The sequence below is a fragment of the Urtica dioica genome, chromosome 1 (genome assembly GCF_054948205.1).
Source record: "Urtica dioica subsp. dioica isolate 48M chromosome 1, U.dioica_male_clone48M_v1_H2, whole genome shotgun sequence".
NCBI lineage: Eukaryota > Viridiplantae > Streptophyta > Magnoliopsida > Rosales > Urticaceae > Urtica > Urtica dioica.
Genome location: NC_142756.1, coordinates 58,295,135 through 58,367,223, shown reverse-complemented (window position 1 = coordinate 58,367,223; position 72,089 = coordinate 58,295,135). Strand labels below are relative to the sequence as shown.

Below are 72,089 nucleotides of genomic sequence, written 5' to 3'. Positions count from 1 at the left end.
AATTCTTAGTACAACAACAATGGAAATTTCGGTCAAAATCCTCAGAGGTTCTCCACTCAGACCACGAACTTCAACAACATGACTCAAATCAGAAGTCGCGGTCGAGGAGGATTCAGAAGTCAAGCTGGAAAGCAACAATGCCAACTCTGTGGCAAGCTGGGACACATAGTGACTCAATGTTACTATAGGTTCGATCACAGCTTCTCAAGTCCTCAACAACTCCAAAATCAGCCAAACCGAGTCCAAGGCAACCTAGCAACAATGACTGCACCAACTGGACTTGAAGGAGACTCTCAAAGTGATGAACATATGTTTGCTATGATGGCCTCACATGACTCAGAGTGGACTAATGGCAACACTGGATCAGAGTGGTATCCAGACTCAGGAGCCACAAACCATCTGACAGCTGATACAGCCCACTTCACCAACAAAACATAATTTTTTGGTCAAGACCAAGTGCATATGGGAGATGGTAAGGGCCTATGCATATCTCATATTGGTAATTCATGTTTTAACTCACCTTTTGATGCATCTAAGACTTTAGTTCTAAACAAACTCCTGCACGTACCAAAAATTACCAAAAATTTGATGTCAGTGTCTCAATTTGCACAAGATAATAGAGTCTTCTTTGAGCTTCACCCATCTTTTTGTGTTGTCAAGGATCTCAGGTCCAAGGCTACACTAATGAAGGGGATTGTTAAAGCTGGACTCTATGTGTTTGACTCAGCCCAAATGCCATTACCAACGTCAGCCAGTGAACCACAAACAGCCACTCCTAATGCGCCTCACCTACCAAATGTGTCATGTTTTCTTTCATCTACTAGTTGTAATCAGGAGTCTAGTGCAAAGAACTATCAACTATCGCACAATAGGTTAGGACATCCTTCTGAGATTGTTGTAAAGAAAGTGCTCAAGTCCTGTAACCTTGACAATATTAATAAAGACTCTCAGTTTGTGTGCTCATCTTGCTGTCTTGGTACACTACATAAGTCACCTTTTCCAGTGTCAAACACAAAGCACACAGCTCCTCTAGAGATGGTATACTTGGATATAAGGGGTCCTGCACCTATGTTATCTAGTAGTGGCTATAAATATTACATTCACTTCATTGATAGCTACTCTAGGTATACCTGGATCTATATGCTGAAAAATAAATCGGAAGCCTTAGAAGCCTTTACTCTATTCAAGTCCCAGGCTGAACTTCAATTAAGTTTCAAGGTGAAGACTATACAAACTGATTGGGGTGGGGAGTATAGAGCCTACACACAATACCTAAACAAACATGGCATTCATCACCAGCTGTCTTGTCCTCACATCCATGAACAAAATGGCAGGTCTGAAAGGAAACATAGACATATAGTGGACTGTGGTCTAACTCTCTTAGCCAATGCCTCAATGCCTCTGAAGTTCTGGGATGAAGCTTTTAGAACAGCAGTTTATCTCATCAATAGGCTTCCCACTGTAGTGCTCAATTTTCAAACACCTCTCCTTACCTTATACAACAAGAAACCTGACTATACCACACTCAAAACCTTTGGTTGCTTGTGTTTTCCCTACCTCCGACCTTACAACAAGCATAAGTTTGATTTTAGGTCCAGTCCATGCACTTTCTTGGGATATAGTCTAAAACACAAAGGATTTAAGTGTCTTAATGACAAAGGGAGACTGTTCATAGCACGTGATGTGGTGTTCAATGAGCTAGAATTTCCGTTTTCCAAGATTATTCAACCACTCACTAAAACACCACCGGTTATTCCATCTACTCCCTTACTTGTTTTACCACAATTTCTAGAGCCATCAAAGTCATTACAGTCAAGGACACCTATTCCTTCATCTGCAAGTCAATCATCCTCTCCACCTGTCATGTTCCCAGGTCCTGATAATGTCCAACCTGTCCCTAGTCTTGATGCAACACATGGTGTGGTTAGAACTAATGATTCCATTGTGCATAGTCTCTTGCCTCCTTCTATTGCACAGGACCAGGATTTGGCAGCCTCAACCAGGGATTTGAACACTCATGCTATGACCACGCGATCAAAAAATGGAATTTACAAACCTCGTGTGTTTTTGGCTTCAGTTGAGCCAAATACTGTTGCAGAAGCGATCTCAGATAGCACTTGGTACTCTGCTATGCAGACTGAGTTCACTGCTCTATTGAAAAACGAAACTTGGAGTCTTGTCAAGCTTTCGGAAGGTCGCAAGGCAATAGGGTGCAAGAGGGTGTTTAAGGTCAAACAAAACTCTGATGGCACTCTCAACAAGAACAAGGCACGCTTAGTGGCCAAGGGTTTCTCCCAGGTTGCAGGGTTTGACTTTACTGAAACTTTTAGTCCAGTGGCTAAGCACACAACAATCAGGATTGTCCTCACAATTGCACTAAGCAAGAGCTGGCAGGTGAGACAACTTGATATCAACAATGCGTTCCTTAATGGGGATCTTAAAGAAGAGGTGTACATGCCTCAACCTGAGGGCTTCAAAGACTTAAGTGACTCATCTCTAGTGTTTCGTTTACACAAGTCTCTTTATGGCCTTAAACAGGCTCCAAGAGCTTGGTATGACAAACTAAGAACAGCTCTAGTTGAGTTTGGTTTTCAGTCCACAAAATGTGATCACTCTCTCTTCACACGCTTCAAAGCAGGGTCAATCATCTATGTCCTAGTTTATGTAGATGACATCCTTGTTACTGGGAGTCATTCTCATGAGGTTCACAGTCTCTTCACCAAGCTGAATGCCAAATTCTCTCTCAAGGACATGGGCGAGGTTGACTATTTTCTTGGTATTCAGGTCAAGAAAACAGTCTCTGGGTTCCATCTTTCTCAAACAAAGTATGTCCAAGATCTCCTTTGCAAGACCAAAATGCAATATGCTCGAGCCACGTCTGCTCCACTGTCGTCTGGAGTGACTCTTGCCACGTTTGGGAGTGATCCGGTGGCTGATCCGACTCTATATAGGAGCGTTGTTGGTGCTCTTCAATACACAACTATCACAAGACCTGAGCTTGCCTACTCGGTCAATCGCGTGTCTCAGTTCATGCAGAATCCTCTTGAGGCTCATTGGAAAACTGTTAAACGGATCCTGCGTTACTTGGTTGGCACGGCAGACTACGGTCTTCACATGAAGTCGTGTCCTGAGTCTGATCTCCGGCTTGTTGGCTATAGTGATGCAGATTGGGGAGGTGATGGTGATGATAGACGATCTACTACAGGCTATTGTCTTTTTCTTGGACCAAATTTGATTTCGTGACAGTCAAAGAAACAGCACACTGTGTCTCATTCCTCTACTGAGTCTGAATACCGGAGTCTAGCTGCTTTGACTTCTGAGATTTTGTGGGTCAAATCTTTACTCAGCGAGCTACATCTGCCTCAACCTGAGGTTCCTAAGGTCTGGTGTGACAATGTCAGCACAATTCACATGTCATCCAATCCTGTGCTGCACGCCAGGACCAAGCGCATTGAGCTTGATCTCTATTTTCTGAGGGAGAAAGTTGTTAACAAGGAGATTGAGGTTAATCATGTGCCTTCAGCTGAGCAACTGGCTGATGTCTTCACGAAGGCTACGTCAAGTCCACACTTTGGCAAAATGAGATCACGGCTGACGGTGGATTCTTTTCAAGTCCAAAATATTAGTGCCTAGTATTATGAACTTGAGGGAGGGTATTAGACTAGTTATTACTCAGCTACTCTGTATTTCTGTTAGCGTTAGTTTACTTACCGTCCTACGCACGTTATAATTGCTTGTACTATAAGTAGCTACATTTCAGTTAATGAGAAGTAGTCTGATCATTTCATCCAAACACTATTTCAAATCTGAACCTTTCTCTCCCCCTAGAAATCTTTCAGTCCTCTCCGGAAAGCGCCGCGATCTCAACCGTCGCACCTCTTCCTTCAATGCATTTCCCGAAATACTACGGCGGAACCGCCATGATCAGGCGTGATCGAAACTCGGCCAAGAGAGCAAGGTAGGCTATCTTTGATGGAGCTTCAGTGACTCTCATCGACTTCGCTACACAGATGAAAACGTAGCCAGAGACGATCGAATAAGATGTGACTCGTAGTTGAGCAGGCCCGGAGTTCTTCAGCTTCTCGATCTTTTCTCGGCTCAACTCGAACGTGGGTCGGACAGAGCTAGGGTTGACGAGAAACTCCCAAGTCTTCAGGCTTCTATTCTCCATCTTGCTGTCCTCCTTCATCCATGCATTTGCATATATCGATTCCAGCCCTGCTGGGTCTGCGATCGATGTCCGGTCGTAGAACGACCGATCGTTCTGAGATTCCAAGAGCGACGATGATCGGGAGATTTTGGCCCACGATTTCATGAAGGATGTCGAGGCTTTCCCGTCCATGACCGCGTAGTGATACGCGATCCCGATGCAGAATCCGGATCCGGGGAAGAGAGTGACTTGGATCACGACCACTTCGGCTCATTCCCGGGACGAGGCTAGCTTCGGGGTTATAGGATGAATTTCCACAACGGGGAGGGTGAATTTATCACCGGAGAGAGATTTGAACAATCCTGGCATGTCGGACTCTGCCACAGTGAATGAGACTCTGTCGCCGTCGAAGTATTCGATGACAGGTTTCGTACAATTTTATGGCCAAACTAGGTGTCTGGCGAGAGGAAGGTAGTAAGAGAGAGAGAGAGAGAGAGAGAGAGAGAGAGAGAGAGAGAGAGAGAGAGTTCTTAAGCTTCGGAATCACGGAGTCGTACAATGATTCTCTCTCGGATGATTCATATAAGAAGAGACGCGTAACCGGTGGAAACCTCAGCCACAAAATGTCGAAGAAAATCAGCGGGAGAAACTCCGGCGAAGCGGATTCAGATTTGGTTCGAGTCCGCGGCGGTGAAACCCGGCAGACCTCGACGACTTTCACCGAGTGAAGTTGAGAATCCATTTGGAGAGAAATAATTGTTTGTTTCTTAATGAATCATATCTACGACCGAAGCTCCTTAAATATAACCCGCACCAAAAAGTTGACACGAACTAAACTATCCCAAGAGTCATGAGGTCATAGCTCGTCCTTATTTGCCCACCCATGGAAAAGAAACTGTTACTATTAATCAAAGCAAACCGAACAATTTAAAATATATTTAGAAACGCCAATGATTGAGCAATAATAAACATCTTTGAATGTACCCTTGATTGTGAAAGAATGAGTGGTACGTAACACACAACACATATATTTCTTTTTCATAAATATAATAAAATTAACACATATTTCTTTTTTTGAACGCAGCATTATATAAGAATATAGGATATTAACATGAATATTACCAATACCAACATTTTATCAAAACGCCATGAATCATTTTGACATATCTATAACTTACTAAATGATTTGTGAAAATGCTATAATATTTTTAATGAAATCGGTGAAGAAATTATAAAATTTGTCACCAATCAAGCATGAGATTAGAAAATTTCATGATCGTTCCAATTTTGTGACTGATTTGTCACGAAATTTGAGATATTTGTGACAAATCAGTCACGAAAATTCTAAATTTGTGATAAACCGATTACCAAATTCTAGAATTTTATGACTAATTGATCACCCAGTATGTCACAATGGTACATCGATTGTTTTCTTGATTATTTTCATCCATGTTTTAATATTGTTAAATTACACGGACTAAATCACTTGAAACGTTGGTATTACAATCTAGCCAACGTTTTATTTAAATTTCAATGTAGCCACAAATGATAATGTGGCTTTATTAGTCATTTAGCAAATTACTACATTAACTTATTAAAATCGACTAAAGATAAACATGTAGCCAACGTTTTTATCGTAGCCAAATAATGCAGCTTTAATATACGTGATATCAAGTTGTGATAAATATTCAACTTTCTTTTTTTTGTAGTCCAATTAATTGCGATATCAAGTTTTTTTTTGGTTAATTTCACTTCATTTCCGTTTATTCTACACGCGATATCAGACATTAGAAGAAAAACTCTCGGTAACCAAGAAAAAAGAGAAAGTGGGGTAGTTATTTTTTCGCGGTTACTTAATATATTTTTTTATTAATTTAAATAATGAATTGCCTTTTAAATTTTTGTTTTGATCACATCCAAATAATGCATCTTTAATATACGTTAACTTGATCCTCGTTATTCCATAATATATATATATATATATATATATATCTATATATATATATATATATATATATATTGTAGACCAATTAGTTGCGATATCAAGTTTTCTTTAAATAATTTCAGTTAATTTTCGTTTATTTTACACGCGATACGTTTTTGCTGACTGAAACGGTTACTAGTCATTGGTTTCTATGGTTTATATTACATAAAGATATTTCTAATATTTTCTAACCGTTTATTTCTGTAAATGATTAGATTACAAAATTTTCAAATGTTAACTACAATCTTAAAATCATGTTTGAAGTTGGCTATGTTGCTAAAATACCCTTCTATTAATATTTGGTAACTTGTTTGTTGTCAATTGAACATGTGATTTGCTGCCATTGTTTACTCAACCGAGTCAGACTTGTCTGGAAAAATGGGGTTATATGTGATTGATATTTACTACGACAACATTTCCTTCTTTACTATCGTTTATTGTACCTTACAGTTGTTCTCGCAGCTAGATATTTTAATATTTTGTTGACGTGTATGCTGACTAGGATAATTTGTTTGTGCTCAACTGTTATTCATGCCCAGCCTTACACAAATACTTTGCAATGTTATGTTTTACATTGTGAACTGAATCTTCTTCTCCATTCTATTATTCACACAATAGAATGGTATCAGAGCACAAGACTTCGTTGTCCTTGGAATTATCATCTTCTTCTCAGAATAACAACACCTAACAGTAGTGTTTTAACCGGTTAGCCCTGCTACTTCTTCTCAGATTGAGAACCCTTTTCCTTTCACCACAGAAAACCCAAACAATCCCAACCTCCTTTACAATGGCGATCACCCAGGACCGCTTCTTGTACAACACGTATAGCCGAGCTATGATGATGGCTTTCAACTCCAAGAACAGATTGGGTCTCGTGAATGGGGAGTTCTATTAGAGTTACGACGTCGTTTTATATAGGATTTCTTTATTCTTTATTTGTTATGTACATGACATGTGTCATTCATAGATTGGTTGGGCTTGTTAGAGTTTGTTATACTATATGTAACCGGACTCTGTAATTCTTTTTGCGGTACTGAGAAATACACTTGCTTGCTCATACTGAGCAGCTAGTTCTTTTCCCAAACACTCATCGTAGATCACCCTTATTATGGTATCAGAGCTCATTCCGCCATTGTCACTAACTGCCATAGCTATCGCCGATGAAGCTTCTCCTCCGTTGTGCTCGAATCCAACACTTCGCTGCTTTTCATCTTGAGACACCAACGCGAAAACTTTGTTAATGGTTGGAATTGGATCCATAAGAAGTACTTGACTCCTCATTCTCCAAAAGACTCATTCAATCCCATCAAGAAGCTCATCACGTATTCGTTCTGGAAAAACTCATTCAGTTTCTTCACTCCTCCACACTTGCACATTCCACAAGTACAATTCGGGCGAAAATTGTTCAATTCCTCCCAAATCGAATCAAGCGCGTAAAATACATTCCTACTGTCTTCTGATCTTGAGATAGGTTTGCAAGTTCGCATTTCAACTGGAAGATCCTCGGTCCATTGGACTGTTGGAATCTCTCATTCAAATCATTCCAAATCTCCGCAGCAGATTCTCCGAACAAGATACTCGATGAAATCTCTTTTGAAACAGAGTTCAACAGCCAGGAAATGACTATGTGATTGTTTCTCCTCCACGAATTCAACAATTGAGGATCAGATCCATCCGGTTTACCAATAGAACCATCAACAAATCCAATTTTGTTCTTCACAGATAACGCAATCAACATAGATCTATTCCACGAGGCGTAATTATCTCCGTTCAATAGCTGAGACACGAGTATTGTACCTGGATTATCTGAGTGATGGAGATAATATGCACTGAGTGGATCTGTTGGAATCGATCTAGGGTTTAAGAAAAAGTTTAACGCTTCGTTAAGCGGCGGAATTTTAAAAATTTTCTTTTTAAGTAAAACTAGTTTTTACTAACCTAGACAAGAGCATGTACATGTAAATAAAAACTAATATGAGCTATTAAAGTTACTAACCTTTCTTGAAGCTTGAACCTTGTAGAAGCTTTTGGAAAGTTGCAACGCTCGTCTCCCCTCGCAGCACGTCTCTCTTTCTTTCCTCGGCACCTCGAGCAACCACGAAAGTTTCTATCACTAAATCACTCGAAAAGAAGGAATCAGTGAGTGGGCACTTTTAAACACTACGACTTAAGAACGAGTCTCGAAGTCGCAGAGCTAAACGCTAGGTCGAGTGAGGACCTAGGTGCCAAGACAAGAAAAATCGAAAATATAAACTAGAGAGAGAGAGAGGAAGGGGCAGCCAAGTCTAGAGAGAGAAGCTCTCAATCTCTAAAACTTTGCATGAATGAAAAGTGTGGAATGAGGCTCCTATTTATAGGAGAGGTCTCACCTTCAATAAGGTAGTTTCCTCTTCTATAGAATATCACATATTCATGAGCCAATTTCCCTTTTCCTTCAAAGAGGTGCACGTCCAAGACAAAACAAGTAAGTCCTTGGATTTGTTTCCTCTTTTGTTTGCTTCTCTCTTGACCACATTTGGGCGCCCACCATGTTTCCTCTTAGGGGAAATTTGTTTCCTCTTTTTCTTTTGGCAAGTATCTTGATACATTTATGCACAAAATATTCTCTCTTCCTATGGGTATTATGGGCGCCTATCACCTTCTAGAAGGGGCTTCTAGAAGCTTTTCCATTTTGTTCATGACAACATGAAAAAGGCCCATTAAGAATTTTCAATAAAATTCTTATGAAATGAAATTAATCCACAAGGCCCAATTAATCATATTATGGCCGAGTGACATTAAGTCATCAAATGAACTTGTCAAAAAATTTATTGACATTCATTTCATCCTTTGTCTCAAAAGACAAAAATACCCTTTTGACTATTTTCGTTCTTGTTTTGACTTAGCTTCCAGTTTAACTATTCCTATCGATGTGATTCGTGACAGTGACCTCATGGACCCAAATGAACAAAGCTTTAGCTAAACACTTGGACTCAAAAGTTCACAAACCTTTTCCAAGTTTAGCTTAATGCCAGCTGACTCCACTAAAGAGCTGACACTGAAAATCTCTCGGTTCAAATGAATTTGTTTTCTACTCAAGAATTCGACCTAATTATAATGAGCGGATCCACTGAATATTATCTATGCTACCCTTCATGAATGTCATCAGCTAGTCGGGATTTACTAAATTACCATTTTACCCTTCTAGCTGTTATTTCCTCAACTCCTTTGTCGCTTGTGAATAAGTTAGAAACAATGTATTGACGAGGAGCTAACAAGTCACATTGTTTCATCCAAAAGAGTCAGGACTCAATTTGGACACTGGCCAGTTCATTTATTCACACTCCAAGGAACAAAGCATGAGGTGACATACATTGCATTTCAGCAATCTTGTACATGAATTCCATATCTATGAGAACTTCACAAAGTTACTCATGACATACTCACAACTTAGTATTTCACCAATAGGCCCTGTTCGGAATGACATAGTGAGTCCGAACTCTGACTTTCTCAAATGAGAATACTAAGGTGTGAAATGGCATGTCTCATTTCAGGATTAAGGTAAGCATGATGCAATTCATACATAGTGACTTCGAGACATAAGAGGTTAAATGGTTTGTTCTTATATTGTCTCTAGAAGTGCACTGGTCAATTCAGTACCTTCGGAAGATACCTAGAAGAACTATAGAGTCCCCAACTCTCAATGCCTCATAACCAGACATCATAGATTCTTCTAACAATCATACTGAGGTCAATAGTCCTTTGACCCTAAGATTGCGAATATATCGTTTTAAGCAAACTACGAAGAGTTTGTTCATGCAAATCTACATTTGTCTCTTCGTAAGTTGTTTAGTTTGTTTATGGACTAAAAGACTATGGTTTTATCATAAAGCTTCAGACAAGGAAGATTGAATGAACGTTTCAACTTTTTATTAATGAATAAGCAATTACAAGCAAGAGTCTTCGTAAGACTATATGACATCAAATGTACATAAATAGACACTACTACTCTTCTTGTGGGCACCATTGACAACAAACTCCCACTTGACTCAAAGAAGATGTGAGTAGTCCTACATGCCTAATCCCTCTCGAAGTTGGTCGAAGACCATGTTCGCTAGGGCCTTGGTGAATGGATCTTCCAGAGATCTACTTCACCTCCACGTCTCCGCGTTGCGCGATCTCTCGAATCAAATGGTATTTCCTCTCAATATACTTAGAGCGCTTATGGCTTCTAGGTTCCTTTGAGTTAGCGACAGCCCCACTATTATCACAATAAAGGGTCATGGGCTCGTCGACGTTTGGAACAACTTCCAAATACTTAAGGAATTTTCTAAGCCATACAGCCTCTTTGGATGCTTCACAAGCAGCCACATATTCTGCTTCCATTGTGGAGTCAGCAATGCAAGATTGCTTAATACTTCTCCACACAACAGCTCCACCATTAAGGATGAACACAGATCCCGAAGTGGATGTCCTGGAATCCTTATCCGCTTGAAAATCGGAGTCGGTATATCCCGTCATAGTCAGGTCAGTACCTGAGTATGTAAGCATCAAGTTCCTAGTTCTTCGAAGACACTTAAGAACATGCTTAACAGCAATCCAGTGCTCGGGTCCAGGGTTGGATTGGAAACGGCTAACTACGCCAACGGCGAAACATATATCAGGTCTAGTGCAAAGCATAGCATACATGAGGCTTCCTACGGCAGAGGCGTAAGGAATCTTCCTCATGTCTTCAATCTCTTATGCAGTCTTGGGAGACTGGTCCTTAGAGAGTGAAACTCCATGCCTAAAGGGTGTTTGACCCCTCTTGCAGTCTTGCATCGAGAAGCGATCCATCACCTTATCAATATAAGATGCTTGAGAGAGCGACAGGGTCCGGTTTTTCCTATCTCGAAAGATTTGGATCCCCAGAATGTACGCGCCTTCTCCTAGATCCTTCATATCGAATTGCTTTGCTAGCCAGACCTTAACCTCAGATAACTTACCCACGTCATTACCAATGAGTAGTATATCATCGACATATAGTACCAGAAACACAACTTTACCTTCGTGTATTAACTTGTAAACACAAGGCTCATCTATTGATTGTTCAAAGCCAAAGCTCTTTACAGTTTCATCGAATCTAATATTCCATGACCTAGATGCTTGCTTTAGTCCATAAATGGATTTAAGCAACTCACAAACCTTGGTCTCTTGACCTTTATCCACGAAACCGTCTGGTTGAGCCATGTAAATGCGCTCGTCAAGATTGCCATTCAGAAAGGCTGTCTTGACATCCATTTGCCAGATCTCATAGTCGAGAGCTGCAGCTATGGATAGGAGTATGCGGATGGATTTAAGCATCGCGACTGGCGAGAAGGTTTCTTCATAGTCAATCCCTTCTTGTTGGGTATAACCCTTTGCCACAAGTCGTGCTTTGAACGTCTCGACGTTCCCATCAGGACCCATTTTCTTCTTGTATATCCACTTACACCCTACAGGTTTAATCCCTTCAGGAAGGTCTACAAGTTTCCGGACTTTGTTGACATACATCGAGTGCATTTCAACTTTCATGGCGTCAAGCCAAAGGTTTGATTCAGAACAACCCATTGCTTGGCTATAGGAAACAGGATCATCCATGTCGGAGACGGCTACAAGAGAGTCTCCATAAGACATGTACCTGTCAGGCTTTTGAGTAGCCCTCCCACTACGTCTAAGTACTACTTGACGAGATTCTGATGAGTTAGGTTGTGTTTCAGTTGGGGTAAGAACAGTTCTTACAGATGAGGTAGAAGCTTCCTCACCCAACTTTTCTTCAAGCACAATTTTGCTTCTAGGTTTCGCATCCTTCATAAAGTCCTCCTCAAGGAAACGAGCATTCGTGCTAACGAAAGTCTTATCGTCCTCGGGACTATAGAAAGTAAAACCTTTGGTTTCCTTCAGATATCCTACAAACAGGCACAATTCTGACCTACTAGCCAACTTGCTAGTCTTTTGCCTCAGCACGTGTGCAGGGCAACCCCAAATTCGGATGCGGCCAAGATTCACTTTACGGCCAGTCCATCGTTCATAAGGAGTACCAGGAACCGTCTTGGACAGAACTTGGTTCAGAATGTAGGCGGCTGTTTCGAGGGCATATCCCCAAAAGGAAAGCGGGAGTGATGAGTAACTCATCATTGATCTAACCATCTCCATAAGAGTTCGGTTTCTTCTCTCTGACACTCCGTTTTGTTGAGGTGTGCCAGGTGCGGTAAGCTGAGAAGCGATACCTTCTTCTTTAAGAAAGTCATCGAACTCTCCAGACATATACTCACCACCTCGATCAGATCGAAGGGTTTTGATCACTTTGCCAGTTTGCTTTTCCACTAAAGCCCTAAAGACCTTAAATACGTTAAAGGTCTCGGATTTGTGTTTAAGAAAATAGACAAACCCATATCTTGAGTAATCATCAGTGAAGGTAACGAAGTATTCGTATCCTCCACGTGCCTGTTGGTTGAGCGGACCACATACATCATAATGTATTAGTTCCAGCAACTCAGTGGCTCTTCGACCCTTATCGGAGAAAGGTCACTTAGTCATTTTTCCTTCTATACAGGATTCACAAGTAGGCAGTGAGCCTATTGCAGAGGCTTGGAGTGGACCATCCCTCACAAGTCTCTTAATCCTATCTAGACTGATATGACCAAGTCTTAAGTGCCAGAGGTATGTTGATTTTGTTAGATCGGAGGATTCAGAAAGTTTGATCCTCTTTGGCTCCCTAATTAGATCGTTATCTATTTCGGTGTCTAAAAGAGAAGGTTGAGTGGGATAGATGTAAAAAAGACCATTCTTCATACATGCATCAGTGACGAAAGAATTAGAAAAAGAAATACGAATTCCATTCTTTATAAACTTTAAATAATAATCTTGCTCGAAAAGTTGAGCAACAGATACTAGGTTTTTCCCAAAGGAAGGAACATAATAAACATTATTCAAATTTAAAGTTCGATCTTCAAAAGATAGCGTCACGGATCCCACAGCCTTCGCAGACACCACGCTCCCATCACCCCATTTGAAACAGAACTCGCCTTCCTCTAAGCTTTTGGTTTTCTTGAAACCATTCAAGGAACAACAAATATGGTTAGTAGCAGCGGAGTCAAGAATCCACGTTGATACATTATCAGCTACTAAGCATGCTTCGGTAACTAGTACAATACTATGTTCTTTTGCTTTGAGATAGGCGGGACAGTTCTTTTTATCGGCCTTGTAAGGTCTCTTCACAGTTCCAGAGGCGGAGGCTTTTTGCTCAGTAGCATGTGCCTCTCCTTGATTCCTCTTTCTCTTAGTGAGACCTACAGCAGTGTGAAGTTCCTCCATAAGCTTGGTAACAGTGTACTCTAGCTTGTTAATGGAGTAGTTCATCTTGGAGGTATCAAGAGATGCGGGGAGAGTTTCTAAGATCATATCTATGATATTCTTCCCATCAATCTCAGATCCTAGGATTTCCATCTTATTTAGAAAACTAATGATCAGTATCATAAAGTCTCTAACAGGAGTCCTAGCCTTCATATGACAGTTCATAAATTGTCGGACTGCTTGTTGCCTTGCTTGACGCCTTTGCCCTCCAAACATCTCAAGGAGATTGTAGAGCATGTCAGCGGCAGTCTCGATGTCACGATGTTGCTCTTTCAGCATATTGTTCATAGATGCCAAGATATAGCACCTCACAATCTCATCGGATCGAAGCCAGGCCGCTAAGGCGTCATTGTCCTCTTGAGTTGAATCATCATTCGTCAGAGGAGGACACGGGGTGGTGAGTACCCATTTGTGCTTGTTAACGGTAGGTATTATGTCGAGGTTACGTTTCGAATCTACGTAGTTTTCGTTTTCGAGTTTATTCGAGGAAAGAATTGTAGAGAGAGGGTTGAGAGACATATTGCCTATAACAGTTGAAACAAGTTTATGATTAGTCTTTGGTTTAGGATTTAAGTTTTATTAAGACTTTTATAAAACCAAAGGTGTTATAAACCAAACGATAATTTACTCCCTCAAGAGAAGGCCGCAAAAAATCTCCTTTTATAAGTAAATGACACATCATTAATGCTAAGCCAGGATGTCAATACATCTATTTTGACTAGCCACCTTGTAAATTGGTTTGATCACTCACATCCTTTCGCAGAGCCTCAAGGGAGGATACTAGGGATTGAGCCTAAGCGTGTAACCAACCACTTAGTCCAAAAGATCAGCTTTGAAAAACAATCCCCCAAGGGGAGGCCTTACCATCATTGCATCACTCTCGGACGTAGCTCATTGAGCAATGATCGAAGCAATAACGCCTTGGAGTACTCACATTTAAGTGAGGGTCGCAAGAGCGGCTCTTAGTCCCACGTTATTGCACTTTCACTAGTGTTGGGGATCGCGGGTTACAAACAACGAATATAACCCTCCCACTTAGTTTTTGGAGTTGGTTCATCGACTCTAATAAGTTCGGAAACAAATTTCCTAGTTAGAGAGCGACAGAGCGGACAACTAGAAGAGAATCCTAGATCGACATGTTCAGAGCAGTATTAGTGCATAAAGGCACAAGGGACATACTCGATCTTTTCCTATTTTCTATTTCGGGAAAGTGCGTGAGGGAAGTGTGAACTTCAACTCACTCGAACACTTGAAAGTTTGAGATTACACATCTTTTTATTTTTCGGCTTTGTCTACAAAGAGACCTCCCACTCAAATTTTTCAAGAGCATATAGATTTTGAACATATGTCATATAGATATAGTTTTGAAAACATTTTGAAAACTTATTTGATTTGGATGACAAAATATTTTTCAAGTTTGAAAGTGAAAACAATTTTTCAAAATTCAAACTAGTTTTGTAAAAATTCAATTTCAATTAAACTTTCAAAAATCAAAACATTTTTATCTTACACATCATGTTTATAATCTTATAAAAAACAATTTTGCTCAAGAAAATTTCCTCATTAGAGTTCTATAACTCATGGTAGTGGGGTTGAAAATCCGGAATTCTAAAAAACTGGAGTTTCAGCACAGCCGCGCACCTCGGAGTAAAATCGCCATAACTGGCGGCTCCGATGTCCTTTTGAGCCGAAACCGGTGGCATTGGACAGAGGACAGACAGAGCTTTAATTTAATTCAAGAATCATTAAATTTCGATTTCTGAGCAGAGAGTTATGCCGCTTTTAATGCGGGTTTACATTCCAGCTCGAAGAAAAAGAAATAAATTAAAGCTTCGTCCTTTTAGGTGCGAAAAAGAATCGAGTGTAACGGAACGTTTTATGGAGGTTATTAAAGCTTTTATTTGTGTTTTATTAGCAAGGTAATAACATAGAATAAAAGAAATAATCAACAAGCATAAAACGATTCAAGTAAAAATAAGAAACTAGCAAGATAACAAAACTAGTCACAAAATTTTACTCGAAAATTCTCAAACCTTTAAAACACGTTTTTCAATATAAAAAATTAAAAACTTATAGAACTGATTCTAATGTGTTTTAACATCATCCCAAACTCATAGAAAATCAACATGGTTTTTAATTTAGAGACAAGAGCAATAAATTAAAAAAAAAAAATCTAAGATTACAATTCTAACTTGTCACAAAATTAGCAAACTTTCGAAAACGATTTTCAAGCTCATAATTTTAAAACATGCACATGCATTCCTTTGACCATAGCTCTGATACCATTTGTTGGAATCGATCTAGGGTTTAAGAAAAAGTTTAACGCTTCGTTAAGCGGCGGAATTTTAAAAATTTTCTTTTTAAGTAAAACTAGTTTTTACTAACCTAGACAAGAGCATGTACATGTAAATAAAAACTAATATGAGCTATTGAAGTTACTAACCTTTCTTGAAGCTTGAACCTTGTAGAAGCTTTTGGAAAGTTGCAACGCTCGTCTCCCCTCGCAGCACGTCTCTCTTTCTTTCCTCAGCACCTCGAGCAACCACGAAAGTTTCTATCACTAAATCACTCGAAAAGAAGGAATCAGTGAGTGGGCACTTTTAAACACTACGACTTAAGAACGAGTCTCGAAGTCGCAGAGCTAAACGCTAGGTCGAGTGAGGACCTAGGTGCCAAGACAAGAAAAATCGAAAATATAAACTAGAGAGAGAGAGAGGAAGGGGCGGCCAAGTCTAGAGAGAGAAGCTCTCAATCTCTAAAACTTTGCATGAATGAAAAGTGTGGAATGAGGCTCCTATTTATAGGAGAGGTCTCACCTTCAATAAGGTAGTTTCCTCTTCTATAGAATATCACATATTCATGAGCCAATTTCCCTTTTCCTTCAAAGAGGTGCACGTCCAAGACAAAACAAGTAAGTCCTTGGATTTGTTTCCTCTTTTGTTTGCTTCTCTCTTGACCACATTTGGGCGCCCACCATGTTTCCTCTTAGGGGAAATTTGTTTCCTCTTTTTCTTTTGGCAAGTATCTTGATACATTTATGCACAAAATATTCTCTCTTCCTATGGGTATTATGGGCGCCTATCACCTTCTAGAAGGGGCTTCTAGAAGCTTTTCCATTTTGTTCATGACAACATGAAAAAGGCCCATTAAGAATTTTCAATAAAATTCTTATGAAATGAAATTAATCCACAAGGCCCAATTAATCATATTATGGCCGAGTGACATTAAGTCATCAAATGAACTTGTCAAAAAATTTATTGACATTCATTTCATCCTTTGTCTCAAAAGACAAAAATACCCTTTTGACTATTTTCGTTCTTGTTTTGACTTAGCTTCCAGTTTAACTATTCCTATCGATGTGATTCGTGACAGTGACCTCATGGACCCAAATGAACAAAGCTTTAGCTAAACACTTGGACTCAAAAGTTCACAAACCTTTTCCAAGTTTAGCTTAATGCCAGCTGACTCCACTAAAGAGCTGACACTGAAAATCTCTCGGTTCAAATGAATTTGTTTTCTACTCAAGAATTCGACCTAATTATAATGAGCGGATCCACTGAATATTATCTATGCTACCCTTCATGAATGTCATCAGCTAGTCGGGATTTACTAAATTACCATTTTACCCTTCTAGCTGTTATTTCCTCAACTCCTTTGTCGCTTGTGAATAAGTTAGAAACAATGTATTGACGAGGAGCTAACAAGTCACATTGTTTCATCCAAAAGAGTCAGGACTCAATTTGGACACTGGCCAGTTCATTTATTCACACTCCAAGGAACAAAGCATGAGGTGACATACATTGCATTTCAGCAATCTTGTACATGAATTCCATATCTATGAGAACTTCACAAAGTTACTCATGACATACTCACAACTTAGTATTTCACCAATAGGCCCTGTTCGGAATGACATAGTGAGTCCGAACTCTGACTTTCTCAAATGAGAATACTAAGGTGTGAAATGGCATGTCTCATTTCAGGATTAAGGTAAGCATGATGCAATTCATACATAGTGACTTCGAGACATAAGAGGTTAAATGGTTTGTTCTTATATTGTCTCTAGAAGTGCACTGGTCAATTCAGTACCTTCGGAAGATACCTAGAAGAACTATAGAGTCCCCAACTCTCAATGCCTCATAACCAGACATCATAGATTCTTCTAACAATCATACTGAGGTCAATAGTCCTTTGACCCTAAGATTGCGAATATATCGTTTTAAGCAAACTACGAAGAGTTTGTTCATGCAAATCTACATTTGTCTCTTCGTAAGTTGTTTAGTTTGTTTATGGACTAAAAGACTATGGTTTTATCATAAAGCTTCAGACAAGGAAGATTGAATGAACGTTTCAACTTTTTATTAATGAATAAGCAATTACAAGCAAGAGTCTTCGTAAGACTATATGACATCAAATGTACATAAATAGACACTACTACTCTTCTTGTGGGCACCATTGACAACAGGATCATCAATGACTGACCTCTTGCAAGCTTCAGATCCTGGAATCTCCACCGATGCGAAGCTCCGTTCTTCCATAATCGCCGGACGAGAAACAGAGTGCTAGCAGGTGTGTTGCTCCAGAAGTTACGAAGCTCAATTCAACTCAACAATGGCGGAACATCACAACTCTGGCATGATCGTCTAGGTCACCTGTCCTACAAGAGATTGGAACCATTGAAGTCTGTTTTACGTTACACTACAAGCAATAAGTCATGCCCATGTACTGTTTGTCCTTTGACCAAACGAAAAAGACTTCCTTTTGTATCCAGTAATAGACTATCTCCAAACACTTTCGATCTCATTCACTGTGATGTCTGGGGTCTGTTTCACATTCAATCACATTCAGGGCATCGTTACTTTCTCACATTGGTTGATGATTGCTCTCGTTTTGTGTGGATTTTCCTTATGCGTCTAAAGTTTGATGTGCTTACTCTTATTCCAAAATTCTGTGCAATGGTTCAAACTCAGTTTGGGAAAGTTATTAAGCTTTTTCGCTCGGATAATGCTCGAGAATTGATTTTTGCAGACTTCTTCGCTTCAAAGGGAATATTGCATCAATTCTCTTGTGTAGAATCTCCCCAGCAAAACTCAGTCGTGGAACGCAAGCATCAACATTTGTTGAATGTGGCACGTGCCTTGTATTTTCAGTCTCGAATTCCACTACGTTTTTTTGTCAGAATTTATACTTACGGCTGCGTTTCTGATCAATAGAGTCCCATCTCCGGTTCTCAATGGTCAGTCTCCATATGAAATCATGTTTGGACAACCAGTGGATTACAGTGGCTTGAGAGTTTTTGGATGCCAATGTTTCGCTTCGACTTTAAAGTCACACAGAAAGAAGTTTGATCCGCGAGCTCGTCGATGTGTTTTTATTGGCTATCTGCAAGGGGTTAAAGGCTATCGGCTGCTTGACATTGATAAACGGGAAATTTTCATCTCACGAGACGTTGTGTTTCATGAACATCTTTTCCCATTTCTCACTGCTCGAGACATAGATGATATCAGTGATCCTTTTGAAGATTTTTCCTTACCAGCTCCGCATCCTGTCGTCATTGAAGACTATGATGATGATGTCAAGGCACCAAGTAACTCGCGTGTGGCGCGCGGCATAGATACACACATCGGTCCTTATGAGGATCAGCTTGACGTTGCATCTCCGTCGCAGAACGATCAGAGTGAGCAACCAGTTTTGCGTGCGCCACAAGTCACTGATGACATACTTTCCGACTCAGCTCGACCTGGTGAGGTTTCAGGTGAATCCATTCCTCTCCCTGAGCTTCATAGATCAACTCGTCTTGTCTCCAAGCCTATCAAATTGAATGATTATCACTGTTGCTTGGCGAACACGGTGAATTATTCTTCAGTCTCTTCTATTCATCGCTTGCCTCACTCCCTAGACTCTATCATTGGATATGCTCAATTGTCACCAACTTTTCGAGCTTTTGCCTTTGCCGTCTCTATCAATTCTGAACCTCAGTTTTATCATCAGGCGGTGAAACATGAGCAGTGGAGACATGCCATGACAGAAGAACTTGAGGCTATGCATTCAAATCAGACTTGGTCTGTGGTTTCACTTCCGGCTGGTAAACAAGCCATTGGATGTCGTTGGCTTTTCAAAAACAAATTTGGAGCTGATGGATTGTTGGCACGTCACAAAGCCCGTTTAGTTGCGAAGGGATACAACCAACAAGAGGGGATCGATTATGTCGAGACATTCTCTCCGGTGGCTAAGCTTGTAAGTGTCAAGTTATTACTAGCTCTTGCTGCTTCTCAAAGTTGGTGTTTGTTACAGTTAGACATTAATAATGCCTTCTTGAATGGCGATCTCTTCGAAGAGGTTTATATGGAACTCCCACAAGGTTATCTAACAGCTACTGAGCGAGCACAGTTCCAAGGCAAACCTGTTTGTCGACTCCATAAGTCCATCTACGGGCTCAAACAGGCCTCTCGTCAGTGGAACCTCAAGTTCACTCACGCAGTCAAAGCTCTTGGTTTCGCCCAATCTCAGGCAGACTACTCACTGTTTACACGTGGCAGTGGTCAGTGTTTTGTCGCCATTTTACTCTACGTTGACGATATTATTTTGGCAGGGGCCAAGTCAAGTTCAGCTTGATGATGTGAAAATGCGTCTGAGTGCCATGTTCAAACTCAAGGATCTAGGCGACCTCAAGTACTTTCTTGGTCTTGGAATTGCTCGATCCTCGACGGGTATTGTTATTTCTCAGCGTCAATATGCACTTCAACTACTTGAAGATTTTGCTTTTCTTGAGGCTCGTCCGGTACACACTCCTATGAATCCCAAGGTGGATCTTCACAGTGACAATGGCGAATTACTCACTGACCTGTCTCACTATCGAAAATTGGTTGGGAAATTGCTGTACTTGACTAATACTCGTCCTGACATCGCGTTCAGTGTGAGTACTCTCAGTCAATTCATTTATGCGCCTCGTGAGCCACATTTACGTGCAGCTCATCATCTCCTTCGATACATCAAAGCTCAGCCAGGACTTGGTCTCTTGTATCCGGCGTCATCCTCGCCACAGTTGAAGACTTTTTCTGATGCTGATTGAGCAAATTGCTATGATACGCGTCGCTCTGTCACGGGATTTTGTGTCTTTCTTGGCGATTCCTTGATTTCTTGGAAATCCAAGAAACATACGACGGTTTCGCGTTCCTCAACTGAAGCTGAATACCGTGATATTGCCACTGCGGCTTGTGAGATTATTTGGCTTCAACAATTTCTTGTTAGTTTTGGAATCCGAGAATCCTCTCCGACAGTGATGTTCTGCGACAACCAGGCGGCGATTCATATTGCTTCGCATCCGGCTTTCCATGAACGTACCAAGCACATAGACATCGATTGTCATTTTGTTTGGCATCACATTCATAATGGTGTTATGAAGCTACTTCCAATCAGGACGCGCCAGCAATTGGCTGACTTGCTTACCAAGCCTCTTGCAGCCCCAGTCTTGAGCTCTTTGATGAGCAAGCTGGCCGTTTATGACATGTACCGTCCACCTTGAGGGGGCGTATTAGAGTTACGACGTCGTTTTAGATAGGATTTCTTTATTCTTTATTTGTTATGTACATGACATGTGTCATTAATAGATTGGTTGGGCTTGTTAGAGTTTGTTATACTGTATGTAACCGGACTCTGTAATTCTTTTTGCGGTAATGAGAAATACACTTGCTTGCTCATACTGAGCAGCTAGTTCTTTTCCCAAACACTCATCGCAGATCACCCTTATTAAGTTCCGATACCCACTCTCAACGATCCCCTTTTGAGCGCTGGTTGCCACTGCAACAGCATGGTAACTTCTTGGATCCTCAACTCCGTCACATCGCTGACTCTCTCCTCTATCTCGGCACTGCCCGAGTTGTCTGGGTCGATCTGCATGACCGCTTCTGTCAGAGCAATACTCCCAGAATATTCCAAATCAAGAAAAAATCGTAGGATCTCTCACAAGGACCTCGTGACGTCAACACCTACTACACCGAACTCAAGATCCTATGGGACTAGCTGAAGAACTACCAACCTGCTCTTGTTTTTTCACGTGGCGGTATGAAATATTGGAATGAATACATGGATCATGAATCGGTGATGTAATTTCTGATGGGGATCAATGACTCTTATGCGAGTGTTCGTGGTCAAATCTTGATGATGGAACCACCCCAATCTGTCGTGAAGGTTTTTAGCCTCATCAATCAGGAGAACGCATCGAGGTATCGACGCGGTGTTGTTGGGTCCAAGGATTAAAATCACGTGGGAACTGTCCGAAACTTGTCCGGGAACCGGGTTTAGAGCACTATCCGGCACGGTTCAAGCCAAAACTGTGTGGTTCCCTGAGAACCGCTGGGAATCGGACGGGATTCGGTCTTCATCCCGGTTCGTGAAAGCCGGCCCGGTTCAGTGCATTTTTTCATAAAAACCGGACTATAAAAGGGTAACTCGGACGAAACTTTGTCATTCAAGTCGAGATCTAGGGTTCCCGTTCCAGTCACCGCGCAAGACAAAAACTCACTCAAATCCGCCGAATCCCGCTGAGAGACTGAAGATTCCGGCAGCTAAACGAGCGTTTCTTCCTTCTTCCCGGCGAGAAACACGCTTCCGGCTGGGATCCCGAACTCATTCCGACCAGTTTCAATGTAAGGCAAAATCAAGGTTCTTTCTTTTAAAAAATTTTAAGGATTGTTGATTTTGTGTTAGTTTTTGTAAGTTGTGTTCAGTTTTAGTAGGGAAAATAACACATTTATACCCTATGTTTTAGTGAAATGTCGAGTTTAACCCTCGGTTTTCAAAAATGTCGAGTTCATACCCTCTGTTTTACTAAAATGACGAAATTATACCTTCTGTTTAACTAAAATGACGAAATTATACCCTGAAATAGACAACAGAGTCGTGAATATTCTTTTTTATTGACTTTTCATTAACGTTGATTATAATATTTATATATAAACACCAATTATCTTTATTCATTCGCGCCATATATGTAATTTATTTAAAAACTAAAAAATAAACAACAATCACTTAGTCGTGAAGAACACAGAAAGAGGCAAAGGGGTAAACATCGATAGTTGATAGTCATCAAAATCGCATATTCGAACAGAGAATCCAGGATTTAGAGTTACAATTCGAACACGGAATGAAGTCATTTCTTAGGAGGTATGAGTTTTATTATTTAATTTCAATTTAAGGCTATTTTTACTTCAAAATTGAGAATTTGGAAGTTAGGGCACTGATTTAGATGTGATTTGGTTTTTCTTATATAAGAGTTAATATCAATGGAAAGGGAGATTTGTGACGCTGTTATTCATTTCATGGTATAATTTCGTCATTTTAGTTAAACAGATGGTATAATTTCGTCATTTTAGTTAAACAGAGGGTATGAACTCAACATTTTTTAAAATCGAGGGTTAAACTTGACATCTCACTAAAACACAGGGTATAAATGTGTTATTTTCCCTTTTTAGTAACATAAATCTGAATTTGGTTTTGAATTTTTGATTTTTGTAATCCGAAATTAGGGATTTAGAATCGGAAATTAGGTTTTTGAATTGTTTGGTTGATTTTGTTTAAATTGTGTATGGATTTGTCATTTTTAGACTTAATTTAGTGGTTTTGAACTTTTGAACATGATTATGATGTAATGTTATTCAAATTCGAATTTTGAATATGTGTATGTAAATTTGTTATCCATTTTTGAATATGTGTATGTAAATTTGTTATGTATTTTTTAATATGTGTTTGTAAATTTGTTATGTATTTTTGAACATGTGATATGTGATAATTGATATGTAATTATGGATTATTGAAATTAAATTTAGAATATGTGTGATCGATTAATGGAATTAAATGTAGAATATGTGATATGTAATTATGGATTTTTGGAAATAAACTTTGAATATGTGTTATGGATTCATGGAATTAAATGTAGGATATGTGATAATTGATATGTAATTATGGATTATTGAAATTATATTTTGAATATGTGTTATGGATTATTGTTTGTGTATATGTGTTAGAAGTTTTACTTTATTTTACTCACATAGAAGATTATATAAATATAAATATATATCAATATAATATTATATAAAAATAATTTAAATGGAAATTCCAATATGAAAGTGTATATATATACTAGAAAAATAAACATAAATACCATTACGTATAAGTATATATATATATATATATATATATATATATATATATATATATATATATTAGATATATATATATATATTATTATAGCTTAAAATTTCAATATCATGTAAATTGCAAAGTTAAAAATTAAAAGATAGATATATATATATATATATATATATATATATATATATATATATATATATGTATGTATTTATATATTTTATTATGTTGTGCAACATTATTCTCATTCGGTTTTCCATCGGCGTGTCGATTTTCCATGAAAAACAGTATTTGAAAACGGCATATCAGTTGTCTTTTTCACATTTTTTCCGTTCGATTTTCCGTCGGCATGTCGATTTTCCATAAATCTGGAGGCTCGAAACGGCATCGAAAACGGCATTTCGAATCTTGAATCTAACATGTTACATATTTATAATCAAACTAAACATATAAGTTACTTTTAATTTAATTTAACTAATCTAACATGTTATAACATATTACATATTAAATAATCTAAAAATGTTACTAATTACAATTAACAACTAACCTTCATCGAGGCAACGACGAGACGAGGAGGAGCTGCAAGGAAGTGAGCTACGACGCGGGGCTGCGAGTGATCGGGCTGCGGGGAAAAAGTGAGACAGTAAGTGAGAGAGAGAGTGAGAAAGAGAGTGAGAGAGAGTGAGACTTACAGTGGGTTGCGGCGAGGTCGGGGACGTGCTGGACTCGCTGCTTCGGGCGGCTGTGAGCGGGGCTGGGACGTCTGTCGGGCCGAGGGGAGGGTTGGCGAGCCGAGGAGGCTGGGCCGAGGGGAGGGGCGGGGCGAGGGGCTGGGCCGAGTGGCGGGTTGGGCGGCGGCGCTGGTCGGAGAGATAGAGTGAGAGAGAGAAGGGGGGAGCTTACCGGAATCGGCCGAGGAGGGCTCGCTGGAGGAAGACGTTCGTCGGGGTTGGCAGGCCGAGGGGAGGGGGCTGGGCCGAGGTCGTCGGAGACGGAGTTGCAGAGAGAGAGAAATCGGGCGAGGAAGAAGAGGGCTCGGGTATTTATAATACCCTAAAACTATTCGGTGCGACATGTCGCACCCGACGTCACACCGAATATGAAATCACACAGCGAAAAAATTTCGGGGAGATTTTTCATACCGTTTTAAATTTTGAAACCTTTAGGTGCAAACAGTCGTCGCACCGAAAGGTATTAGGTGCGACGAAATCATACAGGTGCGACAGTGTCGCACCAAATACCACTTAACTTCAGCGAAATATTTAGTTATCTGGATGGGTATCCGATGCGACATATCGCACTTTTTATGAGCTTAGGTGCGACATGTCGCACCTAATACCCTTTCGGATCAGGAAATTGAATTTGTAGTAGTGGTACGGATGTTTACCCCGCAACCCGACAAATTCCTATCTATCAAGGGAAGTTCTTGAAGGACACAACGACCCTTGAAGAGAACGAAGTTGCCGAAAACAGTTTTATCATGATAATGAAGGTATTTATATTCTTTCTCCATCGTGGATACATTATATTTTATAGTGCTGATATTTTTGTTTTCTGGGGGTTTGCGTAATGGAATCTTTTAGACTGATGCTTCTCTGAGTGGATCCTCGAGTTCACTCATTCCAGCCGCGAGTCGGGTAAGTGATTATAATTTTCCCTATTTGATTTTGATTGAAGATGGAGAAAGAAACAAAGAAATAATTAATAACTTAACGCTCCTTAACCATGCTACTGAAATATTTGCTAGTGAAACACATTTTGCCTCACAAAATGGGTTTGCCTTTTGTAAGCAAAGTTCATCTTAAAAACCTGTTTGTTTAATGTTGCACAGCCTGTCAAACAATCCAGGACAGGGAATGCCCCGTCAGCGGCTCCTTCAGCTACGTGAGTCCTTTGTCTCTGTATTCTCATTTCTATTTTATATTATGATAACCTTATGAGGAGATGTGTACGGCCAAGCTGTTTCAGATCTTGCTGCAGAAACTCTATTTATGGCTGCCATTCAGCGTCACTTTGATTTGGTTTCCCGTGCTGTACGAGCTGCTAAAAACAACGCAGAAAGAGCCGTTGAATACATAAATTCACTAAGTTTTGTTAGTCGTTTATCTCAACCTAGAGAACCATGCTAGAATTTGCCGTGTGTTGCTTTATACTGGTGTTCTGATTTGTTCTCAGCCAGTTCTTAACCAACACAAGATGCCATATAAATATATTTAGCAAGGGACCCCCAAAATCGAGCGGTCCGTCGTGGCACTGAACCAAAACAGCCTTCAGTGCAGGCTTCAGAAGCGTTGCGAATCCTCGCTAGCGGTCCCAGTGACAATCTCTAGCGGCTACAGCAGTAACTTGACTGAGGAGACAACGCAAACACAGGTTGGTTACATTTAAAAATATATAAATAAATAAACAGAACACACTCTCTACAAGCAAAGTTGGTAAAATACCTTTTGGGTCGACGGAGATTGTAACGAATCTCAGCGCCAGCTGGCTGGTCGCTCACCTGAGGTTGGTGCTCATCAACCAGAGTTTGGTGCTTTCTCACCGGAGCCTTAGCGCGCCTCTTCTTTGGCTGGGCTCCGGCAACACTGTCCGAAGGGCCTTCGCTGTGCTCACTCACAGTGGCTTGAGACTTCGAAGGCCGGCCCCGTTTCCGCGTCATTCTCGTTACGGCGTTCTCAGAATCCTCTTTCCCATTCTGATACCCTCCTCCGTCTTCGCTCACTTGAAATTCATCCCCTAGTATCTTCCTCGCGTCTTCAACGACTGCTCTGACGGAGCGAGACCGAACGATCTTTGCCTTGCCTTTTCTCCGAGGTTGAGGTTCCGGTTCCAGTTCCGGTCGCTTGATGTTGATGTTGCTGGCGTCATCTGCCAATTGATCTTGACCGCCGCCTTCGGTCTCTCTTATGCTCGTGTCCGATTGGACGATCTGTACATCAAAGGACTCGCTTGCGGCGGCGAACGAGTGCTCCGCCTCAATTTCGGAGGTCACTTTATCATCGATTGGGTCTTCCAGAGAACGGTTCCTCTTCAGCCAGTTCTGATTTGTTCTCAGCCAGTTCTTAACCAACACAAGATGCCATATAAATATATTCAGCAAGGGACCCCCAAAATCGAGCGGTCCCTCGTGGCACTGAACCAAAACAGCCTTCAGTGCAGGCTTCAGAAGCGTTGCGAATCCTCGCTGGCGGTCCCAGTGACAATCTTCACTTTCCACGGCTGCGTATCGCTGACATGGAATTGTTTTCTAGTCGTGATTATTTATCGACTGTGTTCCTTATCAGGATTGTACGACCACCCAATTTTGAAGCAAAGAGGAACGGCTTCCCATCTTGACGGCGCGCCAAATGCAAAGATTGATTTTCCTTCCAGTGTCCACGTGTAACAAGTAAGGAAAATTCAAATCTTTAATTTTAAATTTCTAGAATAAAATAAAAATAACTTCTCTTATTTGGAATAGGATTAGGATAGTCAAGTCGGATTCTGCCGACATATTAAAATACCCCAAAGTACATGCTTTCCTTCACAACCTATTAAACAAGCGATTTTGATTTTTAGTTAGTTTTGTGAACCAAAATCATTAAGGACGAGTCAGTGTGAATTTTCCCTGAGCGACTACCAACTCATTATAACGTACGACAAGTAAGTTCTTTCAACAAAAACATTTTTTTTCTTATTTTCCAATTATATACGAAATTACATAAATAACCAAAATATTAAATGAAGCTGGTTAAATAATTAATATTATTGTAATCTGTTTTACCATATTGAATACGTGTCAATCAAATAAGTCGTTATTCCCACGCACATAGAAAGTAGGATTAGGAGTTCAGCTAGGAAGATGATTAGGGTTTCTTAGTTAGCTCATAAATAAAAAAAAGCTTTCCACCTACCATAAAATATTCATTCGCACCACCGTATAATAATATCGGCCGATTAATATCAAAGCTACTATACGTTATACATATATACATATACTTACGTAGTTTTAGCCTTGAAACACAGAGTTATTAAGAATTAAGAGATGAAGAGGAAAGCGGGTGGGTTCGATCTTCCGCGGGAGTTGGAGGAGCAAATACTGTCCAAGTTGCCGACGACATCTCTGCACCGATTCCGAACCATTTGTAAATCGTGGAACTCTCTAATCACTCACCACCTTCAACACAAAAGCAAGACCGCCGATCAGGAGGAGCGGCTCAAGGACCACATTGCCGGACTCCGGTGGGAATCGCCGGAGATGGACGGAGACGAGTCCACGCTGTGCTCGCTGTGCAGGAAGGGGAGGCTTTTGCTTGCGCCGATGCCGCGCTACTGCTCTTGTTGCACCAAAATCATCAAGCCCGGCATCAAGTACTATCGCACCGACGAAGCCTCCACTTCGTCGGCACCGTCGCCGGAGCACCACCACAGCTTCTGCGTTTCGTGCTACAAGCAGTCTCCGCGGACCGGGATCCCCGTATTTGGCAGCGCCCGCCACTTTCTGAAAAAGACGCTTCTCGCCGCCAAAAATGTCCAAGAAATCGAAGAATCGGTATAACTTTAAGCCGTCAATCATTATTGCGTGCGCACATGTGCATATGATTTATAGTCAACAGTAGTACTAAATCAGGTTTTTTTTTTTGGTAGTGGATGGAGTGTGTAACTTGCGGCATAAGGAACCACGTGATATGCGGTCTCCACGACGAGGTGGGAGAGAAGAGGTACAGATGCCCTAAATGCCGGCTCGCCACCGACGATCTGGGCCTTGTGAGGGCCTCAGACCTGCCTGAGACGGTCCTCGGAAACTTCATTCAGAAGCGGCTCGAGACGCGGATGAGAGAGGAGAGCAGATGGGTTCCCGATCTGGTTGTTCGGGTGGTGATGTCGTCGAAGAAGACTCTGCCGGTCAACACCGGCCTTCTTGGAATCCTGCGTGAAGACTACGAGGACTACCCGACGGAGTTCCCATACACGGCAAAGATGGTGTTGTTGTTTCAGAAGATCGAGGGCATCGATGTCTGCATATTCACAATGTACGTTCACGAGTACGGCTCCGACTGCCCCGCCCCCAACCGCCGCTACGTCTGCATTTCTTACATCGACTCTGCCAAGTACTTCACTCCCAACATCTCCGCTTCCACCGGAGAGTCTCTCCGAACCGTCGCCTATCACGACATTCTGATCAGCTACATGGACTACGTTAAGCGCAGAGGGTTCGCGAGGTGCTACCTCTGGTCTTGCCCGCCTGTGAAAGGAGAGCAGTACATTCTGAATTGCCATCCCCAGACTCAGAAAACGCCAAACCCCGACAGACTCAGGCAGTGGTATCTGAGGCTTCTGAAGAAGGCGACGCAAGAGGGGATCGTAGTGAACAAGACCACTCTGTACGACCGATTCTTCGTACCGTCGGGAGCGCCGGTGAGTGCAGCGCGGCTGCCGTATTTCGATGGAGACTACTGGCCGACGATGGTGGACCCCATCCTCAAGGAGATCGATGACCAGGCCAAAGAGCGCGCCAGAAAGGGGATTTCCAAAATGGTGACCCACACTTCTATGAAGGTCTTGGGTATCACCGACCCTTCTCATGCCACCAACAACAGCGTCCTCTTCATGCAAAAGGTATAGTCACCCACATCTATTCTTATCACATATATATGTATATGCCCATGTATCAATATGTTTATATAACTTTATTTTTATGGGTTTATTTTCAATACAGCTCGGGCAAGCCATGTTGCCATTCAAAGAGAATTTCATGGTTATCGACTTACATCACTCCTGCGCTCACTGCCACGACCCCATTCTCTTTGGGAACCGATATCTCGCCACGAGAAACTCTTATCTATGTCAAAGGTAATAATTTAGACACAAATATATATATATATATATATATATATATATTCATTCTCTTCTCTCTTGACCAGAATTGACTCCTGTTTTATTGATTTGCAGATGCCATGATCTGACGGAGCACGACAGAGATTCGGTGTCTAGCTATGAGATTGTGGAAGATGTGGCATGGGAGACCAAAGACGAAGACGGAACGCTGGAGAACGAAGTGTGCGAGAATCGATATAAATTCTTGAGGTTCTGTGGGGAGAGACATTACCAGTTCGACAGTCTGCGACGAGCAAAGTACTCGTCAGTGATGATCCTGCGGCGCATACTGAACGGTCTCTCGGAAACTAGCGGTGTCGATTCGGCGGCGGTGATGCAGAGTTGGGAAGTGGTGGAGATTCTGGGGCACGTGAGCAAGTGCAGAGAATCGTGCGAGATGTTTGGGTGCAGAGAAATGCATGGGATGTTCAGACACGTAAGCAGCGGGTGCCAGAATGGGGGCTACGAGGGAGGCTGCATCGTGTGCCACAAGCTTTGGTACACTCTCCACTGCCACTCCCTCGCCTGCTCCCAACCCAACTGTCACATCCCTTACTGCACTCAATTGAAGAATACCTGACTTGTAACATAGTATTAGGCCATACCCGACTTCTGACTATTACCATTATTATGCTTTCTTTGTAAGTGTTGACACAATCAACTACTTCAACTCTTTGTTGAACAACAGAGCAGTTTCTGACCGATACAAATCTCACACTTCTAACACCACTTTGGCAAATTTCGGGTATTCCTACGGGTTTTATACCTCGCAAGTTTACAAGGCCTTTTCATCTCCGTCAATGAAGAGTATCATTTTGAAGCCGAATTGTATCCCACCCCGTAACTTTTTGTGTAAAGTTATTTACGCTTTTATGTAAACCCGAGCGGAACAAAACAATGATGATTATAGTTTTATCATAATCAAGTTTAGAAGTACATAATCATCAAGTTAGTCAATGCAAACCTAGTTGTGATGCGATTATTTTTGCGTGATATGTTAATGCTATCTAGGTTTCATTAAAAAAAAGTCTTCTTTTTTTGTTCATATTTTAGTTTTTACTACTTTTAAGTGTGCTTTTTTTTCAACATCACAACAATTTGTACTACTACTGTAACATTGACATATGACCTTAGATAGTAGATGATTATATTTCAACGACGACAACACAAGTTAATGCTGTATACACACATTTTTATTTCAGAAGATCTACACTATTTGCTTTAGACACCAAAAATTACTACTGATCACGCTCAAATGAGTGTAAATTTATGTGCGTGGTTTGCCGAAACAACCTTTAGTATCATAAATTTCCAAAAGTCAAATAACGGTCACAAGGTCAGGTTAAGACGTAGAGCAGAACCTCTTAACACATAAATCTATGAGAGAGAAAGAGAGAGAGAGATGGTCAAGCAATCATTAAAGAGCAAAAGAGATACAAGCACAAGATACAAACAATGTGGGAATGTCTAAAAAATCATTTTATCCCAACAAAAGAAAAAAATAGAGAGATTAAAACGGGCCCAATTCCTAACCTCTACAGAGAATATGGCAGGGGCAAAGTAAAAGCCAATCACCCCTGTGCTCTGAAACATTTCTAGCTACAAACCGAAATTGTTAATACACACGTTGTTCTTCTACTACACATTAGGAGAGCTCCTAAAAAGCACCGTCACCTAAAGTCAAACCATGAAAGCTCTTATGTGGTGAGGAAGGTCCAGAGCTTCTTTCCAATCTTCTTTCCTATCGACGCTTGACCCGGATGCTGAGACTCTTCTTCTTCTTCTTCTTCTTCTTCCTCATCTTCTTCTTCTTCAACGTTGCTGGTGTAATCTGCTGCAGGGGAATCACCCTGGTACTCGTTCACCTCTTCGCTCAACGCCGCTCTGTTCTCAACCACGTTCTTCGTCACCTCTTCCATGTTCATTGTCACCTCTTCCGTCGTTGCAACAGTTGCGCACTGCCCCAAAAAAGACATTCAATCCATATCAACAATTTATTTCATTGCCCTTCTTTCAGCAAAAAATATTTAGTAAGATGAAGCAAAAAAAATATCAGGAAAACAAAACACAGAAACCCCAAATAAAACTCTATACAGATGTAAACTTACCCGCACTAGGCGGAAAGTAGTGTCGTCATTCTCACTGGTCACTCCCACCGAAGAAGTAGGAACTGCGACGTCAGTCTGTTCCTTATTTTTCCTGCCACGAGAAGCTCTAGCGGCTACGGCAGTAACTTGACTGAGGAGACAACGCAAACACGGGTTGGTTACATTTAAAAATATATAAATAAATAAACAGAACACACTCTCTACAAACAAAGTTGTAAAATACCTTTTGGGTCGACGGAGATTGTAACGAATCTCAGCGCCAGCTGGCTGGTCGCTCACCTGAGGTTGGTGCTCATCAACCAGAGTTTGGTGCTTTCTCACCGGAGCCTTAGCGCGCCTCTTCTTTGGCTGGGCTCCGGCAACACTGTCCGAAGGGCCTTCGCTGTGCTCACTCACAGTGGCTTGAGACTTCGAAGGCCGGCCCCGTTTCCGCGTCATTCTCGTTACGGCGTTCTCAGAATCCTCTTTCCCATTCTGATACCCTCCTCCGTCTTCGCTCACTTGAAATTCATCCCCTAGTATCTTCCTCGCGTCTTCAACGACTGCTCTGACGGAGCGAGACCGAACGATCTTTGCCTTGCCTTTTCTCCGAGGTTGAGGTTCCGGTTCCGGTTCCGGTCGCTTGATGTTGATGTTGCTGGCGTCATCTGCCAATTGATCTTGACCGCCGCCTTCGGTCTCTCTTATGCTCGTGTCCGATTGGACGATCTGTACATCAAAGGACTCGCTTGCGGCGGCGAACGAGTGCTCCGCCTCAATTTCGGAGGTCACTTTATCATCGATTGGGTCTTCCAGATTCTGCCCTCCAGAGAACGGTTCCTCTTCGGCCAAGTTACGCACCGCGGTGAACTCCAAGTTTTTACCGGGAGAGATTTTGAACAGCTTGGAAGTACATTTGCGAAGCCACGAAATCGGAGATTTCGCATCAGCGATCGGAGATGGGTCCTTGTTTTGACCCTTCAAGTCTTTGGCATAATCTGATAGCTTCGGTACAGGAGGCACTTGAGCGTTCTCGATTTCAGCCAAGGGTTGTAAATCAGAGTGCACGAAGTCGGAGATCGTGTTGCCGCAGTTATTACAGCCCTTGAGCTTCTCGACGAACGAAAGGAAGCGCTCTCTCTCGTCGACAAACTGTTGGCGTTGATCGCGGAGCTTGTTGCTCAGCTCGAAAAGACCGTCAATGTCTTTCCGTATTTCAACTCTTTGGCTCTCCAGATGCTGCCTGTTCGCGTCCGCTTCGACTCTCTCCTTGTCAATTTTACTTCTCTCCGATTTCAACTCTTCCATTTCTCTCCGAGCCACTTCTCTCAGGTAACTAATGTTGTCAAGCTCTCTCTTCCTCTCATCCTCGAAATCCTTCTCCTTCTCGCGTATCGACTTCTCCATCTCCTCGAGCCGGTTCTGCATGTCAGACTCGAGTTCTCTTTTCCGCGCCTCGAAATCGTGGACCATCAAATTCCTATCGCTCTCTACTTTCTCGGCCAATAACGATTTTTCATCTTCCATCTGGGCCTTGAAAGATTCCTGGACCAACTTAAGATCTTCCTGCTCTCTTCTTATGTTTTCCAGCGCAGTTGCTTTCTCGTTCAATAACCTTTCTTCTTCAATTCCTTTCAGTTTTTCGAACTCTTCCTTCTGCTCGCTCACTCTCATGATCTCTTTCTCGAGCTCCGCTCTTTTCTCATCAATCACTTCCCAGTCCCTCTCGAAAACCTCCTTCTGCTGCCTCAGATCCTCGGCTTCCTTCAAAACCAATTCTTTCTGGCCCCTATACGTTTCGATTTCCTGCTTCAGTTCTGATTGCAGTCGCTGGAAATCTGACCTCTCTTCCTCAGTCACTTTAAGACGGTCTCTTTCGTCCATTATGCTCTGTAATTGGGCTTCATTTGCAGATTTGATCTTCTCAACCTCAGAAGTAAGTCCAAGCAATTCCTCTTTATCAGCAAGTATCTCCTTCTTCTCTTTCTCTAAACTCTTCTCCTCGGATTTAACGGCTTTCTCTCTTTCCTTCAGAGCTTTCGATTTCGCTTCGCAGTCTTTTTCTTTCTCCCTAAACTTCTCCAACCTCTTCTCCAACGCCTGTTCTCGTTTCACAAGCTTCTCCTCCTTGTGGTTGATCTCAGCATCTTTCTTCTCCACGTCTACCACCTTGTTTTTCAGTTCATCGTCTAGTGCTTTTCTCTTCTCCTCGATTTCGATCTCAAATTCACGCTTCTTTGTCTCCAAAATGGCATTATGCTCGTCGGTAAGCTTTTGTAATTCAATCTGAAGTCATTCCATTCAAAGTATAAGCGCACAAGAACCTTGAGGCATGAATGAGAAACACTTTCCAAATAGCATATCGTCATTTATCAATAATTTAAAAAAAAAAAAAAAAAAAAAAAAGGTAATCGGGTAGGGGAAAATACGAGAAGGGTAGTAGAGTGCTCACACTCATCATGATTTTAATGAAATAATGCAATATGATTTTGGATTGGAAAGTGATTTGATGCACAGTAGAATATAAGAACATCCTATGACACCAACCTCTTATATCTATAAAATTGCATAAGAGTGTAAAACATGAAAATAAAAAATAACTCACTTTTTCCCTAGTGTTGAGCTTGTCCTCCAAAAGGTGTAACGCCTCCTCTTTCATCTCCAGATCTGTCTTCAGAGCATCAAATTCCTGCATCAAAAAAAAAATCAAAAAATATTCCACAAGTTAATGAAACATGATTATAAGCGAAACTAGAAAAGAAACGAGCGTGAAGAATTTATTGCCTTCTCTTTTACGGTTAGATTCGCTATTCTACTGCTAATGTCGTCTTCTTTACTTTTCAAAACTTTGCTACTTTCATCGATTTTCTTCTGAGCAACTTCAAGTTCCTTTTGCTTCTGCTTGAAAACCCTGTCATTCTCATTTGACCTCTCCTCTCTCTGGTTGAGAATCATCTGCCCCTTGGCTAGCCTTTCCTCTCCCTCTTGAAGTTTCTTTTCCCATTCTCTCAAATCCTCTCTCTGCCTGGACAGGCTAGATTCATGAGCCTTTTGCCTGCCAAAAACAAAACAAAAATGTGAATTTTAATATTTACCAGTCGAAACTTCAAAAAGAATATGGAATGATCTGTCATACTCCTCCATAAACGAGAGACGATTCTTTCGGAGTGCACTTTCTTGAGCCTCCAAGTCTTGGGACTTCCTTGCGATCTCTGAAGTCTTTCGGCTCACCTCAGCAAGCTTAGCATCCGCTGAGTGCAGCTTTGCTTCGAGCTCAAGGGATTTCTCTTCAATGCTCGTCACCAAACCATTTGCCTCCGCCAACTTTGAGTCCGCATTATACTTTATTTCAGCATTTTCTGCACGAATCTCACGCAAAGCCTTCTCTAGCTGCAAAACCCCCCAACAACCATTGATTAACAAATCGACGAACACACAAAAAATTGAAAAAGATGAGTGAAGAGGGATATAATGGTTACGTCAACGACACACTGTTTCTCAACCCCCAATGCCTTTCTTAGATTCTCTTCCCGTTTCTCAACATCCGACATGGCAATGGAGTGAGCAGCTTGTTCCCTTTTAAGGGCATCCATTGCTTCGGCCAATCCCTCCCTCAGCTCTTCGTATTTCGAAGTCCATTCTTTCTTCTCAATCAACAGAATTCCCATGTGGTACTGATACTCAAAAAGCTGCCCACAAAAAGCGTAAACTCTTCACACATATTTTCATAAATTTAACAGAATATGTACATCAAAATAAAATGAAACCAACCTCGTGTTCAATCTGCGAGAGCTTCTGGGCCAACTCGCCATGGCCAGAGGCCGGTTCCTCAGAGCCCATCGACACAAGCCCGCCATCTTCGACCGCCGGCGCCGAACCGGGTTCTGGAGTCTTTCCCTTCTCTCCGACCGGGTTCTGACCCGACCCGGTTCCGCTCTTGTGGGACCCGCTCTTCGGCGAGAGCGACCAGCCCTGAAAACCCTTACGCGGCGTGAACATCACGAAAACCACCGCAGAATCAGCCAATTCACAGAAATTGCAGACCGACAATTCAACTTCATAAGCCGAGAAGTCTCGTATCACCGCACAAAAGAAACCCTAATTTCTTACTTTCGAGTACTGAAATGAAAACAGAATTCCCAAATTCCGACGAAACTGAAATCAGATAACGTGTCAAAACAGGAATTATAAAGGGCAAAAAAAAAAACAATAGCTTTCTCTCTCTCCACATCACAGCCACGTTCTTTATTTTTTTCAAAATCTGTTTAATTCATTGTTGGTGGGTCCAACAGAAATATAGTCCTCTAAATTACTATAACACCCTCACCTCGACTCTTTGTAGCGCCATGCGATCGGGGGTGTTCCAGGGTTTTCGAAAGAGAGAGATTTGAAGATAAGCATCTGGTGCTTTGTCCCATGTGGGCTTTCCTTAGGCCATCATTGTGGACTGCCAGCCAAACCCCCCTTTCTTTCCCAACTTCTCTCTCTTCTTTTTAGTTTCTATTTCATATACTTAAGTAATAAATAATCTCATATATCATCAAATGACTTTTTTTTGTTAAGTGGTGATGAATTAAAAAAAGTATGTGTTGGTCGAGAAAGTTGGTGAATTTAGCCGTTGAGATGCACGCTATAATTTAAATAACAGCTCTCTGAGACCTACCAAAAAGTAAAAAAAGGGACATTCTTGTAAACGTGGATTTTTGTGGAGGGACCAATTACCTTTTGTGCGATGAAATGTATCTGTACACTTCTGTGATGTCGTAATTTTATGTTGACTCTTGAATAATGACAAGGGTTAATATGTACTATGGTGGCTTGTTTAGGGGTAATGTAATACGTAACAATGAAGCATAAACAACCACTACTCTTTGATGTGGGCATTGCATTGCATGATAATTAGTGTCACGTTGTGTTGGTTAGATTGTGGAAGGTTCTCAGTGAAGTTATTTTATAACGGCACAAATTAAGAAGGTAGCGAGGAGGTTTAGTAGATTGTTTTTGTTTCAAAATTTGTTCATGTTGTCAATGATTTTTCTATTAGAAATATTATTTTTTTTGGAAAAAAAAAATAGACAAACTTGGTCGAAGAAATAATAAAATAAAATAATGAAATTATGGTTGAAAAAAAAACAATAACAACACGGTAGAACAAGAGAATGACGAAAATAAAGAAAAGAAAAAAAACGTCGAGACCGTTCAACGATTTCCTTAAAGTAATATTGCTCTCCCACGGGTGCTGAAAAACCGACAAGCAATTTACCTCCCAAGATATAACGGCAGAATGAGAAGAGTTTTACACCAAAAGAACTTCTCCAGCGAACTAAACTTGTAACAGAACCAACCGTCGACTACAAAGAAAACTAAGCAATTTTTGGAGGAGAGGATAGAAGAGAAAAAATGGATTTGAGATGTGTTCGAATGAGAGAAGGAGCCTCCCTTTTATAGACCTCACCTATGGTTATAATGTTTGAATCAAAACCGTTCAGCCTTAATTCTCTAACCTTACTGCAAAAAAGTCCAACTTTAATGCTTTAGCCTAAATGCAAAAAACCGTCCAGCCGTAATGCATTTTAATACCGCTGATAACAACATTCGGGATCGTTTTTATTTGTATGCCAAAATTGTGCCATTCAATGCACTGTACATCATTAATTCACATCATAACAAAACAAATTATTTGTGGAATTAAAATTTTATGAAGTAAAATTTGCAATAAAAAGATAAGGATTACCACAAACAAGCTCAAGCTCAAGCCCGACTCGGCCCGGCTCGGCACGACATGACACAACCGACCGGACGGACGGCGGCGCGCGTGTGGTGGACTTGGGCTTCCCCAAGTCCTTGCTCCTCTACAAAACCGGGTCACCCCTTGAAGCCCAAACTTATTGGCACAAATTGCAAATATCAGCTTACTCATTTGTCCATTCTCACTCCATGTGAGACTCTTCCATTTCACTTCCTACAAACAACTAATATATTTACACAACTAATGTGTTTCTTTAAGCACACTTTGAGTATAGCTCCGATTTTGGCAAACTTATAACCAATATCATACCCCTTTCCATAAGGAATAATAATACGCTGAGTGGACCCCACTCAAATTTTTTCAAAAAATCAGCCGCTCACAAGATAAGAAATATTCTTTATTATCCATAATCTCCATTTTATTCCAACATTTTCATATGTAAATTCACTTGATGATACACGATCAAAGGATCGAAAATGGTTGGACTCGAAATTTTTACTAACACTCATGTACGAATTTGGCTTAAAAAGGTCAAAACAGCAAACAATGTAGTATTTAGCTTAAAAAGGACAAAACAATAAACTATGCAGTAATCGGGTGAGTTAAGGGTTCAATCATTGTCCTTGTCCTCATAAAAATAAAAATAAAAAATCGTGTCCTTGTCCTTTTCTTGTTAGAATTATTTTTCAAATTAGTACTTCCTTCCTAAACATTATTCAGGCTCTATTCCTAATATTGATAAAAGGTGAGCAGTTGATTGCTACCGAGAGGTTGTCGCCTCTTAGCCAAGGTTTCGTTTTTCGCATTTTTCACACGGCTCCGCGCGAGTAATCGCTTCCCTAGGCTTACGGAACAAATTTGGGCATATTTCGCAAATGTCTTTTTTTTTGCAAATTCCATTTATCGCAATTTTTTTTTTCAAATACCGTAATTATTTTAGGAAAATATTGCAAATGCTTCAATTATTTTAACAAATTCCACAGATATTGCAATTATTTTAGCAAATACCGAAGACAATAGTGCAAATGCCTCAATTATTAAACAAATTCCGCATATATATAAATTATTTTAGCCAAAACCGCATGTATCAGTTATATTAATATATGAGGTTTTTTGGGCTCATCCCAATGAGAGTTCAGACCGCCCAGCGACAAGTGCTCCCCTCGATGGAGTTGTTCCTTCAACAAGACCTCCCGACGATAGGACCTTCCCTCGTTGGAGTCGTTTATTCACCAACACCGCTCAGCGACATGACCTCCCCTCGATGGAGTTTTTCCTTCATCGAAATCACCCGGTGACAGGACCTCCCCTCGATGGAGTCGTTCCTTTACCAAGACCACTCGAAAAAAGACCTCCCCTCGATGGAGTAGTTCATTCAACGAGACCGTCTGGCGACACGACCTCCCCTCGATGGGATCATTTTACCAACAGGACCTCCTCGTGACAAAGCCTCCCCTCGATAGAATCATTCTTTCAACAGGACCTTGTTGGAATTGATCTAGGGTTTAAGAAAAAGATTAAACGCTTCGGGAAGCGGCGGAATTTTAAAAAATTTCTTTTCAAGTAAAAACAGTTTTTACTAACCTAGACAAAGAGCAAGTACATGTAATTAAAACCTATTATGAGTATAGAAGTTTACTAACCTTTCTTGAAGCTTGAACTTTGTAGAAGCTTTTGGAAAGTTTGCAACGCTCGTCTCCTCGCAGCACGTCTCTCTTTCTTTCCTCGGCACCTCGAGCAACCACGATAGTTTCTATCACTAAATCACTCGAAATAAAAGGAATCAGTGAGTGGGCACTTTTAAACACTACGACTTAAGAACGAGTCTTGAAGTCGCAGAGCTAAACTCTAGGTCAAATGAGGACCTAGGTGCCAAAACAAAATCGAAAATAAACTAGAGAGAGAGAGAGGAGTTCGGCCAAAGCTCTAGAGAGAGAGTCTCTCAAATCTCTTAAACTTGGATGAATGAAATGTGAGGAATGAGGCTCCTATTTATAGGAGGAGGATTACCTTCAAAAGGTAGTTTCCTCTTTTCCTATTGCCTTGCACGTCCAACATGCCTCATGAAGGCTTAGGATTTGTTTCCTCATTTGATTTCCTCTTAGTTGGCCGAAAATGCACTTTCCTTCTTAAGGAAATTTGTTTCCCCTTTTTCTTTTGGCAAGTATCTTCATACATCAATGCACAAAATAAACTCTCTTTCCCACTATGGCATGAACGAAATTCAGCCTTATTTTCCTTGGGTTGGACGAAATTTGAGCTTCTAGAAGGAGCTTCTAGATGTTTCTTCATTTGTTCATGACAACATAAGAAAAGCCCATTAAGAATTTTCAAGTAAAATTCTATGAAATGAAATTAATCCTCAAGGCCCAATTACACTAATATGGCTGAGTAATATTTATTTCATTTGTCATCATATGACAATGTCAAAAAAATTTATTGACATTTTTTTCGTCCTATGTCCAAAAAGACAAAAATACCCTTTTGACAATTTTCGTAAAACTGTCTCGTTCTTGTTTTGACTTAGCTTTCAGTTTAACTATTCCTACTCGATGTGATTCGTGACAGTGACCTCATGGACCCAAATGAACAAAGCTTGAGCTAAACACTTGGACTCAAAAGTTCACAAACCTTTTCCAAGTTTAGCTTAATGCCAACTGACTCCACTAAAGAGTTGACACTGAAAATCTCTCGGTTCAAATGAATTTATTTTCTACTCAAGAATTCACCTAATTATAATGAGCGGATCCACTGAATATTATCTATGTTTACCCTTCATGAATGTCATCAGCTAGTCGGGATTTACTAAATTACCATTTTACCCTTCTAGCTGTTATTTCCTCAACTCCTTTGTCGCTTGTGAATAAGTTAGAAACAATGTATTGACGAGGAGCTAACAAGTCACATTGTTTCATCCAAAAGAGTCAGGACTCAATTTGGACACTGGCCAGTTCATTTATTCACACTCCAAGGAACAAAGCATGAGGTGACATACATTGCATTTCAGCAATCTTGTACATGAATTCCATATCTATGAGAACTTCACAAAGTTACTCATGACAGACTCACAACTTAGTACTTCACCAATAGGCCTTGTTCGGAATCACATAGTGAGTCCGAACTTTGACTTTCTCAAATGAGAATACTAAGGTGTGAAATGGCATGTCTCATTTCAGGATTAAGGTAAGCATGATGCAATTCATACATAGTGACTTCGAGACATAAGAGGTTAAATGGTTTGTTCTTATATTGTCTCTAGAAGTGCACTGGTCAATTCAGTACCTTCGGAAGATACCTAGAAGAACTATAGAGTCTCCAACTCTCAATGCCTCATAACCAGACATCATAGATTCTTCTAACAATCATACTGAGGTCAATAGTCCTTTGACCCCAAGATTGCGAATATATCGTTTTAAGCAACCTACGAAGAGTTTGTTCATGCAAATCTACATTTGTCTCTTCGTAAGTTGTTAAGTTTGTTTATGGACTAAAAGACTAAGGTTTTATCATAAAGCTTCAAACAAAGAAAGAATGAATGAACGTTTCAACTTTATTAATGAATAGATAGGCAATTACAAGCAAGAGTCTTCATGAGACTTTATTACATCAAATGTACAAAATAAAGACTACAACTCTTCTTGTGGGCACCATTGACAACAGACCTCTCCTCGAGGGATTCGTCCCTACAACATGACCTCCTCATCACAGAGCGTCCCTCTGACGACGACTGAATGACGAGTATACCCTGACCCTCTTCATTTTTCTTTAAATACCTCATTCTCACAAGAGTCAAGTAGGTCTCTCTCTCTCTAACTAGATTATACCAAATTTTCTGCTCATTTTCTGCTCAACTTTTTCTCTCACCAAAAACATTTTTGAGACTAAAATCAAGAGAAACTAATAGAAATCAAAGCTACCCCACTCATACAATATCACATAAAAAAGAGAAAAAAAAAAAAAAAAAAAAAAAAAAAAAAAAAAAGTATCTTCCATTCTCTCTAGAGTGGGAGAAGAAACATTCACTCTTTCTCAAACCTTTTCTCTCACAAACAAAGACTTCAAAGCCGAATTATGTTCCCTCTCCAAAGGTGTCCAAGAACTTGAGAAACCGATTCTCATGTTCTTCACTTTATGAGAGAATTATTCCATCACACACTTCATGTTTTCTTTTTTCTTAGGAAACCACAGCGACGAACTCACCCCTGGCATATAGTCGCGAGAAGAGCGAAACTCACTTCCGGCGTAAAGTTGAGTGAAGACCTATTTCCATCACACTTATAATCCCACCGATGCTAGACACGTGACTAAGTCCGCTTATGCCACGTGTCCACAAATGTTAAATACAAAAGAGAAAATGGCGGCATAAATACCCAAAGTTTTCAACTTGTAACACTTATATCCCCAATTTTTTAAATTCGTGGGCAAAATACCTAAGCTTACAAAGTTGTGTCACCGTTAGTGTATTAGACGTTAATATTAGATGTGGAACAAATGAACGGTGAGTTTTTTTAAAAACATTTATTTAATTGATAAATCCAATTTTTTTTTCTTTCTATTAAAACAACAAAACAACTTTTAAATGCAAAAAACTTCAAATGGAAAATGCAAGAGCCACGAAAAAAAGCCCCAAATTGAAAACCTAAAAATCGTCGCTCTAATTGTATTCATTCTCCTGATCGAAACCCCAAAATTAGGCAAATGGAAGCTGAAAACTCATCATCCACAAGCCGTTGTAGCTTGAGTCGATGTCGTTCACAAATTACAGGATCGAGAAAGGGAAAAAAATGCTTGTGCGAAGTTCAAGAGGTTCAGAGGACTTCGTGGACCAATCTGAATCCCGGAAGGAGATTCGTGGGCTGCTACAAGACCCAGGTAAGGACAAGTTTTCTTGATTATGTTTCAACTCAGTTTTGGGTTTTAAACAGTCTGAGGGTGGGTGCAATGTTTGTCCGAAATTTGTAAATTAGTTTGTAAATGTTTGTCTTGTTTAAACAGTATGAGGGTGGATGCAATCATTTTGAATGGATAGACCCCGAAATTTGCGCGAGATCGAAAGAACTGATTCCTGGTTTGCTCAGATGATTGAACGAGTACGAAGAGGAAATCAGATTTCTGAAGATATGCATTGAAGAAAAAGAAGTAGTTATAAGGACGAGTATGGAGCTGAATCAGTATAAAACCTGTTGCAATGGACGTATTTTTTTTTGTTTTCTAATGTTGATCAGTGTTATTGTAATTGTGATGTTATCTGTGTAATCTCAGTGTTTGGTTTGAATTCTGTTTTGGTTAGTAGTGTTGTTTTGGTTAGTGTTAAATGTAAGGGTTTGGTTAGTTTTTGTGATGAATTTGTTATGGTCATGTAAGGTTATAGTTCAATGAAATTCAATTTGTACCATAAACAGGCTAGTTTATGATGAATTTGTTTTGATCTTACAATGAAATAAAAGAGGTCAGTTTGGAACCATAAACATTTCCATTACGTTAAGGAGAACCATAATTGTACCAAAAAACAAGACTATAACTATTACATAAGAACCGTAATTGTACCAAAATACAGGGCCAATTATGCAATACAATTGCACCATTAAACTGTACCAAAAAACAGGGCCAATTATGCAATACAATTGCACCATTAAACTGTACCAAAAAATAGGCCCTAAACTACATAAAACACATCCTAAACATCTGCATTCCGAGCTCCCTCTCTTTCTTGTTGCTTTCTTCGCCTTGCATTTCTTTTCACTGTTTCAGTTGTTGGATTGGACTTCGTTGGTCTTCCTCTCTTTTTAGGAGGAGATACCTGTGAAAGAAAGAGAATTAGTTTCAGAGAACATCATATACTGTAACAAGCACACATATAGACCATAATATAATTTCATAAACAAGTAATCATACCTGTGAAACGATTTGGTTTTCACAAGTTCGCTTAGAATGGCCACTCTGTTTACAGTTGCTGCAACGATTTACTTGTCCCTTCCTACTCTGTTTTGTTCCGTTGCCAGGTCCAAAACCCGGTGGTATCTCATCATTCTGCTTGTTTTTCTTTTTCTTTACACGGCCTGGTAAAATTTGCTCATTCGGAGGCTGAATTGGGTTCAAACCACAGTCTGGCCATTTGTCAGGACTGGTCATCGGGTCGATCATTCCAGAATACGCAGCTATGTATGCGCCTTTCTTGTACCAGTCATCTATAAAGTCGACGTGGTCCAAACCAGATGACCAAATGCACGCCAAAGCGTGTGGACAAGGTATTCCTGTAAGCTGAAAGAGTCGGCACGTACAGACCCTTGCTCTCAAGTCCATTGCAAAGCTTTCAGTCCCAAATAACATAACCTAAATAAAATCAGATCAAATCAAAACAAATTTTAAATCAAAACAAAATCACTCACAAAACTAAACAGCTTTCAAAGAGATTATTACCTGAAACTTTCCATTCCCGGCATTAGTTGCCATACAATGTTTTGTTACATTCTTGTGGCTTTCAATAATAGCAAAGATCATGTTACCAATTGGACCGACCCATTTGTGTACTTCCTCCCTTTTCTGAGCAAATCGAACCATTAACCAGAACCGAATCTTCTCCAGGAGCGTCACAATTGGCTTATCTCTTGCAAGTAGTATGGCTGCGTTAAAACTTTCACAGATATTGTTTATAAGCATGTCACACTTTGCTTGAACTCTGAAGTGTGACTTAGACCACTATGACGATTCTCTCTTTGACAGCCATTCATATGCTTTCTCATCTTGATCTTTCAGTTCTTGCATCCGTTGCTTAAACTCGGTTTCAGTCGTGGCACATGCACATGCACATGCCCACAACATTTGTTTCAACATCAAGCCACTATGATCCTTCTTGAAATTAGCATGTAAATGCCTTACACAAAACCGATGCTCAGTCCCTGGAAAAACCTCTGCCATAGCCTTTTCTAGCCCCTTTTGTCTATCAGTCATCATAGTGAAGCCATTGCTGTTATGGACACCAAGATCATCTTGAAGTAGAAGCAGAAACTACACCAAGTTGAGGTGTTCTCTTTCTCAACAATAGCATAAGCAACAGGAAATTGGGAGTTGTTTGAATCAACACCTATAGCTGCCAAAAGCATGCCCTTACAATATCCCTTGAGAAAGCAACCATCAAACCCAAGCAAAGGTCGGCAGCCCTTGTTAAAACCATCTTTACACGCCTTCAGACAAATATACATTCTCTCAAAGACTCGCTTACCCTCAATAGGATCGGTTTTGAGCACTGTCGTGGACCCTGCCAAAGAACAATTACAATTAAGCAGTGATACTTTATCTCTATTTGATTGAAACTGTTTGGTGCAACTTTATCTCTATTTGATAATTGAAACTGTCTTTTTGAAAGAAAAAAAGAGAGAAAATCATTTTACCTGGATTAGTACTTATGAGTTGTTTGCAATAGTCGTCGAGAATAGCAAATTGGCTCTTCACGGATCCCTCCAAGACATCCTTGACATAATCTTTCGCCCTATAGAACGTTGATCTAGAGACATTGATGTATTTTGATGATGAGACCATCTCTTTGAAGCAGCTATAATCCATGTGTGGATTTAATCTAAATTGCTCAATAAAATGCTTGGATAACCACTGGCTTGTGACGAGTCTATTGTCAAAGACTACGCCGCAATTGTGATCATCTACCAATGTGTTCACTCGCACTGTATTTGTATCCGGGCCCTTAATCCGAGCGTACAAGGTCCATGGACAACCAATAGTACCACATTTTGCTCTTAGCTTCATCTTGTTATTGAAAACAAATCTGTATTGCCGATCAACCTTAATAAACTCTTCGATCAGTACACTCCTTAAGTCATCCATAGAAGGAAATTCCATACCGAGTTTAAACTTGAAACGAGATAAATTTGAGCGAGGGTTGTACTCTTGCCTGCTCATCCTCGTGGTTTCCTCTCCATCATCGCTACACAGGCTGTCCAGGTCACTACCAGACCTTACTCCATCAGAATCATTGTCGCCACCACCTTGCTCAATGCAGATCTCATTCACGGAAGACCACCACTTCTTTGGGTGCATCAGTTCTTCATGATCTTCGTCGTCTGCGCACTCTTCTTCATGAAGTTCAAAGCCGGCTGCTTCAACTTCTCCTTCGGTCAAAGCTTCGAATTCCTGCGTTTCCATCTTCTTCGATTTAGGGATTTTGTTTGTTCCTCTTTTTTTTAAATTTGGTTGTTCCTATCTGATAAAAAGGTTTTTCTATTTTTACGTTTTTTTTATGAAAAATTACACGAATTAAGCCACATGAAACGTTGAAATTGTAAACTAGCCAACGTTTCAAAGTATTTGTTTAAGTAGCCAATTTTGATGATGTGGCCATTAATCCACTTTTTTGCTTACATTTTTGCCCTTAAAATATATTATCATATCTTAAAAAAAAAAACTAATTTATTCTGTAAATAGATTTGGCTATTAAAAGTCATCAAAATTGGCTCATTTATTATTTGCGTTGAAAACCCTCGTTCGTCTCCACTGAATGGTGTACTTTGGGAATTCGCCGCCGCGCCCCAAATACCATCTCTTGCCGCTTGGATCTGGATCGGAGTAGTACGGAATCTGGTCTGATAGCACTTGACTCGCGAATCAAATTGGTGAGACGCAAACGCAGGGTTGGTGAGCAACGAAGATGTTCTGGTGGTGGAGGAGGATGAATTCAAGGCGTACGCTGATAGCAACAGTGAAGGTGTTCGACAACAACTTGGTGGTCTGAGAGACGTTGGAGTGCCAGGGTTAGAGTCAGGTTTTGGCCATCGACGGCGGAGAGGCGTCGGAAAAAAAAAGTTGTCGTCCATGTCGCCGACGTTCCTTCTATAGTGGCCCAAAGGTACTTTTCAAATCTGTATATTTTTGTTTGTGCAATCGAAAAATTTGTGTGTTTATACCATCAAACAAAGGCAATTAGACTCGTTGCGGCCAAAGTTTTTGTCTCGGAGATGGCAGCTCAAGTTTCGTGTTAATTTTTGTTTGTGCAATCGAAAAACTGTATGTGTGTTTGTGTAAATTTTTGTAAATGTCTATATAAATTTGTGTTCAATGTTGGTATATTCGTGTTTATTTATGTATATTTTTGTTTATTTATTGTTTCAGATGGCGGCAAAGTCGGATCGGTTTCGTTCGCGGTGACGAGGGTGAAGGGCGAGCAAAATTAGTGTTTATTTATGTATATTTTTGTTTATTTATTGTTTCAGATGGCGGCGGAGTCGGATCGGTTTCGTTCGCGGTGACGAGGGTGAAGGGCGAGCAAAATTAACGGTGTGACCAGATCTCAAGCTTCTTTTTTTTCCGTTTTGATTTTTTGGCCGATCTAATCTGCAAAATCTCCATATGTATTTTCAAATTTTTATAGATTTTTGTGATCTATAATAAGAAGAGTTATATTTTGTCATTCATTTCTTTTATTTTATCAATTTATTAATATATGATAATTGTTTATTTAATGAAGGGTAATTTTGTCTTTTAATATTCGTTTATTTCAGTAAATGGCTAGATTACAAAATTTACCAAACGTGGGCTAAAAACTAAAAACCACGTTTCAAAATGGCTACGTTGCTAGTTTGCCCTTTTTTTATTTTATCTCTATTTGTTATGTTGTTTTTCTGAAAGAAAAAATTGATTTATCTCAATTAAATAAATGTTTTTAATATTTTGTAATACAATCTCACCGTTCATTTGTTCCACATCTAATATTAACGTCTAATACACTAACGGTGACACAACTTTGTCAGCTTGGGTATTTTGCCCACGAATTTAAAACATTGAGGATATAAGTGTTACAAGTCGAAAACTTTGGATATTTATGCCGCCAATTTCTCAATACAAAAAATAGCTTAACATATTTTAATTTCTTTTCCCTAAATACAATTTTTAGCTTTTCCACTAGTCGTAAGGATCGGTGGCCAATTTCGGTATATTTTGGTATTTCTTGGTTAGTTTAAGAAAACTAGAAAAATAAATAGTTATTCCAAATTAACAAAACCTATTAATACATATGTAAAAGTTTGATGTACCTTTCAAAAGAAAAGTTTGATGCAGAAAAAAAATCAAAATAAAACTCAACAAATTTTATAAATGAATAATTAACAACGAAAATCTCGTTCTCGTTTTATTTAAAGATGATTGTTTGTAATTTTGAATATGATATTAAGACTTATTATGCTTAATTGAGCACCATGTCTAAATAAAATATTCTATATAAAATTGACAAGTCTAAATAACCATAACCACTATCTCTAATCATTTCATTTGAGTGATATTACCTTATTCCTGTAAAGTCTCATCATGTTTGTCTCAAGTATTTAATCTTTACAAGATTTTTTTTTGTAATCATACTTTAAATGTTCTATGTAATCAAATATATGAATTATATCAATGAAAAAATGGTCAAAAATAAAATAAAATAAAATAATAACCACATACCACAACAACCGAGCTATAAAGATTATATTAAAAAAAAAGTTGCATTGAATTTGATGTAAAATCACATAATAGTTCAATAAAATATAATCTTCTTGTACAATAAATTTTGGTCCTAACTGCAACTGAATAATTATTTAATACATCAAATGGGTAGCAATAAAAATGAAAAAAAAAAACAAAAACAAAAAAAAACTAATGATTATCCCAGTATTTTAGTAGTAGATACGTGAAACTATTAGTATTACTGGTGCCATTATTACTATTAAGTATTAGTGATTATCCCAGCTCGAATTAATGTCAAATCTGTATGGTATTACAAACTCAGAAGAATCTTAAGACGACTCACTAAATTAGCATGTAAGTACTCTGTGTATGACCAATTGCGTTATCATGGGACGTATTAATTGAAAAGCATTAATTAAAGAGCTCATATCCGTTATCACTTATCAAAGACAATAAACGCATTATGTTCATTGATTAATTAATTATATATCTATTGCAATTGTGTCATCAATTATATATCTCATTTAATATGTAACGGATGTGTATGGTCAACATATGTTTTTATTCTCTACACTAATCTAAAAATCTCAAAGGTTGGAAGTGCTTCTGTGTTTTTATTATTTTTTTTTTTTTTAAGTTTGTTAATAATGTACGTTGAATTTTTAAAGATATAGGACAAAGTGGTTTTCTTTCCACGTAGTTGCAATTGTATGACTTAAAATGGATTGTTTCTTGACACAAATATATCATCGGGACCGGCCCTTCCCTTAAACCCTTGAGTCATTACATAAGACCCATAAATTTTTTTAAAAAATAAGGCCAATTTTTATCTATAAAAAAGTGTTATACTAATAAATTCAGCTCTAAATAAGGCAAATTTTATTTTATATTTTCATTCAATAACTAGACCTCAAATTTTAATAAATAAATTAAAAGCACGTATGTCATTCAATCGTGTTTGACCTATTATTTATTAATTTCTTTTTTTTAGTAAACGCGGACAAAACCGCAGAGAATAGCATTAAAACTCTCACTTAAGTGGCGGAGGAATACTGTGGTTATAAGATAGTTTTTATCATTTAGGACCTCTCACATGGCATAAGGTGGGACAAGCCCCGTCCAACGCACATCCAAACCAACACTAAGAGCAAAACTGGGCAAATTGTGGGCAACGATATTACAAGAACGAGGAAGGAAAACAAAATCCAAATAAGAAAATGACCTAGTCATTACCTTGACGTCATTCATAATCGTTCCAAGCTCCGTAGACGGGATAGCGCTGCACGCAATCATACAAACCACCACGAGACAATCCGATTAAATCACGCCCCGGTCAATCCTGATGTGCGCCACCAACTGCAAACCCCGGAGGATAGCTATAGCCTCCACAAGGAGAGGAGGAAAGCCACGGTTCCTGGCTGAGATCTCCGAGGCGATGACATGCGTGTTGTAATCGCGAATCACACACTCGATACCGAATCTTCCCTCCCTATTGTTAACGGCAGCATCAACACACACCGAAAATAGCCCCCCTTGGTAGCGACGTTCACTTCTTGGCCTCCTCGCCTCTACAACCCTGGGTAGTGAGCATATTCACTTTCCTATACTCGTCCAGGAAGCCACCGGTCCACTCAACCAACTCTTTCGGAAGCCATTTGTCTTTTCCGGTTAAAACTTTGTTCCTATGATTCTATATCTCCCACGCCAGAGTAATAAATCAATCAAAGTGGCGTACCTCTAAGGTGTTCCGGGTTCCGACATATTCATTTCTTTCTTTTAACCGTAGAAATTTTCTCTAAGCGTTATCATCAACGCACTATAGAAAGTACATTTTTTTTGTATGGTTTTTTTTTTTTGTATTTTTTATGCAGACTTCATCAAGTCACACTATTACATCAAATTTGGATTAGTCTATGATCACATGAGGGTCTAAATTCTTATTTGTTTATTGGCATTTTGTTTTTCTTCTTCAAAACAAAAATCACAAATTTTAAAAAAAAAATGTTATCCAAACTTGAATTTATAGGTGTAATTAATATGTTTGCATTACAAAATGTTAGAAAAATGTAGACATTCGCTCAATCATAAAAATCGTGATCGATACTATTTTTTATTATGAAAATAATGGTTTATTACATATGGTTGTTGAAAATTATATGTACTATTGATTTAATTGTACAAGAATTGTCGTAACTAATCATTCCACTGGCTCATTTTGATATTCTAGACCAAATTATATTTTATTAAGAAATACATCACCAGTCCGCAATAAATTAAATTAACTATTTTGTTAATTTAATTTACTACGAGTTCGTGGACTATTTTTTAATAAAATAAAATTTGGGGTATGTTTTTAAATGAGAATTGGCTATTAGGCTACTGACCCAATTTTCCGCTAATTTTAATACATACTATTATTTATCTTTATTTTGTACGGCATAAATTTTAGGTTTCGAATAAGGCTTCAAATATAAGAGAAATTTTATTTTGTAGACCCCAAAGTTGTAGAAATATCAAGGCTAGACTCACTAGTTCGAAAATATCTAATAAAACTAGACTTTTGATCTAATTTCGGACAAAAAAATACCCTTTCAACCCATATAACCCTTATTTCTCTCATTACCTCTCATTCTCTTCTTAAATCTCTCATTTTCTCTCACTCTCTCCTCATTTCGTGTCTCCAATTGGTGGAATTTGGTAAAAAAAAAAAAAAAAAAAAAAGTAAGTTCGCTTATTTAATCATCTTTAATAGGTTTAGTGATATATTTTAAGGAAAATTAAAAAAATTGGTAGATCTAGGTAATTTTTTTTTTTAATTTCACGTTAATTACGATGAAATCCGATAGTTTAGGACGAAATTCAACTAAAATTTATATGAAAATAAAGTTGAAATAAGGACAAATTTCGACAGAATCTGATAAAATTCGACAAAATCTGATAGGATCTGATAGTTTACTGAATTCCGATAGGATCTGATAGGTTCCGATGAATTTCAATAGGTTCCGATTACTTCTGATGAAATCCGATGGAATACTATTGTTTTCTTATTGTAATGTATTTTTTGGTATTTTATGTAGTTTATGTCTTGCTTAATGGCACATGAGAGATAAAAGAATACTTATGTGTGTTAAAAAAATGTGAGAACATTTCTTATTGAAGTTTCGAAAGACATGACCTATACTGAGTTACAAGAGAATCGATGTAGACAGATTCAAGTTCGACTTAAAAATTGAAGTTCTATATGCAATGGATACGATTCCGATGGAGCCTGTTGTCTTGAAAGACGATGTTGACATTATGTATTACATGAAGCACAAAAATCATAAAAGATTTTCACTTTGTGTAAGTTTGGTATCGAAAAAAAATCATAGCGTCAAGTGCATATCGAGGATTTGCTAAAGGAAAAAATGTGATGATTGAAGAATTGCCTCGCGTTGAACCCAACAAGAGATGAAATAATTTTACCATCAACGATCGACACAATGTTCCTATCATCAACAACCGACAAGATGTTCCTATGTTCAATAATCGACAAGATGTTCATATCATCGACCAACACAATGGTAGTTGAGATGACTTGAGGGTGACGAAGTATACAGATGTGACATAGATGTTTACCACAAAAGTGATAGAGTTTATGAAGTAACCAGTGATGGAGGTGATGAACACAACAGCGACGAAGATCATGGAAACATCAATGACAAAGTGAAGAATTTTTAGAATTCGCGAACCTTGAAGAATATGATGATTTTGTGGAACATTTTAAAATACCCTCGAGACACTGTCAACTGTCACGTGAACGTCCTATAATAGTATCACTAACAGATTACATGCCTTATTTATGGAAAGTGTCCCAGCCTCTCAGCGTTGTCTTCTACGATCAGCTCTCCAGGATGTCTCCGAAACTCTCGGGATCTCCTTTGTTTCGCCTTGATGACACCTTAGTCTTTTGAAACGTAATCTCTGGACGAACAAGAATACAGTGTGGGCACACTCTGAATCTCACTACGACTCTGATTTATGATTTCAGATCGTACCGTTTTTATTAGAATGGAATTATGGAATTCCAAGGGGGAGAGAGAGAGAGAGAGAGAGAGAGAGAGAGAGAGAGAGAGAATTTCATCCACACTAGGTGTGATCGGCGAAATTTTTACCTCTGCAAAAGTGTGTATATATTGCTTCCTCTTAGATCCATATTTATAGTGGTAGAAATGAGATATTCTAGGAAGATACTAGAGATATTTAATTCTCATTTATTCTTTCATATTTTGTAGTTAAGCATGAGCCATTGGATCTTGACTACAAATCCTACTTTTTCTCTCATCCATCAAATCATAATCTAGGATATTTATTTCCGTTATTTTTCTCTTATATTTAAGGAATCTGGACCTTTGAGAATAATGAGGACAGTATCTTATTTCCTTATTTAATGGAGAGAATATCTCTACCATTATTATTCTCCTAGATATTATGAAATTAATTATGAGAGAGAATAAATGACAATATCTTATTTCCTTATTTAATGGAAAGAAAATATCTCTACTATTATTATTCTCTCTCTTATTTAACTAGTTACCACAAATATAACAACTAATTAAGGAGAGAATATTGGGTAATTAATACCCTAATGTAGGTGCCCAACATAGTGCTATTGGGCCTAGGAATTTTGAATTTTACAGTGTCCAGGAGGCCCAACTTAAAATTGAATTAATTATTTACTTGATCCAACAATAAATAATTAATTCCACAATAAATATTTAATTCGGCAAATAAACAAATTTCCGAATGAATGCTGCTAAACAATTTACAGCCGTGAGATTGCAATAATAATATTTATTATTACCAGAGAGTTCTAATTCGTCTTTATGAAAGCCGAATCGGGGACTATGGACCTAGTAATAGAAGCTTAACAAAGTTGACGAAATAATACGAAAAAAAATATTTTCTCTTTTTCCATCGATTTGTCTAATCTTGATCAAATACTCAACTATGTAAGCCAAGATTGAACCCTCCTTTATACTAGAATTATATTTACTCATCGTGACGAGTGTCCACTGATCTAGTCAGTTCGTGATCAAGATCCTCCACATTCAACCCGTATCGAGAAAGGTCAATTATTCCCTTATACATTTCTTGATACATATATACCCTAAGCATCGTTGCTTCTCCATCGAAATATTCTTCCGAACGTACATACTTCGGAAGTGCCGGAAATATCAGTTCTAGAATCAACCCTTAGGTGAGTGAACATTGACATTCTTTCAGGAAGGCTGGATTCCATATCTGTCAACCACTTCCCACTAGAATCATGTTTTGAAACTCCCAAGACATAAGCTGTGATTAGCATGATAGTAGCCTTTTAGCGAATGAGTCAAAGAGAACGGTAACATGATCCAGTGTCCATGATCACTTCAGGATTTAGATCAAGTCTCATTGTGACCATCATAGCGACCTGTGTCGTAACGATACTTAAATGACACATCTACAACCAAATCATGTCCGGGTCGTGCACTTATCACAAGTGCAAAATGCTCGCACGTCGTGATCAACCTTCACTAGTGTTCCACATATATAACTTTAGATACAACTATCCATGCATGTATCAGTCATCGACCATGTTTTAGCTCACCATCCGAACTCAGGTGTCCAGCACGTGGCTCAGTTTGATACGGAGGCTACGGATGATAGTTGCTATTGATTATGATATTCAGAGCTCAACCCACTAATCATATGATGTTATTAGAGTAAACCATTATTTTATTTAGTAATCATTTATGATTTATTTATCATCTCTCATGGGTGAGAATTCCTAACACAGACGTCAACCGCTTTTTCAACTCTTGTAAATTGTCTTTACACTTTGGTGTCCACAAAAAACTTGAAGCTTGGGGAGTTAGGTTGTATCAGACATGAACAATTGCTATAATACTAATTATTGGGTAAACAAAAGTTGTTAGTATCAGACACGAACGATCGCTCCGATATCATTTGATGGGTATATTACTTCCCTAGGGTTAGTTACGATTCTCATGTATTGAACACGAACAATTGTTTCAATACTTCTTAGTGGGTAATCAATCTCTTAACCCTTACAGTATGTTTATTAGTGCGGAATAGAAGAATACACGAACAATCGCTAATCTTTAACGTATACAATAATTACCAGGATACTCAAAATCATCCAACAATAGATCTAATATCGGGCAAACATAATCAACACAATACCATGAGAGGACTTAGCTTCATATCTTTCGGATCAGCTAAAGATCCTCCATGCTCTTAGCTTTTGGATCTCCATGCTTCTCGGATTCCTCAGCGGCTCCTTGCTCTTTGGATCTTCGGATCTTAAAGCTCTCGAGCTCCTCGGCGACTCCTTGCTCTTTAGATCTTCGGATCTCCAAGCTCTCGGATTCCTCGGTTGCTCGTCGATTAATCGATACCACAATCTTCCAAGATGTAATCTTTGGAAGGACAAAGATCAAGGTGTGGGCCAACTCTTTATTCACTAATTACTCTAACAAGGTGTCGGAATTATTCTTTCCTTCTTTGAAAACTGGTATGAACGAATATTCTAACTCCGAGAGAGAGGAAAAACGTCCACACCTAGGGGAGAGGGGCTGCCGAATTTCAAGAGTGGAATAGGCTTCAGTTCAGCCATTTATGCACTACCACAAGCCCCCTATTTATAGATTTCTAGATTACCCAAAATAGAATATGCACGTTTGTGATTTCCTTTTATCTTATTCTAATTAATGTGAGCTGTTTATTCTATGAATAAAACAAATCAAATATCTTGAAGATACTTTAATAAATAAAATATTTAGTTCATATCTAATATTTATTTACATATCACTTTATAATATATTAATCAGGTAATTATTTAATATAGAATATCTTCATGATACTCTTAATAAATATAATCATTAATATATTATTTATTTCTCACAATAACATATACTATTCTATAAATAAGATAGTAGATAATATATATAATCTCAATAAATAACATAATTAATACACTATTTGCTTCTCACAATAGGATACATTATTCCTTAAAAGGAAAAGCAGATAATATCTCCATGATACCCTCATAAATAATTACTAAATTAAATACCCACCAAATCAGATCATATTTAATATACATATATATATATAACGTTTATTTCCTATTTGAGAAAACCCTCAATCCTATTGAGTTTTGATCAAATAAATCCAAGACTCATGTACGTCTATGTGCATCCCTGCCACAAGGTCTATGGAGCCTTGTGGGCTGATTTAAATTTTATCTTATAAGCTCATTTACATTTAAGTGATATTCTGAAGTTACTTAAATCATTAAAAGCTTATTCATAAAATACTTTATTACGGATGCGAAAAAAAATTACAACCAAGTTGCAATAGTTAGAGTGTAATCAATTATATAATTGTCAAGACTACAAAGGGGGAAGCACTTGACTTTTGTAGTAGTCAATGCCTCTAAAAGTCGATCTAGAGTTTCTTTATCCATACACGCGAAGAGAACCAATATAGAAAGTCTTCCGCGAATTATATTCTGGTGATTCAAAAAATTTGTCAAAAATACAGTTCTGCACACAGAAGCAAAAAGGTCTCAACAATCATGAAGCATGTTGCCAGACATCTTGCCAAACAAATTTGTTGTAAAAAATAAGCCAAGAACACAAATGTAATAATATATTTGACGCATCATTGTCAATAGAAATTGGAGTTAGAATGTTGAGAAAATAATATAATAAAATGTTTAAATTGTGAATTTACAAAAAAAAAAAAAAAAAAAAAAAAAAAAAAAAAAAAAAATTATTAAGTAGCATAGAAACATGATAGCATTTACAAATAAATTAACCAAATCGAATAGAAAATTTTCGTTTTACTAAATTCATATCAGTCTAAAAAAATAGGATTAGGCTGTTACTTTTTGTTAATAGAATTCCATTAAATAATTCCCATAACAATTTACTTTTTTGGTTAGAAAATATGACACTATCTAAAAACAATAAGAAATATGAATATCTCGATGAGGTGTATTTTAAATCAATCGCGATTTCTAAAAAAAAAAAAATTAACTGTATTTAAATAAAAAAAAAATTTAATTTTTTTAAAACAGTATTCATTTTTCTTTAACAAAGACCCAAAAAGTAGATTAGACTTTTACAAAGACCCTCTCGATATTATGCTAACCCCTTTACTCCACTTTGCGACGCGCGCGGCAATTTCTATGATGATACATCCTAGAAAGCACCTATGTTACATAAGCCCACGTTATTGTGTAAGAAACCAATGAAAAACCATTTGCTTCAACCTTCTCATTCAACACTTGTTTCACGTTTGCAATTGTACTGACTTGACTAGTATCACAGACAGTTAATTTGACTCTTAAACAAGTGTAACTTAGAAATGTGAGGTTCATTTGAGCCTTAGAAAAGTGTGATAGTTGAATAATTAGCCGTCGGTGTTGGTCATACAAGTAGAGAAAAATTAAATATAAAAGCGTGGGATTGATTTACTATAATATAATATTAAATACTGTGGCACGTGGTCTATTAGATAGAGCCTTAGATGTCCTGTATAAATAAACTTGCATGGTTTCAAAGGAAACACACACATTTCAAAGGTAAAATACCCATCAGCTCCAAATCCGGTCTCTTGATTATTACTACATCACATACAAATGGCTCCATCAATTTCAATCAGCAGCGAGACCTCAAACTACATCAGTGAATATGTGATCAAAAAAGGATTTGGAGTGAAGGGTCTGTCAGAAACTGGACTAAAAACCCTACCAACCCAATATGTTCAGCCAGTGAAAGAGAGGATCGACATTGACGACGTGTTGGCCGGAGAGGCGATCCCGATCATTGACATGTCGGAGTGCGACGAGAAGAAGATGGCAGACTCGATCTGCGATGCTGCAGAGAGATGGGGTTTCTTTCAGATCGTGAATCACGGCGTCCCAGTGGAGGCTCTGGAAAACGTTCAGGCGGCGACCCACCGCTTCTTCGGTATGTCGGCGGAGGAGAAGAACAAGTATTCGAAGGAGAACTCGACGTCGAACAACGTCCGCTACGGCACGAGCTTCACTCCTCAGGCCGAGAAGGCTTTGGAGTGGAAAGACTTCCTCAGTCTCTTCTTCGTCTCCGAGGAAGAAGCTTCTGCTCTGTGGCCCCCCACTTTCAGGGATGACGCTATCGAGTACATGAGAAAGAGTGAGGTGGTGATCAAGAAACTGCTTGATGTGCTGATGAAGAGGCTAAACGTGAACGAGATCGACTCCGAAAGAGAGAATCTGCTGATGGGGTCAAAGCGCATCAACATAAACTACTACCCAGTCTGTCCGAATCCGGAGCTCACCGTCGGAGTCGGGCGTCACTCCGATGTCTCCACACTCACCGTTCTCCTCCAAGACGAGATCGGCGGACTTTACGTCAGAGACGACAAGAGAGACAGTTGGATTCACGTCCCTCCCATCAAAGGCTCCTTGGTCATCAACATCGGCGACGCCCTTCAGATAATCAGCAACGGCCGATACAGAAGCGTCGAGCACAGAGTTGCGGCTAACGGAAAGAGTAACCGCATTTCGGTGCCCATTTTTGTCAATCCCAGGCCGTGTGACGTTATCGCTCCTCTGCCTGAGATTCTAGCCACTGGAGAGCAGCCAATTTATAAACAAGTTCTCTATTCCGACTATGTCAAACACTTCTTCAGAAAGGGCCACGATGGAAAGGAAACGGTCGACTTCGCAAAGATATAACCTTTTTTTTTTCCTACGACCCATGTTATTACCAAGAAATTTCTTTATTTAGTTGTGCCTTGCAAATAATAACATTCGTTTATCGATCAGTTAATAAAATAATTCTGTAATGGTATCTTATTTGGCATCTTGATCTTCAGTCTAGCTACTCTCAGGCCCGGCCTTTACAAAAGCAAAGTAAGCCATTGCTTAAGGCCTTAATATAGTGGTATTTGCATCTTATGTCACAAATTGGCAACCCAATTGCAAATAAGTCACACGCAAAAATTTTAGAAAGTTTTAGAGGAAAATAAAGTGATTTTTAATGAGGTATTGTAAAAATTCAGAAGACATGGAATAACTAATAAAAAGATTAAATGACGAGATAGAGTAATTTGAAATTTGCACATATGACACGAATGTAAATACGTGACACAAATGCAATTTTGACAACTTTGTGACTCAAATGCAAAAACCCGATGAATTTGTGACATTGACGCAAATTTCCCCTTAATATATAAAAATGGCTTTGTGATAAGGCCTAATATTTTCTTTAAGGCCCATTATTGTAAGAGCTATTTCCCTATTAACAAAACCACCATACTATTTAATATAGTAAATAATGAACTTTTAATATGTTGTAAATATGGCAGTGTAGCAAAATAGCCAGTTTGAAACTATAGATTTTGTTTTTAGCCTATGTTTCATAACTTTTAGGGAAATAGCCAACGTGCTTAGGTGTCAATAATTAATAGACTAATTTGCCCTTTTACTCAATCAAATGGAAATAATGAATATAATTATATTAAATAATAGGCAATAACGATATAAAATAACAGACAATTTCAAAATTGTTATACGTAGCCTTTAACCTCTAACAAATCTCAACAAAATATTTTATCAAAGATATCATTAATCACGCGGCGCGCTAATCTAGAAGGGTTTCACCAAGACTGACGTTACTGTGTAAGAACCTGTCAACACAGATAATAAACGTAAATTACTGGAAATTATCTCATTCTCCACATTTAAGTAATTTGAATAGAAATAAATGGAAATAGCTGTAAATAAATAATCTGTACCTCTACATTTTTCCAAAAACTGACATTCGAAAATCTTCACTGTTAAAAAAAAAATTAACAGTGAGAGTCGGGCCACCTCTAACCAAGCTCCGATCGTCTCTCCCGCCAACCACCACCGTGAGGCTCGTCGCGACCCCGTCTCCAAGCTCTCCCTCCCCTACGCTCTCGTCAACCGCCTCCTGTGGGCGTTGATCTGGCTCCGACGAGCCTTCGCCGACCTCCTCCGCCGCCTCCGGCCGATCTGCGTCATCGGCGACAACTTCTTCGGCTGGACTGCCTCCTTGGCCTGCGACCTCGGCGTCTTCCTCGTCATCTTGGCATGTTGAAGGTTTAAAAAAAACCTAGATCTGATTTTGTGGAGAGAGAAAGAGAGAGAGAGAGAGAGAGAGAGAGAGAGAGAGAGAGAGAACGTGGATTCTAATATCTGGTAACTACCTTCTACAAAATAGGAATTTAACATGCACAAAAAAAGGAAAAAAAAATAACGTGATTTTAAAAAACTACTTTAATTATTGAAGGACAAAAAAGTAAAAAATATTTTGCCACCTAATACGTTTGGCTATTTCCCTAAAAAACTCCAAACATAGGCTAAATCTCAAACTTAATGTTATAGGTGGCCTAGTTACTTAGAAAACTCTTGTAAATAAGCCCATTTACTTAAACAAGAAAGCAAGGAAGCTATATTATAATTCCAAAAGTCAGACGCAATTATGGTTTGAACGTGTCAACAGAGGTTTTGAAAGAGCAACGACTTTGGGGGAAAAACAAGGAGAACGACACATTCCTTTGAAAGTCTTCAAGCAATTTTTTGTTAAAATTATCAAGTTTGCCTGTTTGGCAGTTAACTCAAAAAGTTTTTATATTTTCTAATTTTTGTACTTGTACTGAAAAATTATTTTGCAGTTGTTTTCAAAAAGTTGTTTGGTACAGTTTTCATTTTTGTTTTTGAGAAATTGAAACAAATGAAAAAAGTGTTTGATACAGTTTTCATTTTTGTTTTTGAAGGAGAAGGAGGAGAGAAGAGAAGAAATTTTTTTTTACAAAACACATTTTATTTGTTTTCAGTTTTCTTTACTCTTTTATAAAACAACTTCAAAATTTTTGGAAAATTTTTTCCGAAAAATTAAACCAAACGCAACTTTCACTTTTTGTTTTCAATTTTTTTATCTCAAAAAGTCAAAAACACTTTTTTGAATGAAAACCAAACACTTTTCTAAATGTATTAGACTTCTTATTTGTTTCGTTAATGTATTTTATTTTGTTCAGACTAATAATTATTAGATTGTTATTTAGTACTTTTGTTCTTTTTTTCTTCTTTATTTAAACAAAAAAAAAACATAAGACTATGCCTAGTAAAAAATTTGTTTCCGATTATGAAAAAAAAAGGATAGAAGATAAATTGGTTAACTCTAAAACAAGACTTTGATGAATTCTTCATATAATTTTTTTTTAGCAATTATAGACAAAGAAATTGATGAAAAAGCGCTTGAATATGACGATGATGATGACATGGTAGAAATAGAAGGAGAAACTAATGGTAATATGAACGATGAACATATAAATACTTATGATTCGGGACGATTGAATAAAATTTGTATAAGCTTTTATATATAACTATTTCTTTGTTTTGGCCTAATTGTTAATTCTCGCTTAAGGCCTCGGATTTTGATGGGCCGGTTCTGGCTACTCTGTATCTCTTTATAACTTCATTCAAATAGCATGTACTTCACGTGTCAGAGAAACGTACATTATACGAGTACAATAATTAGTGACGGGGTGAAGAAGGTTCTTTTTTTTTTTTTTTCTTTTTTTTTTTTTACGAGCTAGTCCTTTTTTTTTTTGTCAAAATCTAACTATTTGGTGACGACAATATTTTTAACCCCTAAATTTTTTGTATTGTAAATAATATTTTCTAACTTTTCTTCCAAATATAAACATTTCATGAAAATCTCTCAAGTCCTCGTACTATCTATTAATATATAATTATTATATATGGTTATAAATTTGGTTAAATACATATCCTTATTTGTAATGTACAATATTGATTTATAGCTATAATATAGTTAAATTTATAATATATATCTTTAATTTTAATTTATACACTTTTTTATCTCTTCTCGTTGGATTTTTTTCGATAGTGAAAATTTAAAACACCTTCACCCCGTCTCCTTCTCGAATTCAACTACCACCACAAGATCGCCCATCCCCACTAACCATTTTTTTTTTCAAAATCAGTTAGGTTTGTCGCAAGTTGGTAGTTACGAAATACATGAATGCGACCTGATCCAATATCGCACTTTAAAATTCATACAAATGAAATTTCGTTATAATGTACAATAATATACGATAGTGTATATATACATTATTGGGTAAACAAAAGTTGTTAGTATCAGACACGAACGATCGCTCCGATGTCATTCGATGGGTATATTACTTCCCTAGGGTTAATTACGATTCTCATGTATTGAACACGAACAATTGTTTCAATACTTCTTAGTGGGTAATCAATCTCTTAACCCTTACAGTATGTTTATTAGTGCGGAATAGAAGAATACACGAACAATCGCTAATCTTTAACGTATACAATAATTACCAGGATACTCAAAATCATCCAACAATAGATCTAATATCGGGAAAACATAATCAACACAATACCATGAGAGGACTTAGCTTCATATCTTTCGGATCAGCTAAAGATCCTCCATGCTCTTAGCTTTTGGATCTCCATGCTTCTCGGATTCCTCAGCGGCTCCTTGCTCTTTAGATCTTCGGATCTTAAAGCTCTCGAGCTCCTCAGCGACTCCTTGCTCTTTAGATCTTCGGATCTCCAAGCTCTCGGATTCCTCGGTTGCTCGTCGATTAATCGATACCACAATCTTCCAAGATGTAATCTTTGGAAGGACAAAGATCAAGGTGTGGGCCAACTCTTTATTCACTAATTACTCTAACAAGGTGTCGGAATTATTCTTTCCTTCTTTGAAAACTGGTATGAACGAATATTCTAACTCCGAGAGAGAGGAAAAACGTCCACACCTAGGGGAGAGGGGCTGCCGAATTTCAAGAGTGGAATAGGCTTCAGTTCAGCCATTTATGCACTACCACAAGCCCCCTATTTATAGATTTCTAGATTACCCAAAATAGAATATGCACTTTTGTGATTTCCTTTTATCTTATTCTAATTAATGTGAGCTGTTTATTCTATGAATAGAACAAATCAAATATCTTGAAGATACTTTAATAAATAAAATATTTAGTTCATATCTAATATTTATTTACTTATCACTTTATAATATATTAATCAGGTAATTATTTAATATAGAATATCTTCATGATACTCTTAATAAATATAATCATTAATATATTATTTATTTCTCACAATAACAGATACTATTCTATAAATAAGATAATAGATAATATATATAATCTCAATAAATAACATAATTAATACACTATTTGCTTCTCACAATAGGATACATTATTCCTTAAAAGGAAAAGCAGATAATATCTCCATGATACCCTCATAAATAATTACTAAATTAAATACCCACCAAATCAGATCATATTTAATATATATATATATATATATATTATATATATAACGTTTATTTTCTATTTGAGAAAAGCCTCAATCCTATTGAGTTTTGATCAAATAAATCCAAGACTCACGTACGTCTATGTGCATGCCTACCACAAGGTCTATGAAGCCTTGTGGGCTGATTTAAATTTTATCTTATAAGCTCATTTACATTTAAGTGATATTCTGAAGTTACTTAAATCATTAAAAGCTTATTCATAAAATACTTTATTACGGATGCGAAAAAAAATTACAACCAAGTTGCAATAGTTAGAGTGTAATCAATTATATAATTGTCAAGACTACAAAGGGGGAAGCACTTGACTTTTGTAGTAGTCAATGCCTCTAAAAGTCGATCTAGAGTTTCTTTATCCATACACGCGAAGAGAACCAATATAGAAAGTCTTCCGCGAATTATATTCTGGTGATTCAAAAAATTTGTCAAAAATACAGTTCTGCACACAGAAGCAAAAAGGTCTCAACAATCATGAAGCATGTTGCCAGACATCTTGCCAAACAAATTTGTTGTAAAAAATAAGCCAAGAACACAAATGTAATAATATATTTGACGCATCATTGTCAATAGAAATTGGAGTTAGAATGTTGAGAAAATAATATAATAAAATGTTTAAATTGTGAATTTACAAAAAAAAAAAAAAAAAAAAAAAAAAAAATTATTAAGTAGCATAGAAACATGATAGCATTTACAAATAAATTAACCAAATCGAATAGAAAATTTTCGTTTTACTAAATTCATATCAGTCTAAAAAAATAGGATTAGGCTGTTACTTTTTGTTAATAGAATTCCATTAAATAATTCCCATAACAATTTACTTTTTTGGTTAGAAAATATGACACTATCTAAAAACAATAAGAAATATGAATATCTCGATGAGGTGTATTTTAAATCAATCGCGATTTCTAAAAAAAAAAAATTAACTGTATTTAAATAAAAAAAAAAATTAATTTTTTTAAAACAGTATTCATTTTTCTTTAACAAAGACCCAAAAAGTAGATTAGACTTTTACAAAGACCCTCTCGATATTATGCTAACCCCTTTACTCCACTTTGCGACGCGCGCGGCAATTTCTATGATGATACATCCTAGAAAGCACCTATGTTACATAAGCCCACGTTATTGTGTAAGAAACCAATGAAAAACCATTTGCTTCAACCTTCTCATTCAACACTTGTTTCACGTTTGCAATTGTACTGACTTGACTAGTATCACAGACAGTTAATTTGACTCTTAAACAAGTGTAACTTAGAAATGTGAGGTTCATTTGAGCCTTAGAAAAGTGTGATAGTTGAATAATTAGCCGTCGGTGTTGGTCATACAAGTAGAGAAAAATTAAATATAAAAGCGTGGGATTGATTTACTATAATATAATATTAAATACTGTGGCACGTGGTCTATTAGATAGAGCCTTAGATGTCCTGTATAAATAAACTTGCATGGTTTCAAAGGAAACACACACATTTCAAAGGTAAAATACCCATCAGCTCCAAATCCGGTCTCTTGATTATTACTACATCACATACAAATGGCTCCATCAATTTCAATCAGCAGCGAGACCTCAAACTACATCAGTGAATATGTGATCAAAAAAGGATTTGGAGTGAAGGGTCTGTCAGAAACTGGACTAAAAACCCTACCAACCCAATATGTTCAGCCAGTGAAAGAGAGGATCGACATTGACGACGTGTTGGCCGGAGAGGCGATCCCGATCATTGACATGTCGGAGTGCGACGAGAAGAAGATGGCAGACTCGATCTGCGATGCTGCAGAGAGATGGGGTTTCTTTCAGATCGTGAATCACGGCGTCCCAGTGGAGGCTCTGGAAAACGTTCAGGCGGCGACCCACCGCTTCTTCGGTATGTCGGCGGAGGAGAAGAACAAGTATTCGAAGGAGAACTCGACGTCGAACAACGTCCGCTACGGCACGAGCTTCACTCCTCAGGCCGAGAAGGCTTTGGAGTGGAAAGACTTCCTCAGTCTCTTCTTCGTCTCCGAGGAAGAAGCTTCTGCTCTGTGGCCCCCCACTTTCAGGGATGACGCTATCGAGTACATGAGAAAGAGTGAGGTGGTGATCAAGAAACTGCTTGATGTGCTGATGAAGAGGCTAAACGTGAACGAGATCGACTCCGAAAGAGAGAATCTGCTGATGGGGTCAAAGCGCATCAACATAAACTACTACCCAGTCTGTCCGAATCCGGAGCTCACCGTCGGAGTCGGGCGTCACTCCGATGTCTCCACACTCACCGTTCTCCTCCAAGACGAGATCGGCGGACTTTACGTCAGAGACGACAAGAGAGACAGTTGGATTCACGTCCCTCCCATCAAAGGCTCCTTGGTCATCAACATCGGCGACGCCCTTCAGATAATCAGCAACGGCCGATACAGAAGCGTCGAGCACAGAGTTGCGGCTAACGGAAAGAGTAACCGCATTTCGGTGCCCATTTTTGTCAATCCCAGGCCGTGTGACGTTATCGCTCCTCTGCCTGAGATTCTAGCCACTGGAGAGCAGCCAATTTATAAACAAGTTCTCTATTCCGACTATGTCAAACACTTCTTCAGAAAGGGCCACGATGGAAAGGAAACGGTCGACTTCGCAAAGATATAACCTTTTTTTTTTCCTACGACCCATGTTATTACCAAGAAATTTCTTTATTTAGTTGTGCCTTGCAAATAATAACATTCGTTTATCGATCAGTTAATAAAATAATTCTGTAATGGTATCTTATTTGGCATCTTGATCTTCAGTCTAGCTACTCTCAGGCCCGGCCTTTACAAAAGCAAAGTAAGCCATTGCTTAAGGCCTTAATATAGTGGTATTTGCATCTTATGTCACAAATTGGCAACCCAATTGCAAATAAGTCACACGCAAAAATTTTAGAAAGTTTTAGAGGAAAATAAAGTGATTTTTAATGAGGTATTGTAAAAATTCAGAAGACATGGAATAACTAATAAAAAGATTAAATGACGAGATAGAGTAATTTGAAATTTGCACATATGACACGAATGTAAATACGTGACACAAATGCAATTTTGACAACTTTGTGACTCAAATGCAAAAACCCGATGAATTTGTGACATTGACGCAAATTTCCCCTTAATATATAAAAATGGCTTTGTGATAAGGCCTAATATTTTCTTTAAGGCCCATTATTGTAAGAGCTATTTCCCTATTAACAAAACCACCATACTATTTAATATAGTAAATAATGAACTTTTAATATGTTGTAAATATGGCAGTGTAGCAAAATAGCCAGTTTGAAACTATAGATTTTGTTTTTAGCCTATGTTTCATAACTTTTAGGGAAATAGCCAACGTGCTTAGGTGTCAATAATTAATAGACTAATTTGCCCTTTTACTCAATCAAATGGAAATAATGAATATAATTATATTAAATAATAGGCAATAACGATATAAAATAACAGACAATTTCAAAATTGTTATACGTAGCCTTTAACCTCTAACAAATCTCAACAAAATATTTTATCAAAGATATCATTAATCACGCGGCGCGCTAATCTAGAAGGGTTTCACCAAGACTGACGTTACTGTGTAAGAACCTGTCAACACAGATAATAAACGTAAATTACTGGAAATTATCTCATTCTCCACATTTAAGTAATTTGAATAGAAATAAATGGAAATAGCTGTAAATAAATAATCTGTACCTCTACATTTTTCCAAAAACTGACATTCGAAAATCTTCACTGTTAAAAAAAAAATTAACAGTGAGAGTCGGGCCACCTCTAACCAAGCTCCGATCGTCTCTCCCGCCAACCACCACCGTGAGGCTCGTCGCGACCCCGTCTCCAAGCTCTCCCTCCCCTACGCTCTCGTCAACCGCCTCCTGTGGGCGTTGATCTGGCTCCGACGAGCCTTCGCCGACCTCCTCCGCCGCCTCCGGCCGATCTGCGTCATCGGCGACAACTTCTTCGGCTGGACTGCCTCCTTGGCCTGCGACCTCGGCGTCTTCCTCGTCATCTTGGCATGTTGAAGGTTTAAAAAAAACCTAGATCTGATTTTGTGGAGAGAGAAAGAGAGAGAGAGAGAGAGAGAGAGAGAGAGAGAGAGAGAGAGAACGTGGATTCTAATATCTGGTAACTACCTTCTACAAAATAGGAATTTAACATGCACAAAAAAAGGAAAAAAAAATAACGTGATTTTAAAAAACTACTTTAATTATTGAAGGACAAAAAAGTAAAAAATATTTTGCCACCTAATACGTTTGGCTATTTCCCTAAAAAACTCCAAACATAGGCTAAATCTCAAACTTAATGTTATAGGTGGCCTAGTTACTTAGAAAACTCTTGTAAATAAGCCCATTTACTTAAACAAGAAAGCAAGGAAGCTATATTATAATTCCAAAAGTCAGACGCAATTATGGTTTGAACGTGTCAACAGAGGTTTTGAAAGAGCAACGACTTTGGGGGAAAAACAAGGAGAACGACACATTCCTTTGAAAGTCTTCAAGCAATTTTTTGTTAAAATTATCAAGTTTGCCTGTTTGGCAGTTAACTCAAAAAGTTTTTATATTTTCTAATTTTTGTACTTGTACTGAAAAATTATTTTGCAGTTGTTTTCAAAAAGTTGTTTGGTACAGTTTTCATTTTTGTTTTTGAGAAATTGAAACAAATGAAAAAAGTGTTTGATACAGTTTTCATTTTTGTTTTTGAAGGAGAAGGAGGAGAGAAGAGAAGAAATTTTTTTTTACAAAACACATTTTATTTGTTTTCAGTTTTCTTTACTCTTTTATAAAACAACTTCAAAATTTTTGGAAAATTTTTTCCGAAAAATTAAACCAAACGCAACTTTCACTTTTTGTTTTCAATTTTTTTATCTCAAAAAGTCAAAAACACTTTTTTGAATGAAAACCAAACACTTTTCTAAATGTATTAGACTTCTTATTTGTTTCGTTAATGTATTTTATTTTGTTCAGACTAATAATTATTAGATTGTTATTTAGTACTTTTGTTCTTTTTTTCTTCTTTATTTAAACAAAAAAAAAACATAAGACTATGCCTAGTAAAAAATTTGTTTCCGATTATGAAAAAAAAAGGATAGAAGATAAATTGGTTAACTCTAAAACAAGACTTTGATGAATTCTTCATATAATTTTTTTTTAGCAATTATAGACAAAGAAATTGATGAAAAAGCGCTTGAATATGACGATGATGATGACATGGTAGAAATAGAAGGAGAAACTAATGGTAATATGAACGATGAACATATAAATACTTATGATTCGGGACGATTGAATAAAATTTGTATAAGCTTTTATATATAACTATTTCTTTGTTTTGGCCTAATTGTTAATTCTCGCTTAAGGCCTCGGATTTTGATGGGCCGGTTCTGGCTACTCTGTATCTCTTTATAACTTCATTCAAATAGCATGTACTTCACGTGTCAGAGAAACGTACATTATACGAGTACAATAATTAGTGACGGGGTGAAGAAGGTTCTTTTTTTTTTTTTTTTTTTTTTTTTTTTTACGAGCTAGTCCTTTTTTTTTTTGTCAAAATCTAACTATTTGGTGACGACAATATTTTTAACCCCTAAATTTTTTGTATTGTAAATAATATTTTCTAACTTTTCTTCCAAATATAAACATTTCATGAAAATCTCTCAAGTCCTCGTACTATCTATTAATATATAATTATTATATATGGTTATAAATTTGGTTAAATACATATCCTTATTTGTAATGTACAATATTGATTTATAGCTATAATATAGTTAAATTTATAATATATATCTTTAATTTTAATTTATACACTTTTTTATCTCTTCTCGTTGGATTTTTTTCGATAGTGAAAATTTAAAACACCTTCACCCCGTCTCCTTCTCGAATTCAACTACCACCACAAGATCGCCCATCCCCACTAACCATTTTTTTTTTCAAAATCAGTTAGGTTTGTCGCAAGTTGGTAGTTACGAAATACATGAATGCGACCTGATCCAATATCGCACTTTAAAATTCATACAAATGAAATTTCGTTATAATGTACAATAATATACGATAGTGTATATATACATTATTGGGTAAACAAAAGTTGTTAGTATCAGACACGAACGATCGCTCCGATGTCATTCGATGGGTATATTACTTCCCTAGGGTTAATTACGATTCTCATGTATTGAACACGAACAATTGTTTCAATACTTCTTAGTGGGTAATCAATCTCTTAACCCTTACAGTATGTTTATTAGTGCGGAATAGAAGAATACACGAACAATCGCTAATCTTTAACGTATACAATAATTACCAGGATACTCAAAATCATCCAACAATAGATCTAATATCGGGAAAACATAATCAACACAATACCATGAGAGGACTTAGCTTCATATCTTTCGGATCAGCTAAAGATCCTCCATGCTCTTAGCTTTTGGATCTCCATGCTTCTCGGATTCCTCAGCGGCTCCTTGCTCTTTAGATCTTCGGATCTTAAAGCTCTCGAGCTCCTCAGCGACTCCTTGCTCTTTAGATCTTCGGATCTCCAAGCTCTCGGATTCCTCGGTTGCTCGTCGATTAATCGATACCACAATCTTCCAAGATGTAATCTTTGGAAGGACAAAGATCAAGGTGTGGGCCAACTCTTTATTCACTAATTACTCTAACAAGGTGTCGGAATTATTCTTTCCTTCTTTGAAAACTGGTATGAACGAATATTCTAACTCCGAGAGAGAGGAAAAACGTCCACACCTAGGGGAGAGGGGCTGCCGAATTTCAAGAGTGGAATAGGCTTCAGTTCAGCCATTTATGCACTACCACAAGCCCCCTATTTATAGATTTCTAGATTACCCAAAATAGAATATGCACTTTTGTGATTTCCTTTTATCTTATTCTAATTAATGTGAGCTGTTTATTCTATGAATAGAACAAATCAAATATCTTGAAGATACTTTAATAAATAAAATATTTAGTTCATATCTAATATTTATTTACTTATCACTTTATAATATATTAATCAGGTAATTATTTAATATAGAATATCTTCATGATACTCTTAATAAATATAATCATTAATATATTATTTATTTCTCACAATAACAGATACTATTCTATAAATAAGATAATAGATAATATATATAATCTCAATAAATAACATAATTAATACACTATTTGCTTCTCACAATAGGATACATTATTCCTTAAAAGGAAAAGCAGATAATATCTCCATGATACCCTCATAAATAATTACTAAATTAAATACCCACCAAATCAGATCATATTTAATATATATATATATATATATATATATATTATATATATAACGTTTATTTTCTATTTGAGAAAAGCCTCAATCCTATTGAGTTTTGATCAAATAAATCCAAGACTCACGTACGTCTATGTGCATGCCTGCCACAAGGTCTATGAAGCCTTGTGGGCTGATTTAAATTTTATCTTATAAGCTCATTTACATTTAAGTGATATTCTGAAGTTACTTAAATCATTAAAAGCTTATTCATAAAATACTTTATTACGGATGCGAAAAAAAATTACAACCAAGTTGCAATAGTTAGAGTGTAATCAATTATATAATTGTCAAGACTACAAAGGGGGAAGCACTTGACTTTTGTAGTAGTCAATGCCTCTAAAAGTCGATCTAGAGTTTCTTTATCCATACACGCGAAGAGAACCAATATAGAAAGTCTTCCGCGAATTATATTCTGGTGATTCAAAAAATTTGTCAAAAATACAGTTCTGCACACAGAAGCAAAAAGGTCTCAACAATCATGAAGCATGTTGCCAGACATCTTGCCAAACAAATTTGTTGTAAAAAATAAGCCAAGAACACAAATGTAATAATATATTTGACGCATCATTGTCAATAGAAATTGGAGTTAGAATGTTGAGAAAATAATATAATAAAATGTTTAAATTGTGAATTTACAAAAAAAAAAAAAAAAAAAAAAAAAAAAATTATTAAGTAGCATAGAAACATGATAGCATTTACAAATAAATTAACCAAATCGAATAGAAAATTTTCGTTTTACTAAATTCATATCAGTCTAAAAAAATAGGATTAGGCTGTTACTTTTTGTTAATAGAATTCCATTAAATAATTCCCATAACAATTTACTTTTTTGGTTAGAAAATATGACACTATCTAAAAACAATAAGAAATATGAATATCTCGATGAGGTGTATTTTAAATCAATCGCGATTTCTAAAAAAAAAAAATTAACTGTATTTAAATAAAAAAAAAATTAATTTTTTTAAAACAGTATTCATTTTTCTTTAACAAAGACCCAAAAAGTAGATTAGACTTTTACAAAGACCCTCTCGATATTATGCTAACCCCTTTACTCCACTTTGCGACGCGCGCGGCAATTTCTATGATGATACATCCTAGAAAGCACCTATGTTACATAAGCCCACGTTATTGTGTAAGAAACCAATGAAAAACCATTTGCTTCAACCTTCTCATTCAACACTTGTTTCACGTTTGCAATTGTACTGACTTGACTAGTATCACAGACAGTTAATTTGACTCTTAAACAAGTGTAACTTAGAAATGTGAGGTTCATTTGAGCCTTAGAAAAGTGTGATAGTTGAATAATTAGCCGTCGGTGTTGGTCATACAAGTAGAGAAAAATTAAATATAAAAGCGTGGGATTGATTTACTATAATATAATATTAAATACTGTGGCACGTGGTCTATTAGATAGAGCCTTAGATGTCCTGTATAAATAAACTTGCATGGTTTCAAAGGAAACACACACATTTCAAAGGTAAAATACCCATCAGCTCCAAATCCGGTCTCTTGATTATTACTACATCACATACAAATGGCTCCATCAATTTCAATCAGCAGCGAGACCTCAAACTACATCAGTGAATATGTGATCAAAAAAGGATTTGGAGTGAAGGGTCTGTCAGAAACTGGACTAAAAACCCTACCAACCCAATATGTTCAGCCAGTGAAAGAGAGGATCGACATTGACGACGTGTTGGCCGGAGAGGCGATCCCGATCATTGACATGTCGGAGTGCGACGAGAAGAAGATGGCAGACTCGATCTGCGATGCTGCAGAGAGATGGGGTTTCTTTCAGATCGTGAATCACGGCGTCCCAGTGGAGGCTCTGGAAAACGTTCAGGCGGCGACCCACCGCTTCTTCGGTATGTCGGCGGAGGAGAAGAACAAGTATTCGAAGGAGAACTCGACGTCGAACAACGTCCGCTACGGCACGAGCTTCACTCCTCAGGCCGAGAAGGCTTTGGAGTGGAAAGACTTCCTCAGTCTCTTCTTCGTCTCCGAGGAAGAAGCTTCTGCTCTGTGGCCCCCCACTTTCAGGGATGACGCTATCGAGTACATGAGAAAGAGTGAGGTGGTGATCAAGAAACTGCTTGATGTGCTGATGAAGAGGCTAAACGTGAACGAGATCGACTCCGAAAGAGAGAATCTGCTGATGGGGTCAAAGCGCATCAACATAAACTACTACCCAGTCTGTCCGAATCCGGAGCTCACCGTCGGAGTCGGGCGTCACTCCGATGTCTCCACACTCACCGTTCTCCTCCAAGACGAGATCGGCGGACTTTACGTCAGAGACGACAAGAGAGACAGTTGGATTCACGTCCCTCCCATCAAAGGCTCCTTGGTCATCAACATCGGCGACGCCCTTCAGATAATCAGCAACGGCCGATACAGAAGCGTCGAGCACAGAGTTGCGGCTAACGGAAAGAGTAACCGCATTTCGGTGCCCATTTTTGTCAATCCCAGGCCGTGTGACGTTATCGCTCCTCTGCCTGAGATTCTAGCCACTGGAGAGCAGCCAATTTATAAACAAGTTCTCTATTCCGACTATGTCAAACACTTCTTCAGAAAGGGCCACGATGGAAAGGAAACGGTCGACTTCGCAAAGATATAACCTTTTTTTTTTCCTACGACCCAT

The 72,089-nt window shown here is 38.3% G+C and overlaps 3 protein-coding genes and 5 pseudogenes across 4 annotated transcripts; 4 read left to right on the top strand and 4 right to left on the bottom strand.

The window, feature by feature from the left end:
- Positions 1 to 3,904: 3,904 nt before the first annotated feature.
- On the bottom strand, positions 3,905 to 4,892 carry LOC149408232 (phenolic glucoside malonyltransferase 1-like; annotated as a pseudogene).
- Positions 4,893 to 25,579: 20,687 nt separating this feature from the next.
- On the bottom strand, positions 25,580 to 26,961 carry LOC149408231 (uncharacterized). The gene is made up of 3 exons (XM_089624517.1): positions 26,923 to 26,961; positions 26,075 to 26,859; positions 25,580 to 25,980 (listed from the first exon to the last, which is right to left on the bottom strand). The coding sequence occupies exons 1-3, from the start codon at positions 26,959 to 26,961 to the stop codon at positions 25,935 to 25,937; spliced, it is 870 nt and encodes a 289-aa protein (XP_089480643.1). The 3' UTR covers positions 25,580 to 25,934.
- Positions 26,962 to 28,442: 1,481 nt separating this feature from the next.
- LOC149408230 (histone acetyltransferase HAC12 pseudogene) lies at positions 28,443 to 30,201 on the top strand (annotated as a pseudogene). Its single transcript, XR_016300965.1, has 3 exons — positions 28,443 to 29,228; positions 29,329 to 29,462; positions 29,562 to 30,201. The product of XR_016300965.1 is annotated as a histone acetyltransferase HAC12 pseudogene (transcript).
- Positions 30,202 to 30,877: 676 nt separating this feature from the next.
- Positions 30,878 to 35,773, bottom strand: LOC149408229 (protein CROWDED NUCLEI 1-like). Its single transcript, XM_089616326.1, has 8 exons — positions 35,345 to 35,773; positions 35,053 to 35,262; positions 34,710 to 34,963; positions 34,358 to 34,628; positions 34,179 to 34,262; positions 31,818 to 33,859; positions 31,595 to 31,724; positions 30,878 to 31,444 (listed from the first exon to the last, which is right to left on the bottom strand). The coding sequence occupies exons 1-8, from the start codon at positions 35,570 to 35,572 to the stop codon at positions 31,184 to 31,186; spliced, it is 3,480 nt and encodes a 1,159-aa protein (XP_089472452.1). The 5' UTR covers positions 35,573 to 35,773; the 3' UTR covers positions 30,878 to 31,183.
- A 7,226-nt stretch (positions 35,774 to 42,999) lies between these two features.
- LOC149408228 (uncharacterized) lies at positions 43,000 to 44,240 on the bottom strand. Its single transcript, XM_089624504.1, has 4 exons — positions 44,044 to 44,240; positions 43,743 to 43,956; positions 43,227 to 43,655; positions 43,000 to 43,122 (listed from the first exon to the last, which is right to left on the bottom strand). Exons 1-4 carry the CDS (start codon positions 44,238 to 44,240, stop codon positions 43,000 to 43,002), a joined length of 963 nt encoding a protein of 320 aa, XP_089480630.1.
- Positions 44,241 to 56,363: 12,123 nt separating this feature from the next.
- LOC149408227 (feruloyl CoA ortho-hydroxylase F6H1-3 pseudogene) lies at positions 56,364 to 57,655 on the top strand (annotated as a pseudogene).
- A 5,967-nt stretch (positions 57,656 to 63,622) lies between these two features.
- On the top strand, positions 63,623 to 64,914 carry LOC149408226 (feruloyl CoA ortho-hydroxylase F6H1-3 pseudogene; annotated as a pseudogene).
- A 5,974-nt stretch (positions 64,915 to 70,888) lies between these two features.
- The window catches only part of LOC149408225 (feruloyl CoA ortho-hydroxylase F6H1-3 pseudogene), a 1,398-nt pseudogene continuing 197 nt past the window's right edge, over positions 70,889 to 72,089 (top strand).

Bases quoted from the DNA above. Each gene is read 5' to 3' on its own strand.
- LOC149408229 (XM_089616326.1), bottom strand. From the start codon at position 35,572: ATGTTCACGCCGCGTAAGGGTTTTCAGGGCTGGTCGCTCTCGCCGAAG. The intron at 35,263-35,344 runs GTTGGTTTCATT...TTTTGTGGGCAG, and splicing joins TCTCGCAGATTGAACACGAG to CTTTTTGAGTATCAGTACCA. The intron at 31,725-31,817 runs GTATTTTACAAC...TTGTCTCCTCAG, and splicing joins AATCTCCGTCGACCCAAAAG to TCAAGTTACTGCCGTAGCCG.
- LOC149408231 (XM_089624517.1), bottom strand. From the start codon at position 26,961: ATGGGAAGCCGTTCCTCTTTGCTTCAAAATTGGGTGGTC. The intron at 26,860-26,922 runs GTACAATCCTGA...ATTCCATGTCAG, and splicing joins TGCTTCAAAATTGGGTGGTC to CGATACGCAGCCGTGGAAAG. The intron at 25,981-26,074 runs GTATTTTACCAA...TTGTCTCCTCAG, and splicing joins AATCTCCGTCGACCCAAAAG to TCAAGTTACTGCTGTAGCCG.
- LOC149408228 (XM_089624504.1), bottom strand. From the start codon at position 44,240: ATGGCAGAGGTTTTTCCAGGGACTGAGCATCGGTTTTGTGTAAGGCAT. The intron at 43,957-44,043 runs GTCAAAGAGAGA...TATCTGTGAAAG, and splicing joins GAGAAAGCATATGAATGGCT to TTTTAACGCAGCCATACTAC. The intron at 43,123-43,226 runs GTTTCACAGGTA...TTTCTTTCACAG, and splicing joins GAACTTGTGAAAACCAAATC to GTATCTCCTCCTAAAAAGAG.